Source organism: Triticum urartu, chromosome 7A (genome assembly GCF_056163025.1).
Source record: "Triticum urartu cultivar PI428250 chromosome 7A, HENAU_Tu73, whole genome shotgun sequence".
NCBI classification, from domain to species: domain Eukaryota; kingdom Viridiplantae; phylum Streptophyta; class Magnoliopsida; order Poales; family Poaceae; genus Triticum; species Triticum urartu.
In genome coordinates this window covers 55,007,857-55,079,945 of record NC_141879.1, presented here as the reverse complement: position 1 = coordinate 55,079,945, position 72,089 = coordinate 55,007,857, and the positions used below count along the sequence as shown (strand labels likewise).

At 46.2% G+C, this 72,089-nt stretch overlaps 2 protein-coding genes and 1 pseudogene across 2 annotated transcripts; all 3 read right to left on the bottom strand.

Moving 5' to 3' along the window:
• Positions 1 to 26,080: 26,080 nt before the first annotated feature.
• LOC147957678 (uncharacterized) lies at positions 26,081 to 29,092 on the bottom strand (annotated as a pseudogene).
• Positions 29,093 to 38,227: 9,135 nt separating this feature from the next.
• Positions 38,228 to 39,300, bottom strand: LOC125525074 (uncharacterized protein At4g22758-like). Its single transcript, XM_087536789.1, has 2 exons — positions 38,863 to 39,300; positions 38,228 to 38,765 (listed from the first exon to the last, which is right to left on the bottom strand). The coding sequence occupies exons 1-2, from the start codon at positions 39,158 to 39,160 to the stop codon at positions 38,638 to 38,640; spliced, it is 426 nt and encodes a 141-aa protein (XP_087392915.1). The 5' UTR covers positions 39,161 to 39,300; the 3' UTR covers positions 38,228 to 38,637.
• Positions 39,301 to 39,883: 583 nt separating this feature from the next.
• LOC147957677 (uncharacterized) lies at positions 39,884 to 56,826 on the bottom strand. Its single transcript, XM_087531813.1, has 2 exons — positions 56,754 to 56,826; positions 39,884 to 40,497 (listed from the first exon to the last, which is right to left on the bottom strand). The coding sequence occupies exons 1-2, from the start codon at positions 56,824 to 56,826 to the stop codon at positions 39,884 to 39,886; spliced, it is 687 nt and encodes a 228-aa protein (XP_087387939.1).
• Between the last annotated feature and the right edge of the window lie 15,263 nt (positions 56,827 to 72,089).

The following is a 72,089-nucleotide window of genomic DNA, read 5'->3' as shown; positions in this document are numbered from 1 at the left end:
TACATTATAATGAGTTGTTAAATCATTAGGTGAATGTACCGCAGGTTAGTTTGACTGGATGCATGTGGATCCTAGCTAAGTCATCAAGTATATGTCATGCATATCCATATTATATATACTTGATCACCTAATTAAGTGATCGAGGTAATATGGATATGGCATATACTTGATCACTTAGCTAGAATTCATCCAGTTGAAACTAATATGCAGTTTCTTTCATAAATGATATAATAACTCATCATCATCATCATATTAATATAAAAACTCTTGCATCATATATATCATCACCAACAACAGTTTTCATAGCAGCTAAAAATCATCATATAATAGTCGTCTCATTACCACTACTTAATCACCATATAGTCATTACCGCTATCTAATCACCACCAACCCTAGCTTAAAGAAGAAACATTCACTTGTACCAGAAGCAAAGATATCATCGAGTTCAACATGGTAATGATATTATAAGCGTTCATAACACCACAAAAGCAAATCACTCTTTGAGATTAAGTTCAGGACGAAGAACACGGACATGAGAGGACAAGTACTAAGAGCATGAACTAGCTAATTAACCACTCCTGCTGCTCTCTCTCAGGTAAAATAGCATAGAACATGTATAGCTTTGCTGATTCATCATATTGGAGCATGCAGATGAACCTGTCTCCTAATCGTGGGTTGCGCTTCTGATTGCTGCCCCCTAGTACTTCTCTGTGATCGTTCACAATTTTACTCCAGTCTTTTACTATTAAGCATTCTGATGAAGCTATGTACCTAGGGTAGGGGCATGGACCTGTCCTAAGAGGCCCACCCAAGGACATCCCTGGAAGAAGTCACCTTTCAATCGACTTGAAGGTATCTCACTCGACGGATTCAAGACACTCGACCAGGAAGCTACCACTCGACTACGAAACCAATCACTCGACTGACAGAAGATCTAAAGTCACTCCGCAAGCAAACGGTCGGCCATTAAATAGTCTTTATGGCCATCATAGCACTTTATTAGGGACGTTACCAGTAACGCCCAGTCTTAATGTATTTTAACCCTGCATTACTGAGGACCGGAGGGGTCTGGCGAACTCTATATAAGCCACCCCCCTCCTCAGTAGCAGGGGTTGGCACCCCTGTAATCCTTGCACACATAATCCAGTCGACCGCCTCCGGGCACCGAGACGTAGGGCTGTTACTTCCTCCGCGAAGGGCCTGAACTCGTACATCCTGGTGTATTTACAACTTCCCCATAGCTGAGATCTAGCCTCTCCATACATACCCCCTTACCTCACTGTCAGAGTTAGAACTACGACAGTTGGCGCCCACCGTGGGGCCGGAGTCTTAGCGCCTAGTTGGAGAAGTTGCGATTTTTCCGATCCCTTTGATCATGTTTTCGTGCGGAGATTCGGTGGAGGGCCGCGAGATCCGTCTCGGCGCACTCACGTTCATCACCGACAACTCCACTTGGCTTCAGGAGGGTCCACTCGACGTCGACACCCTCCCCGTCCGCGGTGCGATGCACTTCCACGCATGTGTTCGTGGCGTCCTCCTGCGGCAGCCATCGACCCAGTATCGGTCGGCTCCCGTGTCATCTTCCCGCCCCGTCTCCCACCGGCGCAAGCGCTCCGGCTGGTCGAGACTTCAGAGGTGGGTGAGGCATGCCGTGGCCCGCCAGTCGGCAGCCCCACAAGTCGCGGCAATCGAGCCCGACGAATCCCTCTACGGCATGTTCGACTGGCCCCGAGGAGACCGCATCCGAGTGCGACAGCAGCGACCCGGCGGCTGAGGTTCTGGCGGTCGATGGAACACACAGTCCTCCCGGTTTCCCTCGCTCTGATGGAGGCGCGGGTGGAGGCGACCCGTCGCATCCCCACGATGAGTATCTCCCCGAACCTCTCACGTCATTGCAGCGAGAGGAGCTTCGCCGCCGGAACATGGATGCACTCCACACTCCTATCATCGGAGAAACCCCCGAGGCCCGGGCCTTGGAGGACGCGCGCTTGGCTAACTTGGCCGAGCGCACTCGACTGGAGAATCTCTAGCGAATACTCGATGAGCAAGCGCGTCAGCGAGCTCCCGAGTCCAGTCGACGTCAGCTCTTCCCGCCTACGCAGGTATATCGAACCCCAGTGCAGAATTTGGCAGCCGCGGCCCGTATAGCAGAATCGATTCAGCCCTCCCAGTCGGAGGCTGGCAGGGGCTTGTTGCAAATCAGAGCGTTGCTCTGGGCAGCGGGAAACCAGAATTCCGCTGTTTCTCAGTCGCGGAATAGGATCCATAGTCGATCCGTCGCAACGGATACAGTCCAATCGGCTCACAGCCCAAGATCGCCCCCGAGGCGTGAGGGACGCGGAGACCGGCACGATCAGTACAGAAGAAATGAGCAGTATGATCACCGGTTCGATCGACGACGAGTGCCAACCCCTCCCCCGAGGAGTGGGTCGTATGCGCCTCGACAGCAGGATAACAGACACCCTCATAGTGTTGGGCGGAGAGTTCCAGTCGACCCCAGGGACCCAGGCTTTGATGCGAGATCCATCCTCGTTCAGGGTCTGGTTGATAGGAACAGAGCTCACCGAGAAGGCCACGACAGAGATGCGCCTGCCAGCAGCAGGGTACGTGTTTCGGGGCCAGAGTGTTTCAGTCGAGCCATCAGGGCCGCAGTGATTCCTCCGAACTTCCGGTTGGCGACTGGAGTCAGCAAGTTCACCGGTGAGTCTAAGCCTGACACTTGGCTCGAAGACTACCGAGTGGCTGTCTAGATTGGTGGCGGTAATGATGAGGTGGCTATGAAGCATTTGCCTCTCCTGTTAGAAGGCTCAGCCAGAGCGTGGCTGAATCAGTTAGCACCCAGCAGCATCTACACTTGGGAGGATCTCTCTCGAGTGTTTGTCACGACCTTTGAAGGAACATGCAAGCGACCGGCAGGCCTTACGGAATTGCGGTCTTGCGTGCAGAAACCGAGTGAAACTCTGAGGGATTACATCCAGAGGTGGATCACTTTGCATCACACAGTCGAGAATGTACCAGATCACCAAGCAGTTTGTGCCTTTAAAGAAGGCGTCAAGAACAGAGAGTTGAACCTGAAGTTCGGTCGGACCGGAGAAATGTCTCTGAATCGGATGATGGAAATTGCCACCAAATACGCTAACGGAGAAGATGAAGATCGACTCCGAAGTGGCAAGCAGAAAGCAGTCACCCAGGAAACCGGAGGCAATTCCAGTCGGAAGCAGAAGCGGAAGGCCGAGCCAGCCGCTCCTGGGGAGGCCCTGGCCGTAACCCAGGGAAAATTCAAGGGAAAACCCAAGGGGCCCTGGAACCCCAAGAAAGTCAAGGATCAAGATGGAAATGATGTTTTGGATCTGCCATGTCACATCCACACCAAGAAAGATGAAGAGGGTAATCTTATTTACCCAAAGCATACCACTCGACAGTGCCGGCTACTGATCCAGCAGTTTCAGGGCAAGCATTCCAAAGACAAGGAAAAAGAGTCAGACAGAGTTGAAGACAAAGAAGATAGTGACGATGGATACCCCCAAGTCAATTCCACCTTGATGATTTTTGCTGATGTCGAAAGCAAAAGTCGATTGAAAATCATTAACCGTGAAGTGAATATGGTTGCCCCGGCAACACCCAGCTACCTGAAGTGGTCTCAGACTGCCATCACGTTCGACCAGTCCGATCACCCTGCGCACATTGCCACCCCTGGGAGGCAAGCTCTGGTGGTCGATCCAGTTGTCGAAGGCACTCGACTGACCAAAGTCCTGATGGATGGTGGCAGCAGCCTGAACATACTGTATGCAGAAACGTTGAAAGGGATGGGCATTCCGATGTCTAGGCTCAGTGCCAGCAACATGAGTTTCCATGGATCATTCCTGGAAAGAAAGCCGAGTCACTCGGCCAGATTGCTCTCGATGTGGTTTTCAGTGATTCAAAGAATTACCGCAAGGAAAAGTTGACATTTGAGGTTGTGGACTTCCAAAGTGCTTATCATGCTATTCTGGGCCGGCTAGCTTATGCACGCTTCATGGCTCGACCGTGCTATGTATATCTCAAGTTGAAGATGCCCAGCCCCAGAGGTGTGATCATCGTTACAGGCAATCGGAAGAAAGCAGAGGAGTGTCTTCAGAAAGGATCAAAGATCGCTGATGCTCAGATGTCAGTAGTCGAGCTGCAAGAGTACCAGAAGACTGCTGATCCGAGTGAATTGCTGCGAGCCAAGAAGCCAGCTTCAGAATCAGCTTTTCAGTCGTCCGGTGAAACTAAGCCAGTTCACATTCACCCGACCGACCCCAATGCTGCTCCGACTCACATCTCAACGACGCTCGACTCCAAATAGGAAGAAGCGCTCATCCAGTTCCTCCGTGAGAACTGGGACATCTTCGCATGGAAGCCTTCTGACATGCCTGGAGTTCCCAGGGGGCTGGCTGAGCACCGTATACGAGTCGACCCGAATTTCAAGCCTGTGAAAGAACATCTTCGACGGTCCGCCGACCAGAAGAGGAAAGCTATTGGCGAGGAGGTGGCTCGGCTCTTAGCAGCGGAGTTCATCCGAGAGATTTACCACTCCGAGTGGCTCGCCAATGTTGTCATGGTCCCCAAGAAGGACAAGTCACTTCGCATGTGCATTGACTTTAAACATATCAATCGGGCCTGCCCGAAAGATCATTTCCCTCTCTCCCGCATCGACCAGGTAGTCGACTCGACCGCGGGGTGTGAGCATTTGTCTTTTCTAGATGCTTATTCAGGGTACCATCAGATCCGTCTGTATGGACCCGACGAGATCAAAACGGCTTTCATCACCCCATTCGGGTGCTTCTGTTATGTCACCATGCCCTTCAGCCTCAAGAATGCTGGAGCCACGTTCATGAGGATGATTCAAAAGTGTTTGCTCACTCAGATCAGTCGGAACGTAGAAGCATACATGGATGATATCGTGGTTAAGTCACGGAAAGGTTCTGACCTGCTGACTGACCTTGCCGAAACCTTTGCTAACCTCAGGGGATATGATATCAAGCTCAATCCATCGAAGTGCACATTCGGAGTTCCAGATGGAAAGTTACTCGGTTTTCTCGTTTCCGAACGAGGGATCGACGCCAATCCCGAGAAAGTTGGCACCATACTCCGGATGAAGCGCCCTGTGCGTGTGCACGATGTCCAGAAGCTTACAGGTTGCTTGGCCGCTCTAAGTCGATTCATTTCTCGTCTCGGTGAAAAGGCGTTGCCTCTTTACCGACTGATGGAGAAGTCTGACAAGTTCGAGTGGACTCCAGAAGTTGATGCAGCGTTTGCAGAGCTCAAAGCTCTGCTCTCCACCCAGCCAGTGCTTGCTGCCCCAATCAGTAAAGAGCCTCTGCTGCTTTACATTGCGGCCACAGGACAAGTTGTCAGTACAGTACTTACGGTCGAGCGGGAAGAAGAAGGAAAGGCCTTCAGAGTTCAGCGCCCAGTATATTATGTGTCTGAAGTTTTGACTCCTTCGAAGCAAAGATATCCCCATTACCAGAAGCTTGTATATGGGATTTACATGACCACGAAGAAGGTTGCACACTACTTCTCTGACCATTCCATTACAGTCGTCAGCGATGCTCCACTGTCAGAGATTTTGCACAACAGAGATGCAACTGGTCGAGTGGCGAAGTGTTCGATTGAACTCCTTCCCCTAGATATCAAGTTTGAAGCAAAGAAGGCTATCAAGTCCCAAGAAATTGCAGATTTCGTCGCCGAGTGGATTGAACAGCAGCTTCCGACTCAAGTTCACTCGGAGCACTGGACCATGTTCTTCGATGGATCTAAGATGCTGAATGGTTCCGGTGCTGGGGTAGTCTTGGTCTCCCCCCGAGGAGATAAGCTCAGATATGTTCTCCAGATTCACTTCGATTCCTCCAATAATGAAGCAGAATATGAGGCACTCTTGTATGGGTTGCGCATGGCCATTTCACTCGGCGTCCAGCGCCTCATGGTCTATGGCGAATCAGATTTGGTGGTTAATCAGGTGATGAAGGAGTGGGACGTCAGAAGCCCAGCTATGACTAGCTACTGCAACGCAGTGAGAAAGCTAGAAAAGAAATTCGAGGGGTTAGAGCTTCATCACATCCCCCGACTGAAAAACCAAGCACCTGATGATCTGGCAAAGATAGGCTCCAAGAGAGAAGCCATTCCCAGCAATGTGTTTTTGGAGCACATCCGCTCACCGTCGGTCCAGGAGGATCCTTTTACAGAAGAAGCCCCGCAACCGAAAAGTGCCACAGATCCGACTGAAGTCGAAATTCCTGCTGTGGTCGACCTAGTCATGGTGGTCTTGGCAATCACTCCCGACTGGATGATACCATACATCGCGTATATCTTGAGGAAAGAACTTCCAGAGGACGAAGAAGAGGCTCGACAGATCGTCCGCCGATCTAAAGCTTTCACAGTCATAAAAGGACAGTTGTATAGAGAAAGCGCAACTGGAATCGGTCAGAAGTGCATAACGCCAGAAGAAGGTCAGATAATCCTTGATGATATCCACTCGGGGACCTGTGGTCACCATGCGTCCTCTCGGACCATCGTGGCCAAAGCATACCGAGCGGGGTTTTACTGGCCCAGGGCAAACGAAATGGCGAAAGAGATAGTCGACAAGTGTGAAGGCTGGCAGTTCTACTCCAACATGTCGCACAAGCCAGCATCAGCTCTGAGGACCATTCCGCGGCTGGCCCTTCGCTGTTTGGGGACTGGACATGGTTGGTCCACTGAGAACAGGCAGGAGCGGATTCACACATGTGCTTGTGGCAGTCGACAAGTTCACCAAATGGATTGAAGCCAAGCCTATCAAAAATCTTGATGCTAGCACTGCTATCAGTTTCATCAGAGAGTTGATATTCAGATATGGGGTCCCGCATAGCATCATCACCGACAATGGGTCAAACTTCGATTCAGACAAGTTCAGAGCTTTTTGCGCCTCTCAAGGCACACGAGTCGACTACGCGTCGGTCGCGCATCCCCAGTCAAATGGACAAGCTGAAAGAGCAAATGGTCTGATTCTCAAAGGACTAAAGCCTCGACTGATGCGTGATCTCAAACACGCAGCAGGCGCTTGGGTCGACGAGCTTCCGTCAGTTTTGTGGGGCTTGAGGACCACCCCGAACCGGTCGACTGGAAGAACGCCATTCTTTCTGGTTTACGGAGCCGAAGCCGTCTTGCCGAGTGATCTACTTCACAACGCCCCCAGAGTCGAGCTTTATAACGAAGATGAAGCAGAGCAAGCCCGGCAAGACGCAGTCGACCTCCTAGAGGAGGAGAGGGAAATGGCTATGATCAGATCGACCATCTATCAGCAAGACTTGCGTCGATTCCATGCCAGAAATGTGAAGAGCCGAGCCTTCCAAGAAGGAGATTTGGTCCTCCGAGTGGATCAACAGAAACCACACAAACTTGCTCCTACTTGGGAAGGCCCATTCATCGTCACCAGAGTCCTCCACAACGGAGCATATCATCTCTACAACGTTGATCGCCAGATCGACGAGCCACGAGCTTGGAATGCGGAACTACTCCGCCCATTTTACACTTGAATTCTCACTCGGATGAGGTGTAATAAGAAAAACTTCTGTAGTTTATTTTTATCAAAGACAAGAGTGTCCCAGTTCTTCCTGTAATTGCTGTCACTTTTGTTTGAGTACGAAATCCCCTAGTGGGTAGCTTAGCTGCGAATCCGTTTCGCCTAAGTTTGCAAAAAATCCTACCGAGTGGTGAGCAAACCTCCCACTCGGAGGCTTAGCTGCACCCCAGTGCTCGCCTAAGTATATAAAAATCCTACCGAGCGGAGGGCAAACCTCCCACTCGGAGGCTTAGCTGCAGCCCTGCGCTCGCCTAAGTATATAAAAATCCTACCGAGTGGTGAGCAAACCTCCCACTCGGAGGCTTAGCTGCAGCCCAGTGCTCGCCTAAGTATATAAAAATCCTACCGAGTGGAGAGCAAACCTCCCACTCGGGGGCTTAGCTGCAGTCCAAAGTACTCGCCTAAGTATATAAAAATCCTACCGAGTGGAGAGCAAACCTCCCACTCGGAGGCTTAGCTGCAGCCCTGTGCTCGCCTAAGTATATAAAAATCCTATGGAGAGCAAACCTCCCACTCGGGGGCTTAGCTGCAGCCCAGTGCTCGCCTAAGTATATAAAAATCCTACCGAGCGGAGAGCAAACCTCCCACTCGGAGGCTTAGCTGCAGCCCTGTGCTCGCCTAAGTATATAAAAATCCTACCGAGTGGAGAGCAAACCTCCCACTCGGGGGCTTAGCTGCAGCCCAGTGCTCGCCTCAGTATATAAAAATCCTACCGAGTGGAGAGCAAACCTCCCACTCGGGGGCTTAGCTGCAGTCCAAAGTACTCGCCTAAGTATATAAAAATCCTACCGAGTGGAGAGCAAACCTCCCACTCGGGGGCTTAGCTGCAGTCCAAAGTACTCGCCTAAGTATTTGAAAATCCTACCGAATGGTGAGCCAGACTCCCACTCGGGGGCTTAGCTGCAGTCCAAAGTACTCGCCTAAGTATATAAAAATCCTACCGAGTGGAGAGCAAACCTCGCACTCGGGGGCTTAGCTGCAGTCCAAAGTACTCGCCTAAGTATTTGAAAATCCTACCGAATGGTGAGCCAGACTCCCACTCGGAGGCTTGGCCGCAGCCCAGTGTTCGCCTAAGTGTTCGAAAATCCTACCGAGTGGAGAGCAAACCTCCCACTCGGGGGCTTAGCTGCAGTCCAAGTACTCGCCTAAGTATATAAAAATCCTACCGAGTGGAGAGCAAACCTCCCACTCGGAGGCTTAGCTGCAGCCCAGTGCTCGCCTAAGTATTCAAAAATCCTACCGAGTGAAGAGCAAGCCTCCCACTCGGAGGCTTAGCTGCAGCCCAGTGCTCGCCTAAGTGTTCAAAAATCCTACCGAGTGAAGAGAAAACCTCCCATTCGGAGGCTTAGCTGCAGCCCAGTGCTCGCCTAAGTGTTCAAAAATCCCACCGAGTGGAAAGCAAACCTCCCACTCGGGGGCTTAGCTGCAGCCCAGTGCTCGCCTAAGTTCGGAACACGTCCCAATCCACAAGGACGGCAAGATGTGAATCGACTGTTACCTTTTCCTTCGGAGCTGCACCACAAATACGAAGTTATTTCGAGTGAAGGCCAAGTTTCACTCGGCAGATAATTCCCGAAGATATTCAACGATAAATCAAGTTCGGATAAAACCCAAAGGTCCAAGACCTCAGATCAAAGTACTCGAGCCCTCGGCTCGATAGAGTTTAACGGTTACAGAATCCACTCGGCATTCCGAGGCAAATTTAAGGCGAAGCATAAAAGTTTTTCATTCCTCAAGCGGAGGACTGGAAGGGGCGACGAACTCGTCCAAGTCGATCCCGTCTGCAATACGAGTAGCAGCAGCAATGAAAGTCTCCATGAAGTCTTGAAAGTTGTGCTTCCTGGTATTGGCAACTTGGATGGCGGCCAGCTTTTCTTCTCGCGCCTCCTTGCAATGGACGCGGACCAGAGACAGAGCGACATCAGCACCACATCTAGCAGAAGATTTCTTCCATTCCGCCACTCGATCCGGGACTTCATCCAGTCGAACCATCAGGGACTCGAGGTCGTTCTGAAGCGTCGTTCCAGGCCAGAGTGATGTGTCGATCCGCGACATCGCAACCTTCAGCCGAGCAAGATAGTCAACAATGCTGGTAACATGAGACTCCAGTCGGAGCACGTTCATAGCAGCCTCGTCCTTCACGAGAGAATTGGCGGGATCCAAGCCTGGCTCCACTCGACTAGTTTCCTCTTTGAAGCTCTGGCAGAATTCTGCAAACACGATTCAAGAATAAGACAGTGGCCTTACGCGGGCTTGGTAACTGCAAGACAGCCGGGTCGGAATAATTACCTTCGAGCATGACGAACAGCTTCTTGGCGAGTCCACCGAGATAAGCCTCCAGATCGTTTACCTTCCCCGCCAGCTCACCCGCCTTGTCGTGCAGAACCATCTTGTCTTTCTTCAGTCGGCTGACCTCTCGATTAGCTGTCTCAAGAGCAGTTTTTAGTCTGGAGTTCTCCTGTTCAAGAGTTCCGACCGAAGCCAGTTTCTCTTCTGCAAGCTTCGTTTTGCTCGAGGCCTACTTCTGTGCTTCGGCAAGATCTTGATCCTTCTTCTTCAGAGCTTCCTCCAGTTTATCTACAGAACGTCGAGTGAACTCAAAATCAAGAATGGGCAAGAAAGGGAAGTCACTCGTCAAGAATGAGAAACCTCGCCAGCCGTACCTTTTGCTTCGTCTCGCGCCTTCTGCAGGTTCTGTTGAGCGAGCTTCAAGTCAAGGTCGAGCTGGATCTATTTGTTCTCCAACTCAGTGTAGAGAGCCCATTTCTGTAAAAGTTAGTCGACAGAGGTCCAAGATAAGTTGCTTCCAAGTAACCAAGAGACAATGATGACGTTTCTAAGACTACAGCTGAATCAAAAACATTCAACAGTAGTCTTGGGGACTACACCCAGTGGGTGCACTCAGAGTGCCCCCACTGGTTTTTGAAAAAAAAATCGACTGCCCGCAGTCGACCGGATACAGTTTCATTCGACATGTCCTGGCCAGACCGAGTGAAGAAGTAAAACTACAGCAACGCAATATAAAGACTACAGTCGACTGCCAGCAGTCCACCGTAGTCTCGGGGACTACACCCAGTGGGTGCACTCAGTGTGCCCCCACTCGACCAAAAAACTTAACAGAAACACCCAGTGGGTGTACAGATTTAAAAGATCTTCAGAAAAGAGATTCTTCAGACAGCATACCCTAACAGAACAAGCAGTGAATCGACTGACCTGGACGTTACTCTGAAGAGCTGAACTCGCATCATAAGCCGCTTGGCTGGCTTCTCGAACCACTTTGACCTGCTCCATCATGATGCCTGCCTGGCGTATAGCTTCCTTAGCTGCACCCACTTGGTCCTCAGGGACGTGGTGTGTGGCGAAGAGCGAAGGCAGATTTACGGTCGACGTCGAGGGCCGTACACTCGTCAGAGGATTGGCGAAAGTCACAGAAGCCCGAGTGGTATCGCCATCGTCTCGAGCTACGGCCTCAGGCGCTGGAGTGGATTGTGGAGTCTCGCCAGCCGACGCTTTCCTGTTCCGCCTCACTCTCAGCGCCGCTTCGTCTTCGTCATCAGGAAGGCTAATAACATGAGGAGGAGCTACGAGAAAAATCCAATCGACCAGAGTTAGAAGAAATCGTCAGTCGACTCAAGGCAGAACATCAGTAATCATACCAGGGTTGGAAGTAACAGCATCTTCCATCTCTTGGTCATCGTCCTTGGCAGAGATCTCAGAAGTAGCAGCACTGCAAGTTTTGAAAGACCATCAGTCGGCTCAGTGGATCGACCAAGGATCTGTCCACGGTCGACAAAGGAGAACAAGTTCTATCATTACCCAAAAATGGTGGGGACAGTCATCCTCATCTTGGGCAGAGCCTTGGGTGGCTTGGACGGTGCCGCGCGGGGGTGCTTGGGAGCTTTTTCAGTCGGCGCTGGAGAAGAGGTCCGAGGGCGCTTCGACGACTACCCAACAGGAGCAGTCGCCTTACCACGTTCCCGCGCAGGGTCGTGTGTAAGCTTGGATCGCCTTTCCGAGCAGGGAGGTTCAGCTTCCTCCTCCTCCTCTTCGCTGGGGTCGACGTCGTCGTCTCCCTCTCCTTCGCCGTCAGATTCCCACTCCCCCTGCTCATCTCCGCTTTCGCCTCCGCTCGCCTCCCCTTCCTCGGCCTGCCCCTGTGCTCCGTTGGGTGTCGAATACATCTCTGTAGTTGCCTAGAGAATAGCAGACAAGCCGAAAGTCAGTCGACTGATTCAAAGAGAGCAAATGAAGAACGCAAGATCTCAGTCGGGAACACAAGGTCGGACCTGGTCCACGTCGTACGAACTGTCGAGCGGGGAAACCCTCCTGGCTCCTCGGGGGTTGTCTTTGTTCCCTGTGATGCTCGACAGCCACCCTTCCAGCATCTCGTCGGTGACCTTCTCTGGGTGAACCCGAGTGGTGTCGTCGAGACCCGAGTACAGCCACATAGGGTGGTCACGAGCCTGAAGCGGTTGGATGCGCCTCCGAAGGAAGACCTCCAGCAAGTCCATGCCGGTCACACCCTCTTGGACAAGTTGAACCGCTCGACCAACCAGCTCCTTAACTTGCGCCTTTTCCTCCGGCAGCACTTTCAGAGAGGCGGGCTTTTGAGCTCGGTCCAGAGAGAAAGGGGGAAGACCAGTCGACTGCCCTGGGGTCACCTGGTCTTGGCAATAAAACCAGGTCGACTGCCAACCACGGACCGACTCGGGAAAAGTGATAGACGGAAAAGAACTTTTACCCCTCATCTAGATCGTCAGGCCCCCGCATAGCTGGATCACTTGCGTCCGTTCGTCACTCGACTTGGCTTTCTTTACCGATTGGGAACGGCAGGTGAAGATGTGTTTAAAGAGTCCCCAATGAGGGCGGCAACCCAAGAAACTTTCGCACAAGGAAACGAAAGCCGCAAGATACACTATGGAATTGGGAGTGAAATGGTGGAGCTGCGCTCCGAAGAAGTTCAAAAAGCTCCGGAAAAAAGGATGAGGAGGTAGAGAAAATCCGCGATCGATATGGGTGGCGAGGAGGACGCACTCACCGTCACGAGGTTGGGGTTCGACTTCTCCCCCCGGGAGACGCGCGGCTTCATGGGGAATGACTCCCCCCTCGACCATGAAGTCAAGATCTTCCCGCCGAATCACCGAGGGCATCCAGTCGCCCTGGATCCAATCCCTGGGCAGGGCAGTCCTCGAGGAAGATCCGCCCCGAGCGGACTTCTTCCCCTTCCCCTGCGCCGCCGCCTTCTTCACGCGCTCCAAAGCCGACGTCTTGTCCTTCACCATCGTCGCCGGCGAGGCTCGAGCGGACCTAGGGCGCTAGGGTGAGAGCGGAGGTGGCAGAAGACCTTGCGGGGGGAGGAGGAAAGGCGAGAGCACACTGTTGGGGAGCCTCGAGCCGACAACTTATAAGGAGCCGCTTCCGAGTGGCTAACCGATAGGCCCAGGCGATCCCGTCAAATCCCGCAACAGGCCCGCGCGCGATACGTGGCGAAAAAGGTGGAGCGGAGATCGAGGAGTTTCCATCTTATCCCATCCGATTACTTCGGCCGCCCCCGTCCCGCTCGCTTCCCGAAATTCAAACCCCGCAAAATCCGCGGGTTGCAGAACAACTCATCAAACTGAAGAGCCCGCTCGCGCCGGCACTCGGTATTCCACAAGTAAGGAAATTCACTCGACGAGAGACCAAGAATGGATCAAGGTGACCGAAAGAAGTTGACAACGTCATCCGTGACGATTGATCCAGTACAAGACATTCGTATAACGCTAAGAACCAGTCGGAAAGATCCCCAACTCCTTCCCCACTCGAACCTCGATCCATTCGGGGGCTAATGATGAAGCTATGTACCTAGGGTAAGGGCATGGACCTGTCCTAAGAGCCCCACCCAAGGACATCCCTGGAAGAAGTCACCTTTCAATCGACTTGAAGGTATCTCACTCGACGGATTCAAGACACTCGACCAGGAAGCTACCACTCGACTACGAAACCAATCACTCGACTGACAGGAGATCTAAAGTCACTCCGCAAGCAAACGGTCGGCCATTAAATAGTCTTTATGGCCATCATAGCACTTTATTAGGGACGTTACCAGTAACGCCCAGTCTTAATGTATTTTAACCCTGCATTACTGAGGACCGGAGGGGTCTGGCGAACTCTATATAAGCCACCCCCCTCCTCAGTAGCAGGGGTTGGCACCCCTGTAATCCTTACACACATAATCCAGTCGACCGCCTCCGGGCATCGAGACGTAGGGCTGTTACTTCCTCCGCGAAGGGCCTGAACTCATACATCCTGGTGTATTTACAACTTCCCCATAGCTGAGATCTAGCCTCTCCATACATACCCCCTTACCTCACTGTCAGAGTTAGAACCACGACACATTCCTCGCTATTAGAAATCCTGAATGCACTAAAGTGCATTGTAGGATATCTTGGCCGTAAGCTAACAATATTCATGGTACCTTTAGTCTCGATCCAATCAGGCACAACATTCATCGGGAGTCCCTGTTGAAGAACATCGTATAGTAACATACTTAGAAATGAAGTTTAGCTTAAAAAATAATGTATGCAAAAGATGCACTGAGGAGAAATAGTAGAAATCTTAACATCTTTCCTAAATATATGCGACCGTAGTTCAGTACGAACACTATTGGTCGCACGTTTTGAGTACTAACATTTCTAAGTGCAGGAAATTTTTTTGTCTTGACAGCATCAAGATCCTCAAGCCATGAAACATAATGACTTGTCTCCTCGCAGTTTAGTTCAGCCCCGGGACAGTGGACGGTCCTGTCTACCAAGCGCCGGACATGTTTGCTTGATTGGAAGTAAGCTGTCAATATAAATTGAGATCTATTAATTATTCAAATGGTTCAAATAATCTCATATCGAAGACATAAATATGGTTGAGAAACTCACATAATGGTAGAACTGGAGGCGTCTGCACATCGACCCAGATGTCTCTATTACCTTCAATATCATCTTCCGGACGAATATCAAAGGTGATAACCATATCAGGCTCAAATGCATAAGCCTTGCATAGTGCTTGCCAAGTTTTGCATTCAAAATAGGTGTATGTGTCTGCATTGTATAATTTGACGTTGAAGGTATAATCATGCTCGGTCTTCAAGAAAACTCTTTTTACCTCCACGGTTTTGTTAGGACTGAAACCTATCTTATCCAAAACAAAAATTCTTGCATGGCAGGGGATACGCTACTAGAATAGTGAAAAATTAAAATTAAAAGTGGAAGCAAATGAAGCATAAGTCATGCTTAATTACGAAAAAAGACTTGTCGTTGTAACTTACTGTATCCACTACGAAGTTCTTATCCAGCTTGATGCTGAAGCGTCTATCATCAACTAGAAAATTTCTGCTGCACAGGCTGCGCTGGTCTTCGCAGTATTCGCACATAATGAAATCGTGTTCGTCGTCAGACGACATTTCTATGTTCATAGGTGAAACATTAAACACTTATTAGTTCTATTAATTCAACTAATTCTGTTAATTCAACTAGTTCAACTAATTAATTGAACTAATTCAACTAAGCACTTACAAAAAATATACCTAATTAATTGAACTAATTCAACTAACTAGTTCAACTAATTCAACTAAACTAGTTCTATTAATTTTCTTACTAAAAATAAGGTAGCTAGTTCTATATAATAAAATGTTAATTAGATAATGAGATCTCATATAACTAAATTAAATATATATCTAACATATAATTTATATCTAATTCATCTAACATTTGACATTAATATCTAACATATGGTCATATATAGGTGAAACATTAAACACTTACTAGTTCTATTAATTCAACTAAATAAACTAGTTTTATTAATTCAACTAAGCATTTACTAAAAATAAACTAGTTCTATTAATTTCTTACTAAAATAAAGTAGGTAGTTCTATATAGTAATATTTTGATTAGATCATCAAATCTCATATACCTAAATTTTCTTACTAAAAATAAACTTGTTCTATTAATTTTAATACTAAAAATAAACTAGTTATATTAATTCAACTAGTTCAAATCTCATATATATACCTAATTAATATCTAGCTAATTCATCTAAAATTGACATTAATATTTAACATCTTTTCCATATAATTCATCTAACATTAACATTCTATAATTATTATCTATGTAATTTATCTAACATTAATCTAAACAACAAAAAATAGAAAATAAGTAAAAACAATGTGTGTGTGTGTCTGTGTGTGTGTGTGTACGAGCGGGGGGCGGCAGCGTACTGGCGGCGGCGCGAGACGGCGATGCGACGGGGACGGGCGGCGGCGACGGGCGGCGGGGGCGATGGCGGTGACGGCGACGACGGGTGGCGGGGGCGACGGCGGTGACGGTGACGACGGGCGGCGGGGGCGGCGAGGGCGGCGCGTGATGGGCGACGGCGCGGCGACGGCGGCGATGTCGCGCGAAGAAGTTGGATCGAGAAGAAGTGGTGGTCGATGAAACTGAATTTTTCGTAAGTGTCATATATATAGGAGGGGCCTTTAATACCGGTTGGAGCCACCAACCGGTACTAAAGGCCAATTTTCGCCAGGCCAAGGGGCGGGAAACGGCCCCTTTAGTAGCGGTTCGTGCCACGAACCGGTACTAAAGGCCCAATTATTAGTACCAGTTGGAGCCACCAACCCGTACTAATGGTTGTGCGCTGCCACCGACGGTGCACAATGTTTAGTCCCACCTCGCCGAGCGAAGGGCAGCCGCACTGGTTTATAAACCCAGCCGCGGCTGCTCCTTTGAACTTCTCTATATAGCAGGCTTCTGGGCCTAACTATGGCGCGCTGCCCTGTGAGCCTGATGGCCCTTCTGGGCCCGCATTTGCACACCCTAGGTCTGGCAGGCCCACTGGGCAGCGCCCCAACAAATTTTTTATATAGTTTTTCTTTTTTGCATTATTTATTTTCTTCTATTTATTTTTGAGTAATTTTTTATATAGTTTTTTCTTTTCTGCATTATTTATTTTCTTCTATTTATTTTTGAGTAATTTTTTTATATAGTTTTTTTCTTTTCTGCTTTATTTATTTTCTTCTATTTATTTCCGAGTAGTTTTTTTTTCTATATTTAGTTTCTTTGTGATCCTCTTTACTCTTTCGCACATGCTATGCGGGTGAAATGATGATACCATATCAAGTTTCAACATTTTCAGAGTTCATTTTATAGTGATTTTCAATTTCACGGTTATTTAGCTCTCTAACAATTAGGTAAATGACTGAAAACAACAAAAGATGTCACAACATGTTGGAAATTGATGACGTCGCTTTGAATGCTGCATACTGAATACAAAAGAAGTCCGGAGTTCAAATAAGTTTAAAAAACATTGAAGTTCCCGTGTAACAGATGAGTTCTCGTCCGAAACCCTGATACTCCGAAAGAGATTGTCCAGTTTGTACACGAAGTGCGTCCAGTTTTTGCCGTGACCGTCTCTACTCTTTCGCACATGCTATGCGGGTGAAATGATGATACCATGGCAAGTTTCAACATTTTCAGAGTTCATTTTGTAGTGATTTTCAATTTCACGGTCATTTAGCTCTCTAAACCATTAGGTAAATGACCGAAAAATAACAAATGATGTCAGAACATGTTGGAAATTGATGACGTCGCTTTGAATGCTGCATACTGAACACAAAAGAAGTCTGGAGTTCAAATAAGTTTAAAAAACATTGAAGTGCCCGTGTAACAGATGAGTTCTCGTCCGAAACCCTGATATCCGAAAGAGATTGTCCAGTTTGTACACGAAGTGCGTCCAGTTTTTGCCGTGACCCTCTCTATTCTTTCACACATACTATGCGGGTGAAATGATGATACCACGCCAAGTTTGAACATTTTCAGAGTTCATTTTGTAGTGATTTTCAATTTCACGGTCATTTAGCTCTCTAAACAATTAGGTAGATGACCGAAAAACAACAAATGATGTCAGAACATGTTGGAAATTGATGACGTCGCTTTGAATGCTGCATACTGAACACAAAAGAAGTCTGGAGTTCAAATAAGTTTAAAAAACATTGAAGTGCCCGTGTAACAGATGAGTTCTCGGTCGAAACCCTGATACTCCGAAAGAGATTGTCCAGTTTGTACACGAAGTGCGTCCAGTTTTTGCCGTGACCCTCTCTACTCTTTCGCACATGCTATGCAGGTGAAATGATGATACCATGCCAAGTTTCAATATTTCCACAGTTCATTTTGTAGTGATTTTCAATTTCACGGTCACTTAGCTCTTTAAACAATTCGGTAAATGACTGAAAAACAACAAATGATGTCAGAACATGTTGAAAGTTGATGACGTCGCTTTGAATGCTGCATACGGAACACAAGACGTCCGGAGTTCAAATAATTTATTAAAAATAAAAAAAGGTGCAATGCCGGTTAATTTGCTTCAAGCCTTTCAAGATAGTGTAGACTGCACTGCACATAGCTCAGTGCAATCTATGCTATTCCAAAAGGCTTGAAGCTAATCAACGTGCAGGTAAGCATTGCGCTTCTTCGTCATTGTCTCTGCACTCACGGCTTATAAACCGCTCATACTGCCTCTCTCTTGGCGAGGTGGGACTAAAAATCAGCTTACTAAGAAACTCTAGTACCGGTCCATGCCATGAACCGGTACTAAAGGTCTTCGTGGGGGCTCCAGCCTGACCACAGCTGCACTGGCCTCATTAGTACCGGTTCGTGGCATGAACCGGTACTAAAGGTTGCCCATGAACCGGTACTAATGATGCCCGCCCGCCTAGCCGTTGGAACCGGCACTAATGGACACATTAGTGCCGGCTCGAATTCAAACCGGCACTAATGTGCTTCACATTTGACCCTTTTTCTACTAGTGGTTAGACAGTAAACTCCGAAAAATAGAAAAAATTCAAAAGACTTTAATTTTTCTACAACAAACATTTTTAGTTTTCTACATGCATGCAAATTTTAGTGACGAGCTAACATAATGTTTTCAAAAATAGTCTTTTAGGAGCATAGATTTTGTTATTCTTTCCCCGGACCTGCGTGAATGTGATTTTATCACAAAAATTTGCACGCATGAAGATAATTCCACATTGTTCGTTTCCAAAAAATCTGAAATTTTGGAATCTTTCTACTATTTTTTTATTTTACTATACATGGTGGTGCTTTAGAGCTCGAGTGGAGAAACTCTATGTCCATGTGCATTGATTCCTGTCCAATAAATTTACTCCTTTAGGCCTCTTTTGGTTCATAGGATAGGATTATCATAGGAATAGGAAATTTGTAGGAAATTAGATGTTATGTATTTCAAATCCTATGAGTAAGAATAGGAAACAAGATGTCATTTGGTTCACACCAAAGAAATTTTTCATTGAGTCTAGGCTAAATATGGAGGATATGAACAAATTTTATTTAAAAATAGGAATCCATCCCCATAAACTAAAGGGCTCTAAAGGAAAAAAAAAATTATAAGATTCATATCCTTTAAAGTTTCTATGAAATTCCTTCAAACCAAAGGAGGCCTTAAAGAATGGAGTACCCACCGTTTCACGACAATTGCGTGTGCTACCCTTTTCCTGTCATCCGATTAATTTACTGTTGCATAGTTTTCGCTGCTGCCGTTCGGTCGGACAGTAGTTTGTCTGACACACTCGAAAAAGGTTCACAAGTGAATAGCACGTGTGGCTAGCTTGGGTCCAGGAAACGAGATGGTTTGGTTTCAGTTTTACGTGTGGGAAAATGTTGTGTGGACGAGCCAAGCAGTAAAACCTAACTACTACCAGTCATCTCCCTTTCCTTGAGCCCCGTGCCTCACCACTTCCTTTGGGCTCCTCCCCTCCTCCTCTTCTCAATCTCCAACGTTGGTCACCACCGCCTCTCCACCTGCCTCACACCTCGTCCTTCCTGGTCGACCTCTTCCCAGTCCCCTGATGAGCCAACAGGACCTCCCCTCAACGTCGCCTCTCCTCTCAGCCGTCGATCGCCTTCCTTATTTGTGCCCTTCACCACTGCCTCGAAACCTCGTTGATAGACGTCGTCGGCCCCACCCCCACGGGCCCCAATAGTATCTTCGCCGGAGCTCCTCTATGTCACGTGGTTACTGAGATGTGGCCATCCCATGCTCTGCTTGCGCCCCTGCACGCTCTCTCTAGATATAAAAGGAAACCGAGAGTGGATTCCTGAGGGGATGGTGGCGGGTGGGATCCCTTTGGAGCTGTCAGTTTGCCTCTTTCGGAGCTGCGCAACCATCGTCTCGAGTTGTGAAGTATTGGCGGGTGGTGACTTTGTTATGTTCAGCTAGATGGGTGTATCGATGCTGGCCTAGCCAACTGTTCTTTCAGAGAGAGTCTCAAGCCGTCAGGGATTGTTGGGTCGAATCCTTGGCATGGGCCTACCCATGATGGATTCCGCCATCACCTAGCGATCCAATCATGTGTATATTTATGAAAAAGAATCATATAAGAACTCAATATAGCATGCCACAAAGTATAGATGGTTGTGCATGTGAAGAAACATGGTTGAAATGCTATTGTAATATCAAAACCAGTTAAATGAATGTTTCTTTTTTATGCAAGGGTTTCCCGCTAATTCAAATTTAAAGAAACCAAGTTAATACAAATAAATTTTGTTTTAGATACAACACTAAAATACACTGCATCATTGTATCTAAATATCTACTACTCCCTCTGTTCCAAATTACTCATCGCAGAGATGGATGTATCTAGAACTAAAATACATTTAGATTTTTCTTTAAAAAAATACATTTAGATACATCCATTTCTGCGACGAGTAATTCGGAATGGAGGGAGTATGTCATAGGAGACCACACTAAGAGACATCAAACTGAGAGTGGTCAGTGGTTAATGATCTCATCACCATATATATCTTGTACAGAAAATCCCAAGGTGGCTGGTTGGTTGAGGGGAATCAAATTAAGTAATTAATGGTTGTTCTGGATAGATTGTTGTCTGAGGTTCTAATGATCTCTAGGGAAACATCAGGACCACTAGTTCGTCTTGGCATTGTATTCCAGTAGGCTTTTAATTAATAAGTGAACATGTGCGCCAACAAGTTGCCGGTATGTTCGACATGCACGAGGATGCAAGTAAACAAGCTATGCAGGATCAAAGAACGTATGATTGTTATCTAAACTTAGCAACAGTCCTCCTGTTTCTGGTGTCTCCTATTCCTCAGTGTTTCCTCTATCAAGGCCACTAAGGCCTCCTTTGGTTCATAGGGTAGGAATAGCATAGGAATAGGAAAATCATAGGAAGTGAGGTGGCATGCATCTCACTTAACTTTTGTTTATTCCTCAAAGGTGACCTATTTGTAAGGAGCAAAGAATGTCATCACCTTGTAGGCATAGATGCCATGGTGTGCTTGGGCTAAGGATCTATTGATCGGTAGTGTCTTGTGTTGTGTCCTACATGCTCGATGAATGCTTCTCCTTCTTATGGAACAAAAGTAGTCCTAGAATCCGCACCTACAATTATGTGGTGTGGGCCTAGATCTGCACTGGCAACTCACCGCAGTGAGGCCGGTGCCATATCGGGATTGTCAAGTGCCATTGCGCACAAGTTATCTGTCGTCTCACTATCAGTAGTATGTTGTAGGATACCTCTTTCTTTCTACTTTCTGTGCGCGCATCTCTTTTTGGAACTACAGTTGACCTCTAGAAGAAGAAAACGAAAGATCATGTAGCACGAAATGGTGTATCAGGTGTATTGAACATCAAACATGAGCGAGTACATCAAATGTGCCCATGCTGTAGGCATAAGAAAATCTCCAATTTGTCATGATCGTACATATTTCACAAAAAGGCATGCGGGTTGCACTCAAATAGTTGCCTACTTGGCGAATGAGCAATTGAGCACGCATTTATTTTTCAATGGAAGAGACTCAAGTGACCTTGGGTCCCTCTTTGAGTCCCTGTATTGAGAAAAATTAAAAAGAAAGATGAAAAAAGTGATTACAAAAGTATGTACTCTTCAACAACACATGCCAGATGATGATGGTGGTTTTGTACCAAGTCATACTAAGAAATATAGGGCTACTAAATCATTCTACAAAGACATGTCATAGGATCGCTCCACCTTTACATTCACGAGCAGCCGCTGGAGGCATGAGTGGCGGTAGGGACGGGCGGCCTGTGCCCCTCGGTGGCATAGGCTGCATAAGTGGCGCACACAAGGTCTGCCACGGTGCCGCTATGCCATCAAGTTCGCGTTAGCCGCGGCGCCAGCCTAACCAACAGCGACGCCGCCCGATGGCCCAGCAATGCGTTTAGCGCGGCCGGTGCCAGCGCTGAGCTCCTCATGGCTAGGTTGAAGAGAGAGAAATAAAGGCGATGGATGGATCTTACTCTAGTTACAGTGCAACAACGTTGGAGGTGGAAACTTGACCCGCCAACCATCAATAATGAATCCACTATTTTCCGGTTGTCGTTGACCAAGAAAACTAGAGGCAACCGCTGGTTAACAATCTCGTGTGCTCCGCACCGACGAGAGTGTCCGCCTTAACAAACAACCGAGCCTGGGGACACAAGTCTGTCACACGGATGCCGCCGTCAACGATGCCTTCGGTAAAAGTTTTTGTATGTGTGCGATCACGATTGAGCGTTCCGGGCTGGCTTTTGTCATCTGTTCCCAAACATAGCTGATCCAGAAGCAGTGGAAACCCTCGCGTGTAAGCATGCTATTCAGCTGGCAGTTGATATGCAAGCGGAAAGGATCCATGTCGAGCTGGATTGCCAAGCATTGGCTAATATGATTCTCCAGAAGGAGAAGGTTTTGTCTGCAGTTGGTCCATGGCTACAAGAAATCAAGGACATGCTCAACTCGGTACTAGAGTTCAAAGTTTCTTGGGTTAGGCGGTCCGCCAACGTCGCTGCGCATAAGCTTGCGAGAGTAGGTGTAGGAGAGGAGAGATGGGAGCTGTGGCTTCAGACTCCCCCTCATTTTATTTTACATGTAATCTCGGATGATATTCCAAACTTTACTTAGTCAATAAAGCAGCGGCAGGTTTACCCCTAAAAAAACACATGCGGGCCTACCTAGGAAAACATGAAAATAAAAGAAAAATCCCCTCCTCCCTCCTTGCGTTGACATGTTGCTCCCTTCCACCCTTGTCGCACTCCCTGCTGGAATCCACAGAACTCCTTGCTGGCACCGGTGGCTGCGATCCATGCTCACTCACCTCCTGTGCATCGGGGAGGCCGAGGATGGCCATGAGCGCCGCAGACAGCGGCAGGAGCATGTTGGAATTACGCCCTCGGAACCAACACATCAAAATCGATGAACACACACATACAAAAACTTTTACCGAAGGCACCTGTTGTGTCTTTCCATTTCCTCTTTATTTCTCTTTTCTTAGTGTTACAAATTACGTCCAGGGTTGTACATATATATACACGTACCAGCCATGACGCAAACCCACTCGGCCTTGACACAGTTCATGAAACCTACTAAGACACGTACATGGACTAGTACTTGAACTCCTAGCAATACTCCTACCCGGACACTACTACTTTGGAGACCAACGCACTAATCAATCTTACCTGATTACAAGAGCAGATTGCATGGCGTACAAGCCAACTTCGCTAGTAAGCCTGGGTGTTCGGTAGAAACCAAAAGTTTGGTTTCAACTGTTCGGTCTTTTGTGAATCCGGTTAGCAAATCTAGAAACCAAAATAGGCAGGGCCGTCCAGGGGCCTGTGTGGGCTATGCAACCGCACAGGGCCCCCAAATTCCAAGGGCCCCCGATTTTGGGCCAGCATCTAGTAGTATATTCTTTGTTTTGAGCCCTGTTTTCACAGCAAGAACAGAATTAGGCCTATGCACTCTGGACTCCCGAAATGAGGCTTTCCCTTAGTGCCGATCCACACATCCTGCCGGTCGATCGATAAATCTATCTCGAGCTCTGCTAAAAAACAAGCAACTATCCATCTAGCTCCGCGCGATCGGCTCGGGTAAGGAAAAGGCCCTCACGGAGATGAACTGACTCCAGTACGGCGCCGTCCGGAGGGTAGCGGCGTTGCCGGAGAAACGACCCACAGCCCTACCGGCATGGATAATTCTTTCCACCATTCTGTTGGCCGCCGGTGGCCGAGAAAAGGTGAGGGCATCACCGATCTATCCACAAGGTGCGCTCAAACTAAATCCCTAATTAATTTAGGGCAAATTTTAACCGATCTAAATAATTTAGACTATTTTGTCCTCACGGAGATGAACCGATTGAGGTGCTCAAACTGAATAACCGATCTAAATAATTATATGAGACGGTTCATAATCCAGTTTTTCTAGGGAATATAAATAATAGGCTTGTTGATTAAGTTGTCACACACCAAGATTTCCAAGCTAGTTGCTCGTTCAAAATTCAGGGTTCAATCCCTTTTTCCATTTTGTTATCTTGGTAGACTTTTAACCCATGGAGTGTTTGAATTCGTTCATATTTCTTTTGTAAACAAATCATCTATTCTAAAAATTCTAGGGCCTCATTTCGGGTTCTGCACCAGGGCCCCGAATTCCTGGAGACGGCTCTGAAAATAGGCACAAAATGTTGGCAATAAGCCATGCCCGTGCCTGTGCGGTGGTGACCGGCGTCAACGCGACAGTTCTGGTTCATGGTGGGCACAGGGTGTGTGTCGGCGTGAGTCCATGCTCGCGTTCCTGACGTGAAGGAGCTGCATGCACAGAGGCTGTTGCGATCTGTTGAAGCTAGCTACGTGGTGTGCGCGTGACTCGCGTGGGGTTAGTTAGTGCATGGATTAGATCAGCTGGATAATGTTGTTAGCTAGTGCGTGAGTGCCGGCCAAGTTAATTGAGTTAGTGGCCGAGTGTGATGGTGCATGCATGGGTTAGTGGCCGGTGTGGTGGCTGGGTCGTGTGAGTGCGGGTGCTGGTGTGTGTAGCTTGGCTATAAAAGCCCATCCCATGTATTGATGTAAAATGCACCGGTATGAGCCGAGCCTAGGAGCCAGAGATAAGGTAGTCTCCGCCGGGACCGTGGTATGCGCCCGGTCGGCTGTGAGAGAGCTCCTCTGGGTAGGCTGCGGTGTGTTGCCGCGCCCGGGGTTTGTGCCCAGTAAAGTAAGGCCGTTTGTGCGGCCGAGGCGCCGTTCGTGCGGCGGGGTGTATGTGCGCCGGAAATATCTGTGTCCCTCTCCTTCCATCTACGTCTGAGCGAGTGTGAGAGAGAGGTAGTTATAGGGCTGCGCCAACAAGCTAACCGAATTTTTGGTTAACCAAATTCTCGGTTAAGTTTTTGGTTTTAACCGAATTCTGAAGCATGTACAGAAAATGCGTTTTCAGAACATATTTGGCAGCCACTGAGTTATTGATGTAGGGAATTGGGACGTTGACAAAGGCTCAAAGCTCGAACTTGAAGAATGTGGATGGGTGCTGGGCGACGGCCGGTCCTTTCCTCTGGTCAAGGAAATCCTTAGGTAGCTGGTTGGTTGAGGAGAAGCAGACTAGGCACTTGTGTTGTATTTGTTCTTTTTTTAGTGCTAATGATCTCTCTTGGGAAACACCAGGACCCCTAGTTCAGCTTGTCATTACATTCCAGTAGGATTTCAGTTAATTTTTTTTTCGAAAAGGAGGATCTCCCCGGCCTCTGCATCAGAACGATGCATACGGCCATCTTATTAACCAAATAACAAAAGGTGCCAACAAGGTTCCACAGTCTCCAGCCAAACAAAAAGCAAAGGATAAATGCAGCTCACACAGAGCGACAGACGGCTAGATACACAAACTAGCCCGAAAAAGATGCCACAACCGGCTGGCTAAAAATAGATAGGGAAACTAATTGCCTATCCTATTACATGACCGCCATCCAAACCGGTTGAAGATATCCCGAGCTACCATCTCCCAACGGATAGATCCAGTAACCAAATGCTCCCTGGCCTCCATCGGAGTGAGTAGCGACCACGAACGGATCAGTGTCGTAGCTCGGAAAATAACCTGCAAAAAATGAATCCGTGATGTTCTGTTAAAAACCAAATCATTTCTGCAATTCCAGATAGTCCATAACAAAGCGCAAACTCCAACCCGAATATGTCTTCCTAATTCAGGCTCAACCCCATTAAGCCATGTCTCAAATAAAGCATTGACCGAAGTCGGTGGAATAATATTAAAAGCAATATGAACCGTCCGTCATAGGATTTCAGTTAATAAGTGAACATGTGTGGCGAGACGCTACCAGTATGTCAGTCAGACATGCACTATACTAGCATCAGAGGAACGAGGGCAGACTCAAATCGCGTCTGGCCATTAGCTACTATTAGCAAATGTCCTCTCGTTCTTGCATTTTTTTTATTTTTGAAAAGGAGGAATGCCTTCAGCCTCTGCATCAGAAAGATGTATGCAGCCATTTTATTAAACGAACGAACGTAAACCAAGTATGAGCTCCGAAGAACGCTCACAAAAGGAGCCAAATTGAAGTAAAAAGCAAAAGTCAAAGATGCCACATCCGGCGAAAAATAGGCTACGATGCCTATACACCTAGCCTATTATGAGCTCGCCATCGAAATCGGTTAAAGATAGCCCGTGCTGCCATCTCCAACCGGTTGCACCCAGTATCCAAAAGTCCCCTGGAATCCGCAGGAGTGAGTGGCGACAACATATGGATGCAAGCAGTAGCCCGGTAAATAACCTGCAAAAAGTTAGTAAAGTTTATCCGGTTAAAAATTATATCATTTTTGCAGTTCCATATAGCCCGCAAGAGTGCACATATCCCAAGCCGAATGTGTCTCACAATATGAATTTCCACCAAGGGCGGAGCCAGGATTTGAGGTTGTGGGGGAGGGGGGGGGGGGCAACGCAATTCATGGTTCGGTACAGACCATACGGTCAATCAAACAATGCAAAGAAGTTACATCTCTATTAGTTTGAAATCGGCTTTGCGACAACCAAGAAGATCAAATATGTCTATAATTTCATCAGAACTAAACTTTGACGCTACATCCTTCTCGATGTAGATTATCATACAATGTCGAAGAAAATCATTACCCATTGTACTTCGAAGACGAGTCTTGACAAGTTTCATAGCTGAAAATGCTCTCTCTGCTGTTGCAGTCGACACCGGGAGAGTTATTACTAATCGTAATAACCTGTCGACCATTGGATACATAGATGATTTACCTGTTTTGACCAGACCATGTGCCAAAGCTGCAAGTGATGGTAACATTTTCAGTTCTTGATGGTTGCATGTGTCAAGTTGAAAATGTGGTAGCTGGCACTCCAACTTAGCTCTTTCTTGAGAAGAAAAATCTGCAGGATATAATTTTTCAACTAGCATGCATATTTTTGATCTGTCAAATGTGTCATGTCTTGGATCCAATGATGCACAAAGGCTTAAAAGCTCTATCGCTTGAAGACTGAAACGATCATCTAACTCTGTCAATTGTTGGTCTATGGCAACATTAAATACATCCATTTTGTAGTGATGGAGTGTTGTGGTGTTGTCATGCTTGTTTCTGGATTTGGTCACATCAACGTACCTAATAATAATATACATAGGAATTAGTTTCACTAGGTAATAAATATGTAACATAATCTTAAGTACAGAGTTGGGAAAAGGTGCATACTTGCGATTAAAATCCGGAATATCAATCTCGTGCTTCAGGCAAAAAGAATTAACCTCTTCAAGAAGAGATTCCCAACCATTTTCTCTCAAGTCAGCAAGCAGCACCTTTGTGTTGGACACACAATCCAAGCATTCAAAATATCCAAAGATTTAGTTTGCAGTCTTACACACAACACATCAGTGATCTTCATGATTTTTTCCATTAGATGCAGAATAAACACAAAATCAAATGAGATGAGAATTCTAAGAGCACCAACAGCATCTCCTCGAGAAAATTGTGAGACCGAACGATCACTTGCTATACTTCTTAAAACAGAAACAGAATCAGCAAACAGCTTTCTTAAGCTTTGGATTGATTTATAGTGGGAGCTCCATCTAGTGTCTCCTGCTCTTTGTAAAGAGCCTAACTGATTTGCCCCTCGGCCAGTATCAAGTTCTCCTAGTTCGATCTCTTGTTCAATTTGAGCTGCCTGGTTTGCTAGCAATTCATCGTTGAGTTTGGAAGAAGCACTAACAACATTGACTATAAAGTTTGCATGCTGAAAGAAGTTGTGTAGCTCATGCACCTCTCTGGATGCTGCAACAAGAGCTAACTGCAGCTGATGAGCCATACAATGAATGTAGTATGCATACGGACACTCCCGAAGAATAAGAGCCTTCAATCCATTCCACTCTCCCCTCATGTTGCTAGCCCCATCATATGCTTGGCCCCTGATATCTTGCACATTCAGGTTATTGAAAGCTAGAACAACAAGTATCTTGTCTTTGAGAGTTGTTGCAGCACTATCTTTAACATGCACTACATCAAGAAAGCGCTCTGTAATAATTGATTCTTCATTGGCAAATCTAATAACGACCGCCATCTGCTCTTTTTTGGATTCATCCCTAGCTTCATCAACCATTATACAAAACTTGCGATTGCCAATTTCTTCTTTAATTGATTTCTGCACTTTACGAGCAATTATGCTTACAATTTCTTTCTGGACTTCTCCGCAAGTGTACTTTGCATTTCTTGGAGCATTTTCTAACACCACTTCATTGACCTCTTTATTATACGACGCCAGAATCTTGAGCATCTCAATAAAATTACCTCGGTTTTTAGATCCCGGATATTCATCATGGCCTCTAAAGGGACACGCTTGAAATGCTAACCACCTGTAGATGCAACAATTGCTTAGTATAGAATTTACAAGTAACAAGTCCACTTGGAACATAATAGATATAGAAATCATGCTTACCTGATGGCATCAATTGTAGTCTTGAGTCTTAGTCTCGCATCTGCCACTCTTTTCTCACATTGCTTCACCATTACCTTGTCTATACGAGACATGCTATTCTTAAGATTTTCAAAACATCTAACAGCAAAGTTATGAGCTGAGTTAGGACCACGACCCATGTGAGTTAGAAAAGCACATTCTTTCCCATTATTGACATTTTTCCAATTTTGAAATCCCTTGACTATGAATGTATCTGAGCCACACCTTCCAATTGGCTTTTTGGAAAAGAGGAAACAAGGCAAGCAGTATGCCTTATGTGTGTCAGTTGAATACTCTAACCAAAAATGGTGTGTAAACCAATCTTTCTGGAATCGACGGCGATGAGTACCCGTTCCAGCAAATGGGTATTCCTCTGGTTGTAGGATCGGTTGATATGCGCCCTCAGATATATAAAAACGCTGAGCTTCATCTTGCTTGGCAGGAGGGAGTTGCCAAATTTGAAGACGTTTGCCGGGGTCTCTAATATAATATGTTTCTGTTGTTACAACTGTCTCTTGCTGTGGACCTTCTACAGATGCTGAAATATTCTGATCAAGAGTGTGAGTGTTACTCTGTCCACTACTTTGTCCTTGTTCGGCTGTGTTGGAATCATCAACATCGATAGCAGTAGGTTCAGGTTGGGAGCCAGGGCATGAGCTTGATCCAACCTTCTCAAAAAAAGAAAGTATTGTCTTCCTCTTCATGACTACACAAACACAAAAATACAGATCGGTGACAACAGACAATAAATCCAAACAAAAGAGCAGGCCTAATTTGTGTCATGCCTAATTTGTAGTACATGTTTGTGAGGATAAACAAGATATTAGTTCCCCTAATTTCCCTGATCCCATTTAACCTAAGTACCTAACTCAAGAATTTCTGTAGTACGGATCAGTTCGCCGGCATATAAATTGCATAGCATGAATTAAAGAAGACTCACTTGCAGGTTCGGCCGTCTGCGCCGCTGGAGCCGGCGCCAGGCCTGGCCGGCGCTGATTGGAGTCGCAGGACAGAGGACGGCAGGAGCCAGGAGGGACGAGGGAGAGGGAGAGACCGAGAGATGCGTCTCGTCTGTTGTGCGTGCGTGACTGCGTGCGTCGATCGATTCCTATTCTGTAGGAGTCTAGGAGACCTCAGGCCTGCCTGCCTCTTTGTCTTCTGTGTTGGGCTAGTGGGCTAAACATATGCTACTGGGCTTGAGATCACCGTTGGGGGGGGGGGGGCTAATTAGTTCTAACTAGTCCTGATCAAACAAAAATTATGCTATACAATGTTGGTTCGACGCGCACGTTGGGGGGGGGGGGGGGGGGGGCTGGCCCCCGCTTGTCCCCCCGTAGCTCCGCCCCTGATTTCCACACCATCTAGCCACATCCTAAATAACGTGTTAATGCTAGTGGGTGGAGTAACGTTAAAGGCTATATGAATCGTTCGCCATAGTAATTTAGCTAGCGGACACTCGAGAAAGAGGTGTCATATACTTTCATCCTGACCTCAAAAACAACATCTAGGACTACCTACCCATCTTCCTTTGAGTAAGTTATCCTTGGTTAAGATCACTTCTTTATGGACAAACCACATGAACATTTCAATCCTTGGCGCAACTTTAATTTTCCAAATATGAAGTGATTTTGGGATTGACCCCGAATTAATTAGGTCCAAGTACATAGACTTCATCGAGAAGCTCCCATTCTTAGTAAATTTCCATTGGATAGCATCCAGCTGGTTCGAAAGTTAAACGTTCATCAACCTGCGCACCAAGTGTAACCATGAGGTCCAACACTCCCCCACCAGGGACCTCTTGCATTGAATATTCAAAGCGGTCGTTTGAAATACTGTAGCAACACATATATGCCTCCTTACATTGTACAATATTATATAACGTAGAATATTGTGTGGCCAAAGGCGTCTCCCCTAGTCATGTATCCTCCTAGAACCTTGTAGTAGTACCGTTACCAATGATAAATTTCACCTTCTGAAAAAAGTATCTTTTATCTTCAATAACCTCTTCCAGAAAGGTGAATCATTTGGTCTAACAGTAATCGGAGCCAATGTCTTCGATTGTAGGTACTTGTTACGCAAAATCTGTACCTACGTACCCTCAGTTTCCATAGACAACCTAAACAGTTATTCGCTAAGTAGGCATTCGTTTTTAACTTCTAAATTCTCAGCCCTAACCCACCTTGGTCTTCTGGTCTGCAAATAATATCCCATCTAGTCAATCGATATTTCATCTTAACTTCATCCGATTGCCAGAAAAAAATGAGATTGGTCAAAATAATATCCCATACGGGAACCTCAAAGAAAGACAAAAGGGACATCGGAAAGCTAGTCAAAACCGAGTTTATCAACACAAGCCGACCCCCATAGGACATAAGCTTGCCCTTCCAGCAGCTTAGCCTCTTTTCATATCGATCTTCAATGTATTTCCATTACTTATTCCAAAGTTTACGATGGTGAATAGGGATACTTAGGTAACTGAACGGTAGGGATCCTATTTCACAGCCGAACAACTGTTTGCACGCGTCATGTTCCTCTTTGGCCCTCCCAAAACAGAACAGTTTGCTCTTGTTAAAGTTGATTTTTAGACCTGACAGTTGTTCAAAAAGACAAAGCACTAGCTTCATATTTTGAGCTTTTGCGAGATCATGCTCCATGAAAATAATCGTATCATCCACGTATTGTAGAATGGACACGCCCCATCCAGAAGATGCGGAACAAATCCTCCTACATGGCCGTTTTCTTTAGCCCGACTGATAAGAACTGTCAACATATCTGCCACAATGTTGAAAAGGACAGCAGACATCGGATCCCCCTGTCGTAAGCCCTTATGCATATGGAAATAATGGTTCATGTCATCATTCACCTTGATCCCAACACTACTTTTTGAATGAAGGCGCCCTCCCGTTCCTGCTGCCTCCTATTCCTAATTTTTTCAACTATCGAGGCCACTAGCTTTTCTCTATTCTTCAAAGGTGCCCTAATTGTAAAGAGCACAAAAGGGTGCCACCTTGTAGAGTTATGCTACCACATGTTTGGAGGAGGATCGATGGAGTGGTATACATACCCACACACAACACAATATAGTATTCTAACCCAAGTGATCGGGAGTGTCTTGTGTCCTACATGCTGGAATGCATCTTCTTTTTATGGAACCAGACTAGTCCTAGAGTTGGTACCTACAAGTATGTCGTGTGTCCTAGGACTAAATGGCACCACCATTACTTATAACCAGCACCACCATTACTCACTGCAGCAGGGCTCGCATCACATTCTAGGGCTCCCTAGAATGTTATACGACAATATTTTCTCTTTGTTTCTAGTTGATGTTTTGAAAGTACGAGTAACCTCTATTGGAACAAGAGGATAGGGTCATGTGAACCAACACGGAATGGAGTGTCACGTGTAATAAACATCGCAACATGCGCAAGCTCGTCAAATGTGCACGGATAGCATAAAGAAAATCGTCGATCCCTTAGGATCATACATACTTTATGAACTGAATCTTGGTCGCACTCGGCTAGTCGGCAAATGAACAACTGAACAAACATATATTTTTCACTGGAAGAGACTCAATGGACCTTGGGTGCCTCTCTGACTCCCTTGATTCAGGAAAACATAATTGAAATAGGAAAAAGCCGGCTTACCAAGACATGTACTCTTCAACAACACGAGCAAGACGACAACGGTGAATTTGCACTTACTAACATGGTACTAAGTTACACCAAGCGATCAGCTTGGTAAGCTATCTACAAAAATTTGCAATGAAAAAAACATGATACTAAGTTACTGAACCATCCTATTAAGATCTACATGAATAGGTTTTGTTTTTGTGAGGGTACATGACTATAGGTTATGCATGAGCTCTGCTAACTAGGACTAGTCTGGTTTTGTTTTTGTGAGGATACATGTCTATAGGTTATGCATGACTCGAGTTGTCTTAGTTAGTACAGCATCACCTGTTCGTATATGTATCGTGTCTTTGCCAAACCGTACCTAACCTAACACTACGTGCTGATCCAGAGGATCGGACGTTAGTTACACTGTACACGACCATACATGGATCGAGACGTCGGGTTCTAACTTCTCACCACCATTTTTACAGCACTACTCTCTCTCTCTCAGGTATCAAGACATGGCAGTGCTGAGTGAAGAGGCAGATGCTGATCTGATCTCTGTGTTGGCCTTGTCGTTGCCGCAACCCTCATTCTCACCGGACGAAGGTAGAAGAAACACCGAATTTTTCCGGCCGCGCATACAGCCCTTTTCTCACTTGTATTCACCTTGCCAAAGCAACCAGCTTACAAGTCTTTAAGTAGTCTCACGCATACATGCATAACCAACACGACCTGGAGTTCAGCTAACGAGCCCACGAACTAAGTACTGGATAGCTACATGCACGCCACACTCAGATGCTTGACGCGAGCGCTTCGGCCGCGCACACATCTCGCACCAACACGCACACCGCGGCCGCCCGCAGCATAATGCTAATCCACCTGCCTAGCTAGCTCACGTGGCTCTACCACCACGCCATACACACCTGCGCACATACGCTACACACACGCACACCGCCGTGACCCAGCCCCGCGGACCCGCTGACGCGCACACGATGGGATTATGGCATGCACGACGGCCATGATGGAGCTCAACCGGGGGGATGCGCTGTCTGACTCTGGCTACGCCGTGATTGGTGGTCGTTACGTGCTACGGTCGGGGGGAACGTGCTGGATGGCCGGGGGCACGGCGGCCGGGACAATGAATATACGTCCACGTCTTCCCGAGACTCGAACTGAGTCTACTGTGGAAACGGCCCATGATCGGTCGCCTAACTGACAAATGGGCAGGTAGGCTAGCTTGTCCCGGACTTCGACTGAGCTCCAAGTACTGGGAACGTTGTTGTTTTCTTTCCCTTCGACATGTCCTTTTGCTATGTTGCAAGAATTTTGTTGTTTTCGTTGAAAATTTAGTGGGGAAGGCAGATGCCCGGTTATAAAGAAATTTACTATTGTGCAGGGCCAGCTTTTATAAGTCAGATTGAGCCCAACAAATTGGCGCAATTACCACAAAACTCAATGCCCACATGGGTACCTTGACAAACTTGAGCTCAGTGGAGAGCTTTGCTGGAAGATGGTGCTTTGAAAGAAGGAAAATAAAAAGGCGAAGATATGGAGTGTCCGTGGGGTGTCCCACAGTGTCTGAGGTGGAGGAGGTTGACATCGACGGCCAAAGCTCATGGAGCTAACAAGGGCGCTCCTCCAGCTACTGAATGTTTCTTCCCCAGCTTGTGTTGGTGTCCTGTGTGGTGCTCTGCTCGCTTCAGGGGGCTTCTCTGGCTTCCAGCTGCATTCGCGCTTTAGTTTCCATATCTTTGCTAGTAGTTTGTCGTAGCCTGTTAGCTTTTTACACAGCATCATGTATCATCTTGTTGTTTCTTTTTCCTCCGGTTCCTTTGTTTGTTCGATGCAATCCTATTTGGTTGATGGATTTGTTAATTCAAAGTTAGGCTCTCCCAGAGCCCTTGTCCTAAAAAAAAGACAAAGCACAAGAATTGACATGAATGAGTATATAGTGGGCAAAGCAAAACACCTTCCCATCTAGCATAACCTGGAGATCCCAAGGAATACAATGTGGCATTTTGGTTGGAGTTCATATTTATGTGCTAGAAACAATTAGCTGGGAGATCAAAACCTTCTTTGTTACTAGAATAGTTTTCTTTTGGAGAAATATCACTAGAATAGTTAAAAACAGAATAACTTGGTCACTGCGATCACAACTGTATATGGCTCCGCTTATGAAGAAGGAAAGCAACCTTTTATTTATGAATTGCATCAGATGTTTCTAAATAAGCCAGTGTCTCCTATTGTCAATGATGGCCAAGGTCCACTATTGAGCCACCTTCTCAATTATGCAAGCAAGAGATCTTGCTAACTAGCTTCTACTGTTGCGGAGTTGCCAGCACGATACCATATGGCCATGGGGCCAGATCTTATCAACCCACCTATTGCGATTTGCTTCGGTGAGGGATTAATCTGAGCAGTTCTTTTTGGAAGTCTTCAATACAATTGCCAGTATATGCAAAGCTGCATGTGCATGAATTAATTACTCCCTCCGTTCCTTTATATAAGGTGTATTTGTTTTTTAATAAAATTCCACAATGTAAGGTGCATTTGTTCTAATTCCTCGAAATTCCGATCTTGGCCCTCTAGAAAAAGGAAAGTATCTTTCCCCTGATTGCATGTATCTCTCTTTATAGAGAAAGAAAAGGAAATTATCTCTCTCTCGATTGCGTGTATCTCTTTCTTTCCTAGCCTAAATGATTTACTTGCCGCTAATCTACGAATTAGACAAGGGTAATTTCGTCCTAAATAGTCCATAATCATGTGCCTTGGTTAACATGCTGAAAATAATACACCTTAGATAAAGGAATGGAGGGAGTACTTAACTACACTCTCGAGCATAGCAAGTGGTGGAGTTTGTTCCCTTGAATCTCTCTTGCGGCACCTACCGGTAATGAAGCCCCACGTGCATTGTGTGTTTGGGACCAAATAGGGAAGTGTCCCTAATCCTAAGGATACATTAGAGCATGTGAGGTGAAGCAAAACCCGTGCTCTGATTCCCGATGTCTCCTATTCCCTACTACTAATCCGTTGCATAATCTTTCTATCACGTCTCATCTAGATTCATACTACTACCATTGGCCTTTCCCATCCATGACTGTTTGATATGATAGATACAAAAGTGTGTGTCAGCTAACAGACCATGATTCTTCTGGGGTGAAGACAGACGAGTAATATATATGCACCCACATGCACAATTAATAAGCTATTAATTTGCATGATTGAATGTTGTGTAGCACATGCTACCATATAGTACTCGTATGTCTTTGACATTGTCTACATCAAACGCATGGATGAAGATCACATCCATAATTCTCTACATTGACATGCTTATCTATTTGTGCATGTGGGTGCATATATATTACTCGTCTGTCACCATGACCTCTTTGTCTTCGACATTGTGGCGAGATGGAGACTTGCTCTCTATCGACCGTGAGCCATCGTGCTCCAATGGCATGGGAGAAAAATCTTATACGATCAGGTCGTCCCTCTCGTCAAGAGAGACTCGGTCCAAAAGATGCCACTTGACCACACATATCTCAAAGCATAGCAATCTCTTTTTTCCCAATTTTCTTACTGCAGTTCTATTGTCAAAACCAGTGCCAGATCTACAGAAATCAGAATCAATCACGTTTGTAGAAATCATTCACCCGTGATATGAAACTTGCCCACGAGATAGCTGTTGGCCCAATCATCAACCAATTATTCGTCAAACAGATACGATGTGTCCGCCGCCATGGCCGGTAATACTCGTGCGCTCTTGCAGACGGCCACGCCTGTCACACATTTTTTTTTGCATTGAGACTTGCTGCGAACTATGAGAATGAGGATTCTATCAGTCTCTGCTAGCCAAGGACATTGTTGCAACATGGATGTGGTACACCTAGCTATGGTGCATGTGTTCTGGGCTTCTCTTCGGCTACATGTATTTGCAGCTCATCTGAGCACATGTTTCTACTCATGCACTTTTGCACTCAGCATCGCCTTGATCCTATTGGCATTCGAGAACGATGGTGCTCTTCAACTGACTGTGGATGCGTGATAATAGAAGAAAGATAATCAGGAAAGAAGAAAACTACAGTGCTGTTAGATTGGTCTCACTTGATAAGAGAAAAGACATGGTCGTATTGGAGTTTTTTTTCCCGACGGCACGTGTGCCGTAGCCCTCCATTGGCTTTGACTAGCCTTTGAGAGATCATGATCAATGGCCTTGCCACTCCTCTCTCTCCCTCGCCATGCCCCATCCTCCTTGTAGCCTTGCACGTGTAAGTAATGGGGTTCCAGTTCAAGATTGTTTTTCTCCGTCAAACTATAATACCAAAGCATCTGAATTGATTTGGTCTACTGAAGCTAGTTATTAGTCTTCAAGTTTTACCCATATTTATCAATGTTGCCGAGAGACCAAGGATAATTGGATTGTTAAATATCCGTAGCCAGTTTGTGCTAAAGTTATTTGTGTTGCTCCTGGAAAAATTAGACATCCATGAAACATTGAGCCATGCAGACATTGTATATTCCATTCACATATATGTTTGCTTCAAGTTGGCTAGATGAATGAAACTAGGATATTCTAAGATGTTCAAATTGAATTTCGTTAGACCTTAGCGGAGTAACGATTCTGATTACTGATGGGCCGGATTAGCTCTATGAAGTGGTGTATTTTCTTGTCTTATACATGTTATTTTAGGATATTTTATATTCCTTTCAAGATTATCGGTTCCTGTTCACTTCAAATCACAGGGTTGTGTCTTGAGCATCTCTCTCTCTCTCTCTCTCTCTCTGGATATTTAACATTATTCAGTTGTAGGAGGAGAAGTGGATTCTCTTCGAAAGATCAACGAATCGTTAATGTCTTCAACCACATAGAGGGTTGAACTCAAGCGCAACATAGAAAATATACTAAACGTGTTGGGTTTGGTCCCACCATCATGGCAAAAGGTAGGCGTTTAAAAAAAATGCCGGAAGACGACTACAAAAGAAGTGATAAAAGCACAAGCATGCATGGAATGTTGGGGTGAGCCTAATCACTCGGCCTCGGGCCATTTTTCTGTGCGCTCTATTTCACATTTATTGGAAGTTCTCCTTCCCCAAGATTCAAGGATGTTTGGCGTGCTAGAATCCCCCTTAAGATCAAAATCTTTATGTGGCAGGTCATTTGTGTCCGCCTTCCCACGGTGTATCAGATTCGCAAGCGTAACGGTCTCGGGCCGATTTTTGTAAACTTTGTGGGGCTAGGGAGGGCACCAACCATGTGTTCTTAAACTGTCATTTGGCTAAACTCCTATGGAGCTGTATTACATCGTGGCTGGCTATTAATTAGTCCCCTTCTTCCTTCTTTGAACTATGGTGCTCCTCTAACTCCCTCTCTGGCCAGAAGAGGCACATGTTCTGGTTCGGCTTTTCTGCTATGTCTTGGGTGTTGTAGACCACTAGAAATAAATTTACTATTGGACGAGTAATATGCATGCTCCCGCATAAATAATTAATAAACCATTGATCTGCATGGTTGAATGTTGTGGAGGTCGTGCTATTGGCTAGTACATTGATTCATGGTGGTGGAAACCAACAACCAGTGGAAACTTGGAAACTGAGCCATCAGATTGGTAAGGTTGGTCATAGTGGGCGTAACATACCCTTCACCCAAAAATACTTATCATCAAAATAGATAAAAGAAGATGTATCTAGATGTAGTTTAGTTTTAGATACATCCCTTTTATTCATTTTGATGACAAGTATTTTCGGACGGAGGGAGTACTATTTAGCTCCATAGTGAAAAGTATCATAGTACTAGTAGTGTGATATAGCTTCATTTAATAGCCTGTAGACTCATTTTTTCTTGGGAAGCACTATGTTATGATAACATATTTTAATGATACTAACAACCTCTCTCTCCTCGTTAACTACATGCCACATAAGCAAATTTACATGGGGTGCGTTATTTACTAGCTAAGTTACTCCCACTATAACTAGCCTATCGAACTACTCCCTCTGTGTTTTACGCTACATATTAGCTTTGTTTCAAGTCAAACTTAGATCAAGTTTATACAAAAAATGATTGACATCCACAACATGACATCAATACCATTAGAATCTACATTGAATATATATTTGCACCATACATACTTTTTATGCCCCTGTCACATGAAGATAGCCTCTGTCACTGTACCACGACAGGTATAGAGATTACATCTATATCTGTCACAAGTCCTTGTTATGCTGAATGATGTCATCAGAATTCGGAAGAAACACAAAACATAATCAACATCACAGATTAAACACTTCAGTTGCGTGTGCCTCACGGACAAGATGGTCCTTCGTGGCACTATGTACATACATATACTCCCTCCATAGTGATCTAAACGGTCTTATATTTCTTTTACGAAGGGAGTACGCTGCAATTTGCAGCTGTATACATACAACGTCGCCACGTACATATCTCAAGCTCGTAAATACGCCGGACATGTATCTATATGTATCGTTCCTTGGCCGAACTGTACGTATACCTAAGCTAACACTACGTACATATTGATGCAGAGGATCTGGCAGACCGATCAACCAAAGAAATATCGGACGTCAGTTATGCTCCACATATGCCGAAATGCCAACTCGTTTTACATGGCACACACTACATTCCTTCAGACATCAAGACATGTCAGTGATGAGCGAAGAAGCAGATGATGATCTGATCTCAGCCTCGACCTGGGGGCGCAGAGGAAGAAGTTGCGAGAGCCCAAGTCCACCACCTTCGTCCCCGGATCCAGAGCTGCATCAACGGAAGCTTGATTAATTCAGGAGGCCGGGCAGGTTTAAAGGAGAAACTGGAAGAGAGGCGTACGCAACGCGGCCTGGATCTTACTTACCGTCGAGGGTGTACTTGGAGAGATGCAGCTCGAACCGCGCGGCCGTGTCAGTGGCGCAGTCGTCAGCGGGGAGCGGCGGCCTGCGACCCTCGGCGGCATAGATCGCGACGGCGGTGCGTGCCAGGTCGGCCACCGTAGCATCGGCGCCCAGCAGCACGTGCACCGGCCACAGGCTCTGCTCCACCGTCACGTTCACCAGCAGCCGCGTCAGCCGCGGCGCCGGCCTCTCCGACAGGGCCGCCACCGGGTGGCCCAGCAGCGCCTCCACCGCGGCAGGCACGTGCACGGAGCTCCTCATGGCCGGCCGGGACGGAGAGAGAAATCAATCAAGTTGATCGACGGTGCGTACGTACTCGTGGGTTCTAAAGGCGCGAGAGAGTGGCTGTTGTTTGCACTGACACTGACCACTTGTATATATGCATGTACAGGCTTTGTGTACGTGGCTACGTGGTGGGTAGTGATAGTGAGCAAATTCGATATGGTATTGGTCACGGTCGCAGGGTAGAAGACGACGACTGAATCGGTGCTGGGTCGTGATAGGTGGAGGGAGCGAAGAGGCACGTACAAACGGTACGAGGCCACGGGGCGGGGGGTGACGGCATGCACGACGGCGTCGATGGAGTTCAACCGGGGGAGGCGCTAGCTGACTCTGGCTATGCGGTGATCGGTCGTTGTAACGTGCTACGATCGGGGGTACGTGCCGGATGGCCGGGGGCACGGCGGCCGGGGCGACGAATGTACGTCCACGTCCTCCCCAGGACTCAAACGGAATCCACTATGGAGACGGTCCATGCCATGATGGATCGCCTAAGAGCATCTCCAACATGCGCCGGTCGCGCCGCGCGCAAAAAACACATATATTACGTGCGCATCGGCTGGTTTTAGGCTAAATGTAGGCATTGAAAAATAGATAGATTGCATAGATTTAAAACGATACAAAGGTATTTTACATTCGAAACATAGATTGCATAATAATTAAAAACGACAAACGATAAAAAAACGAGATAGATTACATAAAAAACTACTCTAAGTCGCTATCATCACCATTATCCTCCTCGGCGGTGTCGTCCGAGGTATCTAGCCAGATGTCCAACCACCGATCATTGTTCGGCGTGAAGAACGACTGCCCACCTGCTGCAACAAGATCGGACTGCGCGTTCGCCAACGCCTTGCGCCGACGCCTGTCCAACCGCGCCTCGCGGCGCCTTCGCGTGTCCTCCTCGCGACGCCTTGCCCAATAGGCCTGCTCGTAGGCGACGTCCTCCGGGTGGCGGTGGCGCCACTCCGCCATGACCCGCTCGTCCTCCTGGGCGACGAGGAGGCGGCGCTGCCGCTCGGCGTGCTCCGCACGGTCTTGTGCCGTGTTCAGACGCGGCGGCGGGGCACGGTCGAGCGCTTGCTGGAGCGTGTAGACATCCTGGAAGTTCATCTGGCCGCGCGGCCGGCCTAGGCGCCGTGCCGCCGCGTCGTACGCGTGGCCGGCCTCGCGCGCCGTCCCGTACTTGCCGAGGCCGAGCCGGAGATCGCCGGAGCGTATCTCCGTGTAGTAGCCGCCGTTGGGGCGCAGGCGGACGTCACGGTAGCCGGACGCTCCTCGGCGGCGCGGCGGTATGGCGGCGCGGCGGTGGCGGGGCGCTGGAGCGGCGCGTGGCAGAGAAAGAGAGGAAGAGGAGAAAAGGAGGCGTGGAGAGGCGCGTGGTGCGCGCCGCACTTTATAGGCGCGCCGGAAGCGGTGCGCAAAAAATGGCGCGCGAGCTGGCGCCTTTTCGCGCGCGCGCAAGCGGTTCCCGCGCGCGTGATTTTCCCGCCGCCGCTGGAGCGCGGCAAAACGCCCCGCGCGCGCTAAAAGCTGTGTTTACTGCACGCGCACGTCGTTTCGCGCGGCCGTTGGAGATGCTCTAACTGACAAAATGGGCAGGGCAGGCTAGCTTGTCGCAGGGCACTCAGATGCAGGAGCGTGAACCTACCCAGTCCTGTCTGGCTGCTCGATTCTCTCGTGATTCGTAAAGCAGTTGAATCCTGTATAAAGGCACAATAAATTTTAAGTTTTAATTTTTGAGATGTGCGATTTTGTATCTGAAACTTACAATTTTATCGGTCACTCATATCAAGTTTCTGAGTTGAGACTTTAAACGGATTTTTTCAGCCGTAGGTGCTAAAGTTGTGATTTTATCGGTCGCTTATACTAAGTTTTGGAACTTTATAGAACTTTTTTAAAAAAGTATTCAAATTAGATTTTTATTTGAAAACCCTCTTTACGAGAAACGTGAGTATGAAAACAGAAATTAATTTGGAATTTTCATTCCAAAGATATGCAATGTTGAAAATCGGAAACCAAAAGAAAAAACACGTGTGAGGGGCTTGGTACCCCTGCACCTGCGTGTCACAAATTCTCTCCTTAGCTTGTCCCGGACTTCAATTAAACTCCTAATTCTGGGTGTGTTGTGTTTTCCCCTTTCAACATGTCCTTTTGCTATCTTGTAAATTTGTTGTTGTTTTCACTGAAAAATTCATGAGGAAGGCAGATGACCAGTTTTAAAATAACTTTGCGATTGCTTTAATTTGAACGCCCAAGCTCTCTTCGTGTAGGTCTGGCTTTGATAAGTTAGATTGAAGCACACAAACTTGAGCTCAGTGGAACAATTTTGGAGTTGGTGCTTTGAAAGTGGGGGAATAAAAAACCGAAGATATGAAGGGTCAGTGGTTGGGCCCACAAGATAAAGCACAAGAATTGACATCAACGTATACAATGGACAAAGCAAAAACCCTCCCCATGCAACAAAACCTAGAGATCCCTAGGAAGATTAAAATGTGCATTTTGGACAAAGCAAAAACCCTCCCCATGCAACAAAACAATCATTTATTTCTGAATAACATGCCGTGTTTCTAAATAGGTCCAGAGCCGGCCCTGGTATATGGCTGGAGGGGCGGCAGCCCAAGGCCCGGGCCGGAGGGGGTCCATGATGTAGTATACATATATAGTATAGCCCAGTGAAAAATAGGTGGAAATTTTTTATGAAAGAAAAAGAAACGAGATGGGCTAGGCCCATCAGATAGCTACCGATTCCAAATGTCTGTGTGGCCTGTGGGATCCTCTTAACAGTGCATGTCACTGTAGCCTCAGCTGAAAGAAGTTTCTCCAAACTGAAACTAGTGAAAAAATATTTGCGATCAACTATGTTGCAAGATAGATTGAATGGCTTGGCTATGTGCTGCATTGAGAAGGATATCTTGGACAATGTTGATCTTGATTGTGCCCTCAATGACTTTGCAAACGCCCGAAGAAACTTTTTCTGAAGCACTGAAGTATTATTGTTGTCGATGGAGTTAGTCAAATTTGGTTCTTATTTGAGGTAATCATGTCATGTTAGTTTCATTTTGCTATCTTTTTAGTATTGTTGTCGTAATATGGCATTGTCCACCAATTATTATAGTCAAATCTTAAACTAAAGATGTGGGGTTGAAAGTTACTCCTAATATGTATATATGTTTATGTAACACACACACACACACACACACACACACACACACACATACATATATATGGTCTTAGGACATAGGGGCCCATGTCGTCGAGTTCGCCTAAGGCCTCCCAAAACATAGGTCCAGCCCTGAATAGGTCAGGACCTCCTATTGTTCCTGGTTATTTTTACCTTGTGATAACGCAAGATAATACAAGTAGTGGTAACAACCCGCAAGTCCACCTTCTACACAACTCTACTACGTTCCTGCAAGATCAAGGCAAGTGCTCACTAGCTCTAGCTAAATCACTAGTGGGCTTCTCTTTGTTCAACACACACTACTGGAAAAATGGGCACTTGTATCCAATTTTGTGGTAGTGGAAGCCGATTTGATCTAGGCCATCACTACTCCTGACAGTGTAGATGGCAACGTTAGAATTGCAAGGTTAGTGATGGTATCCTTGCTGATAAAGGCTCGAGGGGATGAAGTTGACTATAGCATTGTAATGAACAACAACTTCATATGGGACTACCATCAAAGCATGATGTTTCATAATGTATTCCACCCACCCTCTCATTCTTGGTGCCTCTTATCCCATAATGTTCCTCACACACTATTATTTTGTCCTTCTCTTGTCTCTCCATCTCGCTAGCTAGCACCCTCCCCCCATCCTCTTATTTGTGGACTATTCAAATGATAGTAGCAGAAATCGGTGTTTCGTGCAGCACATTTATGGAGAGAGTTTTAAGCCAAGCGTGGGCATACTCGGGTAAATATCAAGCAATAGTGTATGCGGGTGCACAACCGTGGGGAAAAAGGTTGTTGGATGAGTACAAAAAGTACAATTATGCATTGGTTCCTTCCCAAAAAACATTACTCATTCCTAAGATGCTAGAGTAGTCGCATTTTGACAGCATTTGTGCACTGCCCTTTCTTGTTGTCTGACTAATTTACTCGTGTACGCTTTTGGTTGTTGGCATTCGGTCAGTTGTTAATTCTTTTGACACGTTCGGAGAAGGTTCACGGGTGAATGGCAGTTGGTCTCGCTAAGCATTGGTCCATGAAATGAGATGAGTTTGGTTCTGTTTTACTGGGTGAAAATGTTGTGTGCATGACCCAAGTAATAAAACGTAGTTACCAATCCCCTCCTATCCTCGAGCCTCGCGCTTCTCCACCTCCTTTTTTCTTCTCTCCGCATTCTTCTCTTCTCAAAATCTAGCGCCTGGTTGCTGCCACCTCTCCTCCTGTCTCACGTCATTCTCCATGGTCAACCTCTTCCCAACACCTTGACAAGCCAGCATGACCTTCCCTTGTCATTTTCTCTTCTCTCAGATGGCATGCCACCTTCCCCGTGCCCTTCACCACTCCCCCGACACCTCCCCAGCCAACAACATTACCCCCCTGCCCACACACACACACACACACACGCCACCGCAACAACATCTACACTGGACCTTGTCTTCGCCACATGGTGGCTTACATGTGGCCGCCCCTTGCTTTTCCTATACTTGTGCATGATCTCTCCCATGTCTCCCCATTTCTCTCTCTACATCTTAAAGGAAGCCAAGAGTGGATTGTAGGGTATATTGGCAGGAGGGGGCCCTCGAGAGGTGTTTGTTTCCCTCTTTTCGAGCGGGGCGACCATCATCGAGCCGTGATGTAGTGGCGGCTGGTGCTCCATATCGTCCCCTCTCCCCCCCACATCAGTAGCGTTGCTCTTTGCGCTCGAAAGATTGAGACTTTTAGTAATTAACTGTGGCATTTTGGTGTTTTATGCTATTATCTGATTGGAGGAGGTAGGGAGAGAACATACTAGCTCGATGGTATTGGTCATGGAGGATTTTGGCGCAGCTACTCTCATACTAATTCAATTATTTCCCTATCGTTTTCTATACTATATGTTATTCAATGATTGTCGTGAGCATATGGCCAAACTATAATTAGCTTATTTGTGCCTCAATTTTATTTTTATGAACCCTAACCTTTTTTATGTTTTGCCTCTACAAGATTTAACTCGTATGACCAACTTTGTGGGTGTTACGATTAGAGAACTAGTAGATGATAAATGAGAAACATGTACAATAGATAAGCATGTCAATGTAGACAATAATGGATGTGATCCTCCTCCTAAAAGGAAGCTTTTGGTGTGTACAGAGAGAAGGAGGACTGAAACTGGATTCGTGTAGGAAGAAATGAAGCAAGCACACAATATGAAAAGGTTTCCAAATGAAATATATGCAGTGGAATGCTAGGTGGATCCCTGCCCCAACAACATCTACACTGGACTTCATCTGCGCCACGTGGTGGCTGACATGTGGTGGCCCCATGCTTATCCTAAGCCCATAATCTCTACATCTAAAAGGAAATCGAGAGTGGATTGTAGGGGATGGTGGCAGGAGGGACCCCTTCAGAGGTGTTTGTTTCCTTCTTCTCGAGCTGGGAGTCATCGCCTCGAGCCATGAAGTAGTGGCGGCTGGTGCTCCATATCGTCTCATCTCCCCCACACCGGCGGCAGTGTTCTTTGCACCCGAAACATTGGGACTTTTAGTAATTAACCATGGCACTTTGGTGTTTGATGCTATTATCTGATTGAAGGATGTAGGGAGAGAACATGTTAGCTCAATGGTATTGGCCATGTAGGATTTTGGCACAAACACTCTCATACTAATCCAATTATTTCCCTCTCTTTTTGATACTATATGTTATTCAATGATTGTTGTGAGCATATGCACAAACTAGAATCAGTTTATTTGTGCCTCAATTTTATTTCATGAACCCTAACTTTTTTACGTTTTGCCTCTAGAAGTTTTAACTCGTATGAACAACATTCTGGGTGTTACGATTAGAGAACCAATAGATACCGAATGAGAAGCATGAATAAACAGATAAGCATGTCAATGTAGAGAATTATGGATGTGACCCTCCTCCTCACAGGATGCTTTTGGTGTGGGTGGAAAGAAGGAGGACTGAAACTGGATTTGTGTAGATAGAAAGAAACGAAGCAAACACACCGTATGAAAAGGTTTCCAAGTGAAATAAATCTAGTGGAATGCTAGGTGGATCACTGCCCCACGTAGGTATAATGTATTATTGGGGATAAATTATCTCATAAGCCTAACTATGTAGGTTTTAAAAAAATATGTTAGTGCGGATTACGTATTTAGTTATGTAGGAATTTGTGGTGTTTTTTATGTCAACCTGATTTGTTTTTATTCTGTTTTGTATAATATATGTAGGTTGCAGCTGTAGTTCGGAGCCTTGGGGTAGCTTCAAAACACGGTCACAAGTGAAGTGTTGCTTAATTACTCCAACGTTAAGGTGATCTCGCTCCTTTTCTTGCAAACATGTTACTTGAGAAAAACATTTATCTACTTGTGGGAAGATAAAGGCAAGCAAATGAGCAAACCGGTGCATTGAATCTCATAAGCGGTTATGAATATAAAATATTGAGGAATGAGACTGCTGATAATCCTGATCAATTATGTCTCGATAGTGTGGAAGAACGACAACATTACCATAATACAGAAGCAAGAATTTGTTATCATATATTATTTGTTAATGCAACTTTATCATCGCTTATTGGTTTATAAGGATTTAGCCTACCTTATAGAATCACTTATCTCTCCACTTATTGCCATTGGGCTCGTTCATGGTGTTCACATTTACTTGGATGTGACCATCTATCCATAACTATATAAATGGCAAACAAAAAAATTCTGAGATTAAAGTCATGGGTGTCACTGATTGAAAGCGTGCCAATGGATGTTGGATGCCTCGCTGATTTCCCGGATTCAATAAAACAAAGTATAAATAGGAAAAAGCAGGATCACAACAACATATACCTTTGAACACGAGTAAGGGTAGTGGCTTAATTTGTTACCAATCCTAGCGTTGAATCGCATGATCTATAAGACTTGATCTTACTGTCTATTAGATGCATATGTACTTGTCCAATCATGTGAAGTAGACGATTCTCCATGAAGGTTATCCATGACTGCGGAGGTCCATTGCCAAGCTCCCTCCTATTACCTACTACTGTTGTGTGATGTGGTGTTACCACCGATATACAAGCTCGAACGCTGGGCCTCTACTAATTTGCCTTGGACTAGAGAGATCATTTTGGGTCAGGCTTTTCACGAGCCGGCAATACATCGATCTAGCACGTGGCAATGTTCAAAGTTGCATGAGATTTGATAAATAACTTTGCTGCATCCTCGAGCCTAGCACCAAGCCGGGCCCATAGGCGTACAAAAGGTGCAGCCCGCACAGGGCCCATAAATTTTAGGGGCCCCAAATTTTAAAGGCATCGTTATTTCTTGCGTTCAGCGAATCGAGCGTTCCGGCTCGCTGAAGCCAGCGAGCATCTGGGCAGGCCCACATGCATGGGTAAGCAGCTTCCTGTTTCCTGTTTTGTTTTTTCACATTTTTTCTTTTTTACTTTTATTTATACTTTAAAATATTTTGAATACATATATTACAAAAACACTCCTCAAAAACACATTTGAAAAATACTGAATAGGGATTAAAAAATGTTGGATGAGAATCTGAATTTTTTTGAACAAGTATTAAGAAGTGTATAAAATATTGAACACGTATTTGAAAAAATGTTGAATAAGTACTAAAAATGTTGAACGGGTATATGAAAAATGTTGAAAAGGTATTTTAAAATGTTGAACGAGTATTTGAGAAATGTTGAACGAGTATTTGAGAAATGTTGAACAAGTATTCAAAAAAATGTTGAACAAGTATTTGAAAAGATTTTGAACAAAGTATTTGAAAAAATGTTGATCACATATATAAAAAATGTTGAGAAATTATTTGAAAATTTTTGAACAAGCATTTGAAAAAATGTTGAACAAAGTATTTGAAAACATGTTGAACAAGTATTTGAAAAAAATGATCATTTATTTGAAAAATGTTGAAAAAGTATTTGAAAAATGTTGACCATGTATATAAGAATGTAGAATGAAAACAAAAGGGAAACAAAAAAACCAAAGAAAATGGAAAATGGAAAAAAATGGAAAAATGAAAAATATCGGAGAAGAAAAAGGAAATGAAAATGAAAAAAATGGTGAATCAGAAGAAAAACAAAAAAAATCCTACTTTTCTCCTTCTAGTAGTTCGCGGCCTGCTTATTGAGCACGAACTTGCTTCTAGCGTAGTGGCAATGTTGTTGCGTCCCAACCAGCTGATCGTGAGATCGATCCCACACGAAAGAGTTTATGAAAAATGTTAAATAAGTATTAAAAATGTTGAACAAGTATTTGAGAAATGTTGAACATGTATTTGAAAAATATTGACATAAGTATTAAATGTTGAACAAATATTTGAAAAAAATTGAATAAGCATTGGGAAAATGTTGAATGTGTATACAAAAAATGTTGATCACTTATATAAAAATGTTGATCAAGTATATAGAAATGTTGCTCGCTTATTAAAAAATGTTGATCGGGTATACGAAAATGTAGAATGGAAAACAAAAGGAAAGGAAAATATTGGACAAGTATTTAAAGAAAATGTCTATCATGTATATAAAAAATGTTGAACAAGTATTTCAAAAATGCGAAACAAGTATTTTAAGAAATTTTGAACATGTATATAGAAAACTAGAATGACAAACAAAAAGAAACAAAGAAAAAACGAAAAAACAAAAAAAATGAAACAAAATAGAGAATAAAAAATAAAAAATGAAAAATTGGAGAATAACAATGAAATAAAATATTGAACAAGTGTTTGAAAAAAATTGATCATGTATATAAGAATGTAGAATGAAAAACAAAGAAAAAGGAAAAGAAAAAAGAAAAGGAAAAGGAAACATAATAAACCCAAGGAAAAACAAAATAAAAAATACTGAGGAAACAAATGAAAAAACCAGGAGAAAGTAAATGAAACCGGAGAAGAAAAGAAACCAAATAAAACAAAAAAAGGAAAAAAAAATCCCGAATAAAACCAGTCGTGTAGTTTTAAGTATGGAGCGTCCCTAGTTATTTACATGAAACGAACTTGGGTCTGGTGGCTAGCTCAACTTGCGATCCCGATGGACACCAGAGTTGGACCCCTACATCTCACAATTCCCAGTTTGCGATAAATAGTGGCCGCGAAATTTTAATGTAGGCCTAATATCTATTTCTCAAAAAAAAAAACTCTTCCTGCGCACTGGGCCTCGGCCTCGCGTGGTGCTGGGCCGCTAGTGTCCGCGTGAGTCAGCGCTGCTCGACCGGGCATATCCTAAACGGCGCTCGCTGCGCCCGTTACAGTACTATGCGCAATCGGGCGCACACCCCCCTGCTGCGCTGGGCCGGCCCGTTTTCATTTTTTTTCCGTCTCAAACTGAATCAACGCAAAAAATATGGTTTGTTTGAGGTGGGGTTCGAGCGAAGGATCTCCACGTTCAAAGAGCAGCGCCCCATCCACTAAAACAAGTCGTTCGATGTGTCTAGACACTTCCTTTGTTTTATTTATTCTTTGTAAAGGTCGCGGAATCCTGGGTTATTTTTTGGAAAGGGTTTTTTACTTTTCTTTTCTCGTTTTGTGTTTCTTTTTTCCTTTACTACATGCGTGAACTTTTTACAATTCGTGATTATTTTTTAAAATTAGTCATTTTGTTTGGAACGGTTTTGTTCGGTGTTTTTTTATTTTGTTCACTTGAATGTACTATTTTTCAAAATCAATGAACTTTTTTCCAAATTCGGTGAACTTTTTTGAATTGGATGACCTTTTTCGAAATCGTTGAACTTTTTTCAAATTCGATGAATTTTTTTCTAATTTGATGAACTTTTTTCTAAATCGATGAACTTTTTTCCAATATTGATGAACTTTTTTATAATTCGATAAACTCTTTTTCCAATATTGATGAACTTTTTTCAAATTCGGTGAACTCTTTTCCAATATTGATGAACTTTTTTCCAAAATCGATGAACTTCTTTTAAATTTGTGATTTTTTTAAATCGGTGAACTTTTTTGAAAATTGATAAACTATTTTTGTGAATCGCTGAACTTTTTGTTCAAAATCAATGAACCTTTTTCAGATTTTCTGAACTTTTCTAAAAATCGACGAACTTCTTCAGATTTTTGTGAAGCTTTTGTAAATGGATGAATTTTTTTCTAATTCGTGGTTCTTTCTAAAATATGTGGACTTTTGAAACAAAATTGATGAAATTTGTTTCAAACTTGATGAACTTTTTTTTAAAGTTGATGAACTATTTTCAATATCGATGAACTTTTTTCAAATTGATGAAAAGTTTTAGAGAATCGATGAAATTTTTTAGGGAATCGGTGAACTTTTTTGAAAATTGATGACCATTTGTTCAAAATTGATGAACTTTTTTCAAATTTGTGAACTTCTTTGAAAATCGATGAACTTTTTTAGAATACATGACTTCTTTTTTCTAATTTGTGATGTTTTTTAAATCTGTGGACATTCAAAATGTGTTCACATTTCTTTCAAAGAAGTCACATTTTTCAAAGAAGTCACATCTTTCAAAGAAGCCACAAAATAACATGACCAAAGAAAGCTATCCCTACAAAATCATATAGTCTAACTATGCTCTATCTTCATCACATAAAAAATTTAAATCATGCACAACCCCGATGACAAGCCAAGCAATTGTTTCATACTTTTGATATTCTCAAACTTTTTCAATCTTCACGCAATACATGAGCGTGAGCCATGGACATAACACTATAGGTGGAATAGAATGGTGGTTGTGGAGGAGACAAAAAGGAGAAGATAGTCTCACATCAACTAGGCGTATCGATAGCTATGGAGATGTCCATCAATAGATATCAATGTGAGTGAGTAGGGATTGCCATGCAACGGATGCACTGGAGCTATAAGTGTATGAAATATCAAAAAGAAACTAAGTGGGTGTGCATCCAACTCGCTTGCTCACGAAGACCTAGGGCATTTTGAGGAAGCCCATCATTGGAATATACAAGACAAGTTCTATAATGAAAGATTCCCACTAGTATATGAAAGTGACAACATAGGAGACTCTCTATCATGAAGATCATGGTGCTACTTTGAAGCACAAGTGTGGAAAAACGATAGTAGCATTGCCCCATCTCTCTTTTTCTCTCATTTTTTTATTTGGGCCTTTCTCTCTTTTTTATGGCCTCTTTTTTTCTTCTGTAGTCTCGTCCCGACTTGTGGGGGGAATCATAGTCTCCATCATCCTTTCCTCACATGGGACAATGCTCTAATAATGATGACCATCACACTTTTATTTACTTGCAACTCAAGAATTACAACTCGATACTTAGAACAAAATATGACTCTATGTGAATGCCTCCGGCGGTGTACCGGGATGTGCAATGAATCAAGAGTGACATATATAAAAGAATTATGAAGGTGGCTTTTCCACAAATACGATGTCAACTACATGAACATGCAAAGCAATATGACAATGATGAAGTGTGTCATAATAAACGGAACGGTGAAAAGTTGCATGGCAATATATCTCGGAATGGCTATGCAAATGCCATAATAGGTAGGTATGGTGGCTGTTTTGAGGAAGGTAAATGGTGGTTTTATGATACCGGCAAAAGTTGTGTGGTACTAGAGAGGCTAGCAATGGTGGAAGGGTGAGAGTGCGTATAATCCATGGACTCAACATTAGTCATAAAGAACTCACATACTTATTGCAAAAATCTATTAGTTATCGAAATGAAGTACTACGCGCGTGCTCCTAAGGGATAGATTGGTAGAAAAAGAACATCGCTCGTCCCCGACCGCCACTCATAAGGAAGACAATCAAAAAATAAATCATGCTCCAACTTCATCACATAACGGTTCACCATACGTGCATGCTACGGGAATCATAAACTTTAACACAAGTAACTCTCAAATTCACAACTACTCAACTAGCATGACTCTAATATCACCATCTTCATATCTCAAAACAATCATAAGGAATCAAACTTCTCATAGTATTCAATGCACTTTATATGGAAGTTTTATTATACCCATCTTGGATGCCCATCATATTAGGACTAATTTTATAGCCAAAGTAAATTGTCATGCTGTTCTAAAAGACTCTCAAAATAATATAAGTGAAGCATGAGAGATCAATAATTTCTATAAAATAAAACCACCACCGTGCTCTAAAAAGATATAAGTGAAACACTAGACCAAAATCTAGCTCAAAAGATACAAGTGAAGCACATAGAGTATTCTAATAAATTCCGATTCATGTGTGTCTCTCCCAAAAGGTGTGTACAGCAAGGATGATTGTGGTAAACTAAAAAGCAAAGACTCAAATCATACAAGACGCTCCAAACAAAACACATATCATGTGGTGAATAAAAATATAGCTTCAAGTAAAGTTACTGATAGACGAAGACGAAAGAGGGGATGCCTTCCGGGGCATCCCAAGCTTAGGCTTTTGGTTGTCCTTGAATTTTTGTGATGCCCCCGATTTGACCGTACACTAATCATGCACGCAAATGTGTACGACCAAGATCAGGGACTCACGGGAAGATATCACAACACAACTCTAGACACAAATTAGAATAATACAAGCTTTATAATACAAGCCAGGGGCCTCAAGGGCTCGAATACACAAGAGTCAGTGGAAGCAATAATATCTGAGTACAAACATAAGTTAAACAAGTTTGCCTTAAGAAGGCTGCCACAAAAGTAGCAACAATCGAAAAGGCAAGGCCTCCTGCCTGGAACCTCCTAACTACTCCTCGAAGCCGAACTCCATGTAGAATCATCCTCGGGATCCTCTGGCTCCTGGACTCCATCATCTGGTTGCGACATCCAAGAAGAAAGGAAAAGGGGGGAAAGGGGGAGAAAAGCAACCGTGAGTACTCATCCAAAGTACTCGCAAGCAAGGATCTACACTACTTATGCATTGGTATCAATGAAATGGGTAGTATATGTGGACTGAACTGCAGAATGCCAGAATAAGAGGGGGATAGCTAGTCCTATCGAAGACTATGCTTCTGGCAGCCTCCATCTTGAAGCAGTAGAAGGGAGTAGATGGTAAGTTAACCAAGTATCATCGCATAGCATAATCCTACCCGGCGATCCTCCCCTCGTCGCCCCTGTGAGAGAGCGATCACCGGGTTGTATCTGGCACTTGGAAGGGTGTATTTTATTAAGTATCCGATTCTAGTTGTCATAAGGTCAAGGTACAACTCCGGGGTCATCCTTTTACCGAGGGACATGACTATTCGAATAGATAAACTTCCCTGCAGGGGTGCACCACATTTCCCAACACGCTCGATCCCCTTTGGCCAGACACACTTTCCTAGGTCATGCCCGGCCTCGGAAGATCAACACGTCGCAGCCCTACCTAGGCAAAACAGAGAGGTCAGCACGTCGATCTAAATCCTATGGCGTAGGGGTCTGGGCCCATCGCCCATTGCACATCTGCACGTTGTGAGGGTGGCTGGAAACAGACCTAGCCTCCCTAATACAAGAGCAGGCGTTCTAGTCCAATCTGGCGCGCGCCGCTCAGTCACTAACGTCACGAAGGCTTCAGTTGATACCACGACGTCGAGTGCCCATAACTGTCCCCGCATAGTTGGTTAGTGCATATAGGCTAATGGACAGACTTAGATCAAATACCAAGATCTCGTTAAGTATGTTAATTGAATTAACCACGGACGCCGACTAGGGCCAGGCCCACCTCTCACCTAGGTGGTCTCCACCTGCCCTGTCGCTCCGCCATAAAGTAATAGTTGGGGGCCGTCGGGAACTCAGGCCCACCACTACCTGGATGGAGCCACCTGTCCTTTCAGCCCCCACATCGGAATCACTTACGGGTACTCTACGAGCCGACCCGACTTTAGTCACCACATGTATCATATAATATGTATGTAATTATATACTCGTGATCACCTCCCGAGTGATCACGGCTCGATAGTATAGCATGGCAGACTGACAAGAATGTAGGGCCACTAATGGAATACTAGCATCATATACTAAGCATTTAGGATTGTAGGTAAAGGTATCAACAATAGTAACAATGACAGGCTATGCAGCAGAATAGGATTAACCGAAAGCAGCAACATGCTACACCTACACTACTCTAATGCAAGCAGTAGAGAGAAGAATAGGCGATATCTGGTGATCAAGGGGGGCTTGCCTGGTTGCTCTGGCAAGAAGGAGGGGTCATCTTCAATGTAGTCGAACACACGGACATCGGCAACGGTCTCGGAGTCTACCGGAAAGAAGTAATGGAGGGGGAACACAATAAATAACAAAGCAATCAAATGTAACACAAAGCAAGATGATACGTCTCCGTCGTATCTACTTTTCCAAACACTTTTGCCCTAGTTTTGGACTCTAACTTGCATGATTTGAATGGAACTAACCCGGACTGACGTTGTTTTCAGCAGAATTGCCATGGTGTTATTTATGTGCAGAAACAAAAGTTCTCGGAATGACCTGAAACTTCACGGAGATTATTTTTGGAAATAATAAAAAAAATACTGGCAAAAGATCAAGACCAGGGGGCCCACACCCTAGCTACGAGGGTGGGGGCGCGCCTGCCCCCCTGGGCGCGCCCCCTACCTCGTGGGCCCCCTGGAGCTCCTCCGACCTCAACTCCAACTATATATATTCGTGTTTGGAGAGAAAAAATTAGAGAGAAAGATTCATCGCGTTTTACGATACGGAGCCGCCGCCAAGCCCTAAACTCTCTCGGGAGGGCTGATCTGGAGTCCGTTCGGGGCTCCGGAGAGGGGAATCCGTCGCCATCGTCATCATCAACCATCCTCCATCTCCAATTTCATGATGCTCACCGCCGTGTGTGAGTAATTCCATCGTAGGCTTGCTGGACGGTGATGGGTTGGATGAGATTTATCATCTAATTGAGTTAGTTTTGTTAGGGTTTGATCCCTAGTATCCACTATGTTCTGAGATTGATGTTGCTATGACTTTGCTATGCTTAATGCTTGTCACTAGGGCCCGAGTGCCATGATTTCAGATCTGAATCTATTATGTTTTCATCAATATATGAGAGTTCTTGATCCTATCTTGCAAGTCTATAGTCACCTACTATGTGTTATGATCCAGCAACCCCGAAGTGACAATAATCGGGACCACTTCCGGTGATGACCGTAGTTTGAGGAGTTCATGTATTCACTCTGTGTTAATGCTTTGGTCCGGTACTCTATTAAAAGGAGGCCTTAATATCCCTTAGTTTCTGCTAGGACCCCGCTACCATGGGAGGGTAGGAAAAAAGATGTCATGCAAGTTCTTTTCCATAAGCACGTATGACTATATTCGGAATACATGCCTACATTACATTGATGAATTGGAGCTAGTTCTGTGTCACCCTAGGTTATGACTGTTACATGATGAACCACATCCGGCATAATTCTCTATCACCGATCCATTGCCTACGAGCTTTCCATATATTGTTCTTCGCTTATTTACTTTTCCTTTGCTATTGTTACAATCACTACAAAATACTAAAAACATTACTTTTGCTATTGTTACCTTTTGCTACCATTATCACTACTATCATATTATTTTGCTACTAAATACCTTGCTGCAGATATTAAGTTTCTAGGTGTGGTTGAATTGACAACTCAACTGCTAATACTTGAGAATATTCTTTGGCTCCCCTTGTGTCGAATCAATAAATTTGGGTTGAATACTCTACCCTCGAAAACTGTTGCGATCCCCTATACTTGTGGGTTATCAAGACTATTTTCTAGCGCCGTTGCCGGGGAGCATAGCTCTATTCTTTGAGTCACTTGGGATTTATATCTGCTTATCATTATGAAGAACTTGAGAGATCCAAAAACGAAGATTTATCCCTCAACTATGAGGGGAGGTAAGGAACTGCCATCTAGCTCTACACTTGATTCACCTTCTGTTTTGAGTAAGCTTGCGACACCTAAACCTGCTTCTGCTATTGATTCTCGTATGTCGCATATTATTGATGATGCCACTTCTGCTATGCATAATACTTATGATGAAACTACTTCTATGCTTGATACAATTGTGCCACTTGGTGAATTTCTTGATGAACAACTTGCTAGGGCTAGAGAGAATGAAAGTATTGAAACTGATAATACTGATGAAAGTGATTATGAAGGCTCTCCTAATAAATATGAATTACCTATTGTGCCTGAGGGCTATGTTATGGATGAAGAAACTAAAAGATACTTTCTTGGTTGCAATGATAGAAGTGATCTTAAGAAATTATTAGCTAAGCTTAAACAAAAAACTCTGAATGCTAGAATGAAATATGATCCTGCTTATGCTACTTCAGCTATCTTTGTTACTGATAAGGATTATGAATTCTCTATTGATCCTGATATAATTACTTTGGTTGAATCTGATCCTTTCTTTGGCTATGAATCTGAAACTGTTGTGGCACATCTTACTAAATTAAATGATATGGCTACCCTGTTCACTAATGATGAGAGAACTTGCTACTTTTATATCCTTAAAATATTTCCATTCTCATTAAAGGGTGATGCTAATATATGGTTTAACTCTCTTGATCTTGGTTGTGTGCGTAGTCCCAGGATATGATTTATTACTTCTCTGTTAAATATTTTCCCGCTCATAATAAACAAGTTGCCTTAAGGGATATATATAATTTTGTGCAAATTGAAGAAGAGAGTCTCCCACAAGCTTGGGGGAGGCTTCTCCAATTACTTAATGCTTTGCCTGATTATCCTCTTAAGAAAAATGAAATACTTGATATTTTTTATAATGTACTAACCGATGCTTCCAGAGATTACCTGGATAGTTGTGCTGGTTCTGCTTTCAGGGAAAGAACACCGGATGAAGCTGAAATTTTATTGAATAATATGTTGACAAATGAAAATAATTAGACACTTCCTGAGTCAGCCCCTGAGCCTATTCCTAAACCAACTCCGAAGAAAAGGGGTGTTCTATTTCTCAGTCCTGAAGATATGCAAGAGGCAAAGAAATCCATGAAAGAAAAGGGTATTAAAGCTGAAGATGTTAAGAATTTACCTCCTATTGAAGAAATACATGGTTTTAATTTACCGCCTGTTGAAAAAATATATGGTTTTAATCCATCACTTATTGAAGAAACACATTTAGATATATTAAAACTGAGCACTAATCCAGCCATCTCAGGGCATTAGCGTCCATAGCCGTCGGATTTATAATTTTCAGTGTTTTCGACCGTCCAACGAAAGTCTTCTGCAGTACTTCCCGCGACTGGAGTGGGCAGATACTTCTGCGACAAAATTGGGGGGCCGTGGTTAATTGGGCCATCTGGCACGAAGCCCTAATAAACACCACAAGGAGAAAAACATCAAACGCCACCCATCTCCATTCGCCCGACGCCCTACCCGCGTCGCCTCGCTTCCTTTGCGATCTAGAGATGTCCGTGGCGGCCGAGACCCCTCCCAGCCCTCTCGCGCTACCACTCCGTCCGGCAGAAAAGGAGGAATACATGGCGAGCATGAAGATCCTTAGCGGGTACGTCCGTTCATGTCCCGCTTGTCCATCAATTTGGAAGCGACGAGGCGGATGTAGCAGCCAGGAAGCGTCGCCATCGCCTGACCTCAACGCGCCACCTGCAAGGTCTCCCTCCTTCCCACCTCCTCCTGACCCAACCCGTCGTCTCGCTCGTCCTCCGGCCCTGACCCGGTTCTTGCCAATCTGATTAGCGATTGTGCAGATGCCCCGTGTTCCAGTTGGTACTCAAAAGTATTCCACCACATCTTCCCCGTGCCTCACTCCCCTCATGCTCTCATTGGATGATTTGGAATTGGGATCTGGTTAATCTGCAAGTATTTTTGTGCGAGGGGATCTGTTATTAGTTGATTTGATGGTCTGGTTACATAGTAGCCCTGAAACAATCATACTACAACGACGGGGGAGGCTCATGCCCTATGTATCTCCACTCCTCCACTGTGTCTGTTCTTATTGCTGATTCAACACGGGATGGGTGCGGAAAAGCACTGGCGATTTTGGCCATTGGATCGGCTGTTTTAGGCGTTCCTTGCCATTACATGCCTTGGTCAATGCACGCATGGGCCGCGGATCATCTTCCGCTCCAGAATGGGCGACGGACTGGGCTGACGTCGTAAGGGCCACTATTCCCGTAGCAAAATCGGAACACTCTGGTTTATTCAGGTCCGTGGGTGGCTTTTGCGTCATCGCCATCCCCGCTGCTTGCCTTCCATCTGCTCAGCCACCGCCGCCACCGCCCTGTCCTCCACCACGTATTGTAAAAAAGCCAAAGAGAAAATCGCCAACCTTTTTAATTTCTTCTCGTACTCCCATGATCAGCGGCGAAGATGAGCAGTCAATGGATCCATGTGGGCGAGGAGGTGTCGCTGATAGTCAGGGCGTGCCGGCTGGGATCCGGGAGCAGATCCTCGAGGCGACCCAACCGCTGGCCGCTGCGGTGCCTCATCGGCTGGGGCATCTGGTGACCTTGTTTGCGACACGACAGCGATGACTACGACAATTGCCTTGCTCCTGTTTCCGGGCGATGGATATGACCCCTATGTGACTCTCAGCTTCACCATCAGCCAATATCGTCCCATCTTTGAGCCTCCTGCACTCCTCTCCCCCTTGTAAGGTTTCATTGCGAGGTCCGATTTTTTTCAGAATTTAATTTGGTTCCTTGATCTCCTTTCCTAGGTTTTGCATTTGCCACCATGATTTCCTTCTTATATAGTTTTAGTAAGACCATCGCATCGATTGATTGGTCATGAGGAGGCCAGCATCCAACAAGACATGGTGCTACAAAATTAGCAAATCAGGTTAGTGTGTTGTACCTTCGTCTGTTCTTAGATTCATTCTTTGTTGAAATTATTCATCTCCTGATTCTGTTGCTTAGTTGTGATATATTAGCATACACGTGTTGTCTCTAGATATCTGGAAACCTATGATGAAATTGGTTGCTCGAATGGTCAACCCCATTACCGAGTATCTTTTAGTCTTACTATACTGTTACATGCTAGGAAATTGTGGTGCATATAGTAATTTACTATAGTGTGAATGGTCAAGTAGTTAATTAGGATCCCCCGCAAAAAAGTAGTTAATTAGGATTGTCGTGGTTCTAACTCTGACAGTGATGTTGGGGGGTATGTATGGAGAGGCTAGATCTTAGCTATGGAGGAGTTGTAAGCACACGAGGATTACGAGTTCAGGCCCTTCTCGGAGGAAGTAACAGCCCTACGTCTCGGTGCCCGGAGGCGGTCGACTGAATTATGTGTGTATGAATAACAGGGGTGCCAACCCTTGATACTGAGGAGGGGGGTGGCTTATATAGAGTTCGCCAGGCCCCTCCAGCCCTCAGTAATGCAAGGTTTAAAGTACATTAAGACTGGGGGTTACTGGTAACGCCCCTAATAAAGTGCTATGATGACCATAAAAGCTACTTAATGACCGACCGTTTGCGTGCAGGGTGACTTTAGATCTCCTGGCAGTCGAGTGGTTGGAATTTTGTCGAGTGATTGCTTCGTGGTCGAGTGTCTTGAATCCGTCGAGTGGGATACCTCCAAGTCGATTGAAAGGTGACTTCTTCTAGGGATGTCCTTGGGTAGGTACTTAGGACAGGTCCATGCCCCTACCCTAGGTACATAGCTTCATCATTAGCCCTAGAATGGATCGAGGTTCGAGTGGGGAAGGAGTTGGGGATCTTTTCGACTAGTTCTTCATGTTATATGAACGTCTTGTTTTGGATCAATTGTCAGGGATGACGTCGTCAACTTCTTTCAGTCGCCTTGATCCATTCTTGGCCTCTTGTCAAGTGAATTTCTTTACTTGTGAAGTTCCGAGTGACGGTGCGAAAGGGATCTTCTGTTTGACGAGTTGTTCTACGGCCCGCGGATTTTGCGGGATTTGAATTTCGGGAAGCGCGCGGGACGGGGGCGGCCGCAGTAATCGGATGGGATAGGACGGAAGCTCCTTGATCCCCGCGCCACCTTTTTCACCATGTACCACGCGCGCGCCCGTTGCGGGATTTGACGGGATTGCCTGGGCCTACCAGTCAGCCACTCGGAAGCGACCTCTTATAAGCTGCCGGCTCGGGACCCCCGAACAGTGCGCCTTCACTTTTCCCCCTTCCTTCACAAGATCCTCCACCACCTCCGCTCCCACCTTGGTGTCGTAGGTCTGTTCGAGCTTCGCCGGTGACGATGGTGAAGGAGAAGACGTCGGCTCTGGAGCGCGCGAAGAAGGCGGCGGTGCAGGGGAAGGGGAAGAAGTCCGCTCGAGGCGGATCTTCCTCGAGGACTGCTCTGCCCAAGGATTGGATCCAGGGCGACTGGATGCCGTCGGTGATTCGGCAGGATGATCTCGATGATCTGGTCGAGGAGGGATTCATTCCCCACGAATCTGCGCGCCTCCCGGGGAAAGAAGTCGAACCCTAGCCTCTTGATGGTGAGTGCGTCCTCCTCGCCACCCATATCGATCGTGGATTCTCTCTGCCTCCTCATCCTTTTTCCGGAGCTTCTTGAACTTCTTCGGAGTGCAGCTCCATCACTTTACTCCCAATTCTATTGTGTATCTTGCTGCTTTCATTTCCTTGTGTGAAAACTTCTTGCGTTGCCGCCCCCATTGGGGACTCTTCAAGCACATCTTCACTTGCCGCTCTTAGTCGGTCAAGAAGGCCAAGTCGAGTGACGAACAGACGTAGGTGATCCAGCTGTGCGGGGGTCTGGCGATCCAGATGAGGGGAAAAAGTTCCTTTCCGTCTATCACTTTTCCCGAGTCAGTCCGTGGGTGGCAGTCGACTTGGTTTTACTGTAAAGACCAGGTGACCCCAGGACAGTCGACTGGGCTTCCCCCTTTTTCTCTGAATCGAGCACAAAAACCTGCCTCTCTGAAAGTGACGCCGGAGGAAAAGGCGCAAGTCAAGGTGCTGGTCGGTCGAGTGGTTCAGCTTGTCCGCGAGGGTGTGACCAGCATGGACTTGTTGGAAGTCTTCCTTCGGAGGCGCATCCAACCGCTTCAGGCTCGTGACCACCCGACGTGGCTGTACTCGGGTCTCGAAGACACCACTCGGATTCACCCAGAGGAGGTCATTGACAAGATGTTGGAAGGGTGGCTGTCGAGTATCACATGGAACAAGGACAACCCCCGAGGAGCCAGGAGGATTCCTCCACTCGACCAAACATACGAAGTGGACAAGGTCTGACCTTGCGTTTCCGACTGTGATCTTGCTTTCTTTATTTGTTCTTTTTGGATCAGTCGATTGACTTTTGTCTCGTTTGTTGTCCTCTAGGCCACTACTGAGATGTACTCGACACCCAATGGAGCACAGGAGCAGGCCGAGGAAGGAGAGGCGAGTGGAGGCGAAAGTGGAGACGAGGGAGAAGAGTGGGAATCTGATGGCGAAGGAGAGGGGGATGACGACGACGACTCCAGTGAAGAGGAGGAGGAAGAAGTCGAACCTCCCCGCTCGGAACGGCGATCCAAGCTTACACACGACCCTGCGCGGGAACGTGGTAAGGCGACTGTCCCTGTTGGGCAGTCGTCGAAGCACCCTCGGACCTGATCTCCAGCGCCGATAGAAAAAGCTCCCAAGCACCCACGCGCGACGCCGTCCAAGCTGCCCAAGGCTCTGCCCAAGATGAAGATGACTGTCCCCACCATTTCTGGGTAATAGTAGAATTTGTTTTCCTTTGTCGAACGTAACGGACTCTTGGTCGACTCATTGAATAAGCTGACTGACTTTCGAAATTTGCAGTGCTGCCACCTCGGAGATCTCCGCCAAGGACGATGATCAAGAGATGGAAGACGTTGTTACCTCCAACCCCGGTACGATTACTGATGCTCTGCTTTTAGTCGACTGACGATTTCTTATAATTCCGGTCGATTGGATTTTTCTTGTAGCTCCTCCTCATGTCATTGACCTCCCTGATGATGACGACGAAGTGCCGCTGAGGGCGCGAAGGGACAGGAGGGCGCCGGATGGCAAGACCCCACAAACTACTCCGGCGCCTGAGGCCGCAGTCCGGGAGGGTGGTGATACCACTCGGGTTTCTGTGACCTTCGCTGAACCTCTGACGAGTGTCCGGCCTTTGACGTCGACTGCAAATCCGCCTTCGCTTTTTTCCACACACCACGTCCCTGAGGACCAAGTGGGTGCCTCTAAAGAGGCTACACGCCAGGCGGGGATCATGATGGAGCAAGTGAAGGTGGTTCGGGAAGCCAGCCAAGCAGCTTATGACGTGAGCTCAGCTCTTCAGAGCAACGTCCAAGTCAGTCGATTCACCGCTTGTTCTGTTAGGATATGCTATCTGAAGAATCTCTTTTCCGAAGATCTTTATATCTGTACGCCCACTGGGTGTGTCTATTAATCTTTTTGACGAGTGGGGGCACGCTAAGTGCACCCACTGGGTGTAGTCCCTGAGACTACGGTGGACTGCTGGCAGTCGACTGTAGTCTTTATATTGTGTTGCTTTAGCTGAACTTCTTCACTCAGTCTGGTCAGGCCATATCGAATGGAACTGTACACGGTCGGCTGCGGGCAGTCGATTTTTTTTGGTCGAACCAGTGGGGGCACGCTGAGTGCACCCACTGGGTGTAGTCCCCGAGACTACTGTCGAATGTTTTTGATTCGGCTGTAGTCTTAGAAACACCATCATTGTCTCTTGGTTACTCGTAAGCAACTTATCTTGGATGTCTGTCGACTGATTTTTGCAGAAATCTTGCGAACTTGTGGCTCGCTACACTGAGTTGGAGAACAAACAGATCCAGCTGAACCTTGCCTTGAAGCTTGCTCAGGAGAACTTGCAGAAGGCGAGGGACGAAGCAAAAGGTATGGCTGGTGAGCTTTTGTCGACTGTCCTTTCTTTCTGGCCGTCCTCGATGTTGATCTCACTTGCTGTTTTGCAGACAAAATGGAGGAGGCTCTGAAGAAGAAGGATCAAGACCTTGCCGAAGCGCAGAAGGAGGCCCTGAACAAAACGAAGCTTGCTGAAGAAAAACTGGCTTCAGTCGGCACTCTTGAAAAGGAAAACTCCAGGCTGAAAACTGCTCTCGACGCGGCTAATCGAGAGGCTAGCCGTCTGAAGAATGGCAATATAGCTCTGAATGACAAGGCAAGTGAACTGGCGGGGAAGAGGAACGATCTGGAGGCTTATCTCGGTGGACTTGCCAAGAAGCTATTCGTCATGCTCGAGGGTAATTACTCTGGCCCGACTGACTTGCAGTTACCAAATCTGCATAGAGCCACCGACTTATCCTTGAATTGTGTTTACAGAATTCTGCCAGAACTTTGAAGAGGAGACCAGTCGAGTGGAGACAGACTTGGACCCCATCAATTCTCCAGTGAAGGACGAGGCTGCTATGAACGTGCTCCGACTGGAATCTCGTGTTGCCGGCGTTGTTGACTATCTTGCTCGGTTGAAGGTTGCAATGTCACGGATCGACACGTCGCTCTGGCCTAGGACGACGCTTCAAAATGACCTCGAGTCCCTGATGACTCGACTGAATGAAGTCCCAGGTCGAGTGGCAGAATGGAAGAAATCTTCTGCTAGATGTGGCGCTGACGTCGCTCTGTCTCTGGTCCGCGTCCACTGCAAGGAGGCGCGAGAAGAAAAGTTGGCCGCCATCCAAGTTGCCAATACCAGGAAGCACAACTTTCAAGACTTCATGGAGACTTTCATTGCTGCTGCCACTCGCATTGCAGACGGGATCGACTTGGACGAGTTCGTCGCCCCTTCCAGTCCTCCACATGAGGAATAAAAACTTTTATGCTTCACTTCAAATTTGCCTCGGAATGCCGAGTGGATTTTGTAACCGTTAAACTCTGTCGAGCTGGAGGCTCGAGTACTTTAATCTGTGGTCTAGAACCTTTGGATCTTATCTGAACTTGATTTATCGTTGAATATCTTCATGAATTATCTATCGAGTGGAACTTGTTCTTCACTCGAAATAACTTTGTATTTGTGGTGCAACTCCGAAGGAGAAGGTAGCAGTCGATTTGCACCTCGTCGTCCTTGCGGATTGGGATGTGTTCCGTACTTAGGCGAGCACTGGGCTGCAGCTAAGCCTCCGAGTGGAAGGTCTGCTCTCCACTCGGTAGGATTTTAAAAACTTAGGCGAGTACTGGACTGCAGCTAAGCCCCCGAGTGGGAGGTCTGCTCTCCACTCGGTAGGATTTTTTCAAACTTAGGCGAGTACTGGACTGCAGCTAAGCCCCCGGGTGGGAGGTCTGCTATCCACTCGGTAGGATTTTTTCAGACTTAGGCGAGCACTGGGCTGCAGCTAAGCCTCCGAGTGGGAGTTTGGCTCACCACCCGGTAGGATTTTTAAACACTTAGGCGAGCACTGGGCTGCAGCTAAGCCTCCGAGTGGGAGTCTGGCTCACCACTCGGTAGGATTTTTAAACACTTAGGCGAGCACTGGGCTGCAGCTAAGCCTCCGAGTGGGAGTCTGGCTCGCCACTCGGTAGGATTTTTAAACACTTAGGCGAGCACTGGGCTGCAGCTAAGCCTTCGAGTGGGAGTCTAGCTCGCCACTCGGTAGGATTTTTAAACACTTAGGCGAGCACTGAGCTGCAGCTAAGCCTCCGAGTGGGAGTCTGGCTCGCCACTCGGTAGGATTTTTAAAAACTTAGGCGAGCACTGGGCTGCAGCTAAGCCTCCGAGTGGGAGGTTTGCTCTCCACTCGGTAGGATTTTTAAACATTTAGGCGAGCACTGGGCTGCAGCTAAGCCTCCGAGTGGGAGTCTGGCTCGCCACTTGGTAGGATTTTTAAACACTTAGGCGAGCACTGAGCTGCAGCTAAGCCTCCGAGTGGGAGTCTGGCTCGCCACTCGGTAGGATTTTTTTTACAAACTTAGGCGAAACGGATTCGCAGCTAAGCCACCCACTGGGGGATTTCACACGCAAACAAAAGCAACAACAATTATAGAAAAATTTGTAACACTCTTGTCTTTGATAAATAGACTACAGAAGTTTTTCTTATTACATCTCATCCGAGTGAGAATTCAAGTGTGAAAGGGGCAGAGCAGTTCTGCATTCCAAGCTCGTGGCTCATCGATCTGGCGATCGACATTGTAAAGGTGATACGCTCCATTGTGGAGGACTCTGGTGATGATGAAGGGACCTTCCCAAGTAGGAGCGAGCTTGTGTGGTTTCTGTTGATCCACTCGGAGGACCAAATCTCCTTCTTGGAAGGCTCGACTCTTCACATTTCTGGCATGGAATCGACGCAAGTCTTGCTGATAAATGGTCGATCGGATCATAGCCATTTCTCTTTCTTCTTCCAGGAGGTCGACTGCGTCTTTCCGGGCTTGTTCTGCTTCATCTTCGGTATAAAGCTCGACTCGGGGTGCATTGTGAAGTAGATCACTCGGCAGGACTGCTTCCGCTCCGTAAACCAGAAAGAACGGAGTTCTTCCAGTCGACCGATTCGGGGTAATCCTCAATCCCCACAGAACCGACGGAAGCTCGTCGACCCAAGCGCCTGCTGCGTGCTTGAGATCACGCATCAGCCGAGGCTTTAGTCCTTTGAGAATCAGACCATTTGCCCTTTCTGCTTGTCCATTTGACTGGGGGTGGGCGACCGATGCATAGTCGACTCGTGTGCCTTGAGAGGCGCAAAAAGCTCTGAACTTGTCTGAATCAAAGTTTGACCCATTGTCGGTGATGATGCTATGCGGGACTCCATATCTGAATGTTAACTCTCTGACGAAACTGATAGCAGTGCAAGCATCAAGATTCTTGATAGGCTTAGCTTCAATCCATTTGGTAAATTTGTCGACTGCCACAAGCACATGTGTGAAACCGCTCCTGCCTGTTCTCAATGGGCCAACCATGTCCAGTCCCCAAACAGCGAAGGGCCAGACGAGTGGAATGGTCTTCAGGGCTGATGCAGGCTTGTGCGACATGTTGGAGTAGAACTGGCACCCTTCACACTTGTCGACTATCTCTTTTGCCATTTCATTCGCTCTTGGCCAGTAAAATCCCGCTCGGTATGCTTTAGCCACAATGGTCCGAGAGGACGCATGATGACCACAGGTCCCCGAGTGGATATCATCAAGGATTATCTGACCTTCTTCTGGTGTTATACACTTCGGACCGACTCCAGTCGCGCTTTCTCTATACAACTGTCCCTTTATGACTGTAAAGGCCTTGGATCGACGGACGATCTGTTGAGCCTCTTCTTCGTCCTCCGGGAGTTCTTTTCTCAGGATATACGCGATGTACGGTATCGTCCAGTCAGGGGTGATTGCCAAAACTTCCATGATTAGGCCGACCACTGCCGGAATTTCAACTTCAGTCGGATCTGTGGCACTCTTTGGCTGCGGGGCTTCATCTGTAAAAGGATCTTCTTGGACTGATGGCGAGTGGATGTGTTCCAAAAACACATTGCTGGGGATGGCTTCTCTCTTGGAGCCCATCTTTGCCAAATCATCAGCCGCTTGATTTTTCAGTCGGGGGATGTGATGAAGCTCTAACCCCTCGAATTTCTTCTCTAACTTTCTCACTGCATTGCAATAACCAGTCATAGCTGGACTTCTGACGTCCCATTCTTTCATCACCTGATTAACCACCAAATCTGAGTCGCCATAGACCATGAGGCGACGGACGCCGAGTGAAATGGCCATGCGCAACCCATACAAAAGTGCTTCATATTCTGCTTCGTTATTGGAGGAATCGAAGTGAATCTAGAGAACATATCTGAGCTTATCTCCTCGGGGGGAAACCAATACTACCCCAGCACCGGAACCATTCAGCATCTTAGATCCATCGAAGAACATGGTCCAGTGCTCCGAGTGAACTTGAGTCGGAAGTTGCTGTTCGATCCACTCGGCGACGAAATCTGCAATTGCTTGGGACTTGATAGCTTTCTTTGCCTCAAACTTGATGTCTAGGGGAAGAAGTTCAATCGCCCATTTGGCCACTCGACCAGTTGCATCTCTGTTGTGCAAAATCTCTGATAGTGGAGCGTCGCTGACGACTGTAATGGAATGATCAGAGAAGTAATGTGCAACCTTCTTCGTGGTCATATAAATCCCATATACAAGCTTCTGGTAATGAGGATATCTTTGCTTTGAAGGAGTCAAAACTTCAGAAACATAATATACTGGGCGCTGAACTTTGAAGGCCTTTCCTTCTTCTTCCCGCTCGACCGTAAGTACTGTACTGACAACTTGTCCTGTGGCTGCAATGTAAATTAGCAAAGGCTCCTTGCTGATTGGGGCAGCAAGCACCGACTGGGTGGAGAGCAGAGCTTTGAGCTCTGTAAACGCTGCATCAGCTTCTGGAGTCCACTCGAACTTGTCGGACTTCTTCATTAGTCGGTAAAGAGGCAATGCCTTTTCACCGAGGGGAGAGATGAATCGACTTAAAGCGGCCAAGCATCCTGTAAGCTTCTGGATGTCATGCACACGCACAGGACGTTTCATCCGGAGTATAGTACCAATTTTTTCAGGATTGGCGTCGATTCCCCGTTCGGAAACGAGAAAACTGAGTAACTTCCCACCTGGAACTCTGAACGTGCACTTTGACAGATTGAGCTTGATATCATACCTCCTGAGGTTGGCAAAGGTTTCAGCAAGGTCAGTCAGCAGGTCGGAACCCTTCCGTGACTTGACCACAATATCATCCATGTATGGCTCCACATTCTGACTGATTTGAGTGAGCAAACACTTCTGAATCACCCTCATGAACGTGGCTCCGGCATTCTTGAGGCCGAACGGCATGGTGACATAACAGAAGCACCCGAATGGAGTGATGAAAGCTGTTTTGATCTCGTCGGGCCCGTACAGACGGATCTGATGGTACCCGGAATAGGCGTCTAGGAAAGACAAACGCTCACATCCCGCAGTCGAGTCGACTATCTGGTCGATGCGGGGGAGAGGAAAATGATCTTTCGGGCAGGCCCGATTGACATGCTTGAAATCAATGCACATGCGAAGTGACTTGTCCTTCTTGGGGACCATGACAACATTGGCGAGCCACTCGGAGTGGTAAATTTCTTGGATGAACTCCGCTGCTAAGAGCCGAGCCACCTCCTCGCCAATGGCCTTCCTCTTCTGGACGGCGGACCGTCGAAGATGTTCTTTCACAGGTTTAAATTTTGGGTCGACTCGTAGACGGTGCTCAGCCAGCCCCCTGGTAACTCCAGGCATGTCAGCAGGCTTCCATGCGAAGATGTCCTAGTTCTCACGGAGGAACTGGATGAACGCTTCTTCCTATTTGGAGTCGACCGTCGTTGAGATGTGAGTCGGAGCAGCGTTTGGATCGGTCGGGTGAATGTGAACTGCCTTCGTTTCACTGGACGACTGGAAAGCTAATTCTGAAGCAGGCTTCTTAGTTCGTAGCAACTCACTCGGATCTGTAGTCTTCTGATACTCTTGCAGCTCGACCACCGCCATCTGAGCGTCAGCAATCTTTGAGCCTTTCTGAAAACACTCTTCTGCTTTCTTTCGATTGCCTGTAACAGTGATCACACCTTTGGGACCAGGCATCTTCAATTTGAGATACACATAACATGGTCGAGCCATGAAGCGTGCATAAGCTGGCCTGCCCAAAATAGCGTGATAAGCACTTTGGAAATCCACAACTTCGAATGTCAACTTTTCCTTGCGGTAATTCTTGGAATCACCGAAAACCACATCAAGAGCAATTTGGTCGAGTGACTCGGCTTTCTTCCCAGGAATGACTCCATGGAAACTCATGTTACTGGTGCTGAGCCTGGACATTGGAATGCCCATCCCTTTCAATGTTTCTGCATACAGTATGTTCAAACCGCTGCCTCCATCCATCAGGACTTTGGTCAGTCGAGTGCCTTCGACAACTGGGTCGACCACCAGAGCTTGCCTCCCAGGGGTGGCAATGTGCGTAGGGTGATCAGACTGGTCGAATGTGATGGCAGTCTGGGACCACTTCAGATAATTGGGTGTTGCCGGAGCAACCATATTTACCTCACGGTTAATAACCTTCAGTCGACTTTTTCTCTCAACATCAGCAAAAATCATCAGGGTGGAATTGACCTGGGGGTACCCATCGTCACTATCTTCCTTGTCCTCAACTTTGTCCGACTCATTTTCCTTATCTTTGGACTGCTTGCCCTGAAACTGCTGGATCAGAAGCCGACACTGTCGAGTGGTATGCTTTGGGTAAATGAGTTTACCCTCTTCATCTTTCTTGGTGTGGATGTGACACGGTAGATCCAAAACATCATTTCCATCTTGGTCTTTAACTTTCTTGGGGTTCCAAGGTCCTTTGGGTTTTCCCTTAAATTTTCCCTGGGTTACGGCCAGGGCCTCCCCAGGAGCGGCTGGCTCGGCTTTCCGCTTCTGTTTCCGACTGGAATTTCCTCCGGTTTCCTGGGCGACTGCTTTATGCTTGACACTCCGGAGTCGATCCTCATCTTCACCATTAGCGTATTTGGTGGCAATCTCCATCATCCGATTCAGAGACATCTCTCCGGTTCGACCGAACTTCAGATTCAATTCTCTGTACTTAACGCCTTCTTTAAAGGCACAAACTGCTTGATGATCTAGTACATTTTCAACTGTGTGATGCAATGTGATCCACCTCTGGATGTAATCCCTCAGAGTTTCATTCGGTTTCTGCACGCAAGACCGCAATTCCGTAAGGCCTGCAGGTCACTTGCATGTTCCTTCAAATGTGGTGACAAACACTCGGGAGAGATCCTCCCAAGTGTAAATGCTGCTGGGTGCTAACTGATTCAGCCACGCTCTGTCCGAGCCTTCTAACATGAGAGGCAGGTGCTTCATGGCTACCTCATCATTCCCATCGCCAATCTGGACAGCCACTCGGTAATCTTCGAGCCAAGTATCGGGCTTGGACTCACCGGTGAACTTACTAACTCCAGTCGCCAACCTGAAGTTGGGAGGAATTATAGCGGCTCTAATGGCTCGACTGAAGCACTCCGGCCCTGAAACATGTACTCTGCTACTGGTAGGCGCATCTCTGTCGTGGCCTTCTCGGTGAGTTCTATTCCTGTCGACCAAACCTTGAACGAGAATGGATCTCGCATCAAAGCCTGGTTCCCTGGGGTCGACTGGAATTCTTCGCCCAACACTATGAGGGCGTCTGTCCACCTGCTGTCGAGGCACATATGATCCACTCCTCGGGGGAGGGGTTGGCACTCGACGTCGATCATCACGATCGAATCGGTGATCATACTGCTCATTCCTTCTGTACTGATCACGCCGGTCTTCACGTCCCTCACGCCTCGGAGGCGATCTTGGGCTGTGAGCCGACTGGACTGTATCCGCTGCAATGGATCGACTGTGGATCCTGTTACGCGACTGAGAAACAGCGGAATTCTGGTCTCCCGCTGCCCGGAGCAACGCTCTGATTTGCAACAAGCCTTTGCCAGCCTCTGACTGGGAGGGCTGAATCGACTCTGCTATATGGGCCGCAGCCGCCAAATTCTGAATCGGAGTACGATATACCTGTGGGGGCGGAAAGAGTTGACGTCGACTGGATTCTGGAGCCCGTTGACGCGCTCGCTCGTCGAGTATTCGCTGGAGATTCTCTAGTCGAGTGCGCTCGGCCAAGTTAGCCAAGCGCGCGTCCTCCAAGGCTCGGGCCTCGGGGGTTTCTCCAACGATAGGAGTGTGGAGTGCATCCATGTTCCGGCGGCGAAGTTCCTCCCGCTGCAACGACGTGAGAGGATCGGGGAGATACTCCTCGTGAGGACGCGACGGGTCGTCCCCATCCGCGCCTCCGTCAGCGCGGGGAAAACTGGGAGAACTGTGTGGCCCATCGATCACCAGAACCTCTGCAGCTGGGTCACTGCTGTCGCATTCAGATGCGGTCTCTGCGGAGCCAGTCGACAGGTCGAACAGGCCGTAGAGGGATTCGTCGGGCTCGATTGCCGCAACTTGTGGGGTGGCCGACTGGCGGGCCACCGCATGCCTCACCCACCTCTGAAGCCTCGACCGACCGGAGTGCTTGCGCCGGCGAGAAACAGGGCGGGGCGATGCCACGGGAGCCGACCGATACTGGGTCGACGGCTGCCGCAGGAGGACACCACGGACGCATGCGCGAAAGTGCGTCGCCCCGCGGACGGGGAGCGCGTCGACGTCGAGTGGAGCCTCCTGAAGCCAAGCGGAGTCGTCGGCGATGAACGTGAGCGCGCCGAGACGGATCTCGCGGACCTCCACCAAAGCTCCGCTCGAAACCATGATCAAGGAGATCGGAAAAAATCGCAACTTCTCAAACTAGGCGCTAAGACTCCTGGCCCCACGGTGGGCGCCAACTGTCGTGGTTCTAACTCTGACAGTGATGTAGGGGGGTATGTATGGAGAGGCTAGATCTTAGCTATGGAGGAGTTGTAAGCACACGAGGATTACGAGTTCAGGCCCTTCTCGGAAGAAGTAACAGCCCTATGTCTCGGTGCCCGGAGGCGGTCGACTGAATTATGTGTGTATGAATAACAGGGGTGCCAACCCTTGATACTGAGGAGGGGGTGGCTTATATAGAGTTCGCCAGGCCCCTACAGCCCTCAGTAATGCAAGGTTTAAAGTACATTAAGACTGGGGGTTACTGGTAACGCCCCTAATAAAGTGCTATGATGACCATAAAAGCTACTTAATGACCGACCATTTGCGTGCAGGGTGACTTTAGATCTCCTGGCAGTCGAGTGGTTGGAATTTGGTCGAGTGATTGCTTCGTGGTCGAGTGTCTTGAATCCATCGAGTGGGATACCTCCAAGTCGATTGAAAGGTGACTTCTTCTAGGGATGTCCTTGGGTAGGGTACTTAGGACAGGTCCATGCCCCTACCCTAGGTACATAGCTTCATCAAGGATAAAACCATGGCACCGGCTGGCTTGCTCAAAATATATTGGCAATTTTTTTACTTTTGATATCGGTTAGTTCTTTGCTGATGCACCAGTGCACTTACCTTTTAGGACTGATTCATCTTCCTACATTTATCAGAACCATACATCCATCTTGATCATCACTATGTTTATCTGGCTCTATATTGGCATCCATGTTAGATATTACTTTAATGGCCTTGGCGATCCAAAACCCTTAGTTAATTGATCCAAATATTTGATACTATTTACGAGGTAGGAAATTTTTATGTGAGCGGGTTTATTTAGTACATGTACGTGTAATCTGTTTTCAGCAAGTTTTTGGTACTTACATCACCTGTCAAGAGAAAAAAAAGATATATATCTTCACCGATAGTCCATGGTCCTTGAATGTATATACATAAATTCCTTGTGAAGAAATGAACAGAAGCTTATGCAACTTCTCTTAGTATGTAGCTTTTCTTTTATCATGTTTTACTTGCAGATGATTTTTTACAGCACTGAGCGCTGGATGATGATGATTATGGCTTATGAGCATTTAAAGTATACTAGTGTTCTGAAGGCTGTACTTGTAGCAACATCATGATGATCTTTTCTTACGCACCAAAGATGTGATGATTGGTTGTCTTCTTTCCCATCAGTGTTGGATGCAGCGGTCGATTGTTATTTCCATTGAGCCGCTGCCTGGATTGTTACCGTGCTAACGAAGGATGTCCATGGAACTCACCGGTACCTGTTCCCATAGGGCTTCCATCCATATTGTGGAGTTGCAGACGGTAGAGAAAATATCTACTTTAGACTTTATTCCCTCTTGTGTTTAGGTTAGTGAGGTTTTTATTCTTGCAAAAATGACATGATCAAGACATCAATAGTAATGGATTTTGTCTTAGTGTGTTTGTGCTGAAAACGTGCTCTTATCAATTTAGTTAGCGTCAAGCAGGGGACATGTTTCTCAGGAAAGATGTATCATGTATGCAAAGCTAAAATCATAATATGAAGACTTTACTTCCATCCTCACTGTAATTATTGCATTCTGAAATCTTTCT

Bases quoted from the DNA above. Each gene is read 5' to 3' on its own strand.
- LOC147957677 (XM_087531813.1), bottom strand. From the start codon at position 56,826: ATGGCGACGCTTCCTGGCTGCTACATCCGCCTCGTCGCTTCCAAATTG. The intron at 40,498-56,753 runs GTACCCGCTAAG...GCGCCGCTCCAG, and splicing joins CAAGCGGGACATGAACGGAC to CGCCCCGCCACCGCCGCGCC.
- LOC125525074 (XM_087536789.1), bottom strand. From the start codon at position 39,160: ATGAGGAGCTCCGTGCACGTGCCTGCCGCGGTGGAGGCGCTGCTGGGC. The intron at 38,766-38,862 runs GTAAGTAAGATC...CCGTTGATGCAG, and splicing joins CTCCAAGTACACCCTCGACG to CTCTGGATCCGGGGACGAAG.